This window comes from Dendropsophus ebraccatus, chromosome 2 (assembly GCF_027789765.1).
Source record: "Dendropsophus ebraccatus isolate aDenEbr1 chromosome 2, aDenEbr1.pat, whole genome shotgun sequence".
NCBI lineage: Eukaryota > Metazoa > Chordata > Amphibia > Anura > Hylidae > Dendropsophus > Dendropsophus ebraccatus.
This window is the reverse complement of record NC_091455.1, coordinates 4,993,172-5,065,260: the sequence shown is the minus strand read 5'-3', so window position 1 is coordinate 5,065,260 and position 72,089 is coordinate 4,993,172. Positions and strand designations below refer to the sequence as shown.

General features: G+C 47.0%; 1 long non-coding RNA gene across 2 annotated transcripts; it reads right to left on the bottom strand.

Moving 5' to 3' along the window:
• Nucleotides 1–17,808: 17,808 nt before the first annotated feature.
• LOC138784257 (uncharacterized) lies at nt 17,809–27,252 on the bottom strand. 2 transcript variants are annotated; one of them, XR_011361796.1, is made up of 4 exons: nt 27,223–27,252; nt 21,065–22,338; nt 18,901–19,036; nt 17,809–18,373 (listed from the first exon to the last, which is right to left on the bottom strand). It is a non-coding gene; the product is annotated as an uncharacterized lncRNA (long non-coding RNA). The 2 variants fall into 2 exon arrangements; XR_011361795.1 differs by lacking the exon at nt 27,223–27,252 and having other exon boundaries at nt 21,065–22,342.
• Between the last annotated feature and the right edge of the window lie 44,837 nt (nt 27,253–72,089).

The following is a 72,089-nucleotide window of genomic DNA, read 5'->3' as shown; positions in this document are numbered from 1 at the left end:
ATAATTCTCTACGCTGATGACATGCTTGTTATGGTGCAGAATCCAAATAGGGCAATACCTAGAGTAATGGATTGTCTTGAGCGATTTGGAGAAATCTCAGGGCTCCGGGTAAATTGGAGCAAGTCTGCGTGTCTCCCGATCGGTCAAGAAGAAACCCATCCAAACTTTGGTCTTATGAAGCTTAATAAGGATGATAGCATTAAATATTTGGGGATCAATATCTCATCCGATCCAAGAAGATATATTGAGCTAAATGTTAAGCCCCTAATTAAAAAACTAGAAAAGAAAATAGATATCTGGCTGAGATTACCCTTATCTCAAGTGGATCGTATAGCACTTATTAAGATGATAATACAACCTCAGATAGTATATATATTATGTTCTGCCCCTGTTTGGGTTCCTAATAAATGGTTCAGATATATAGAAACACAATTGAATCGCCTTATTTGGGGAAGAAAGCGAGTGCGGATCAAATATAAACATCTCACAGTAGGGGAAGAAGAGGGAGGGCTCTCACTGCCTGACTTTAAGTTATATTTTTTTGCATTGCATTTACAAAATATTCAGAGGAATAGGGACACACTCTTAGGGAAGTTCATTTTAGGATTAGATATAAGATATGGTAAGCACCTTCTCAATATATTAGAGGTCGGTGTTAATAGCAATAAAGATTTCACATATCTGCATTTATGGAGTAAAGTTTGGATTAGCACTAAGAAATGATGTCACATAGTGGGTAGTACGCAATTCACACCGCTATGGGGGAATCCAAAATTAGGTGAGCTAAGTAAAATAGAAACCAGTTTTTGGGTTCTTAGAGGAATCACGGTACTGGATCAAGTTTTTGAAGGGGGAAGTTACTGAGTTTTGATTCGCTAGCACAAAAATATCAGCTAGATCAGCGAGGTGTAATATATTATAGACAATTAGCACACGCAGTTAAATACACTCAAGATCAGGGAATATTTGAGATACACTCACATGAGATTTTTGCCCGTATTTTGACACTTAAAGGGAATATAAAAGGAGAGTTGGGAATACTGTATAATTTGATTATTAGAATTTGTACTGAGAATGCACATATGGTTTGTAAGCAAAAATGGGAGAGCGAGATAGGCGCTATCACGCAGGATGAATGGGATAATATTTTTAAAATGGTTAGCGCAATCACTCTTAATAAGAATCACAGACTTATTCAATGGAAAATATTTAAGAGACTGCATTACTCTCCACAGTTTCTTAAAAAAATTAATAAACGCACAGATGCAATATGTAGTAAATGTGGTTGGCATGATGCTTCGAATCTACACCTATTATGGGAGTGTAAGGTGATACAGGAATACTGGCAAAAAGTAGTGATCAAAATAGAAGAGCGAATAAAAGTAAAGATTCCATATAATCCCTTATGCATAACATTAGGCTGTACCGTGCAAATTTCAGAGCATCAAATATTGATAGCAAAATTACTACTTTTAGCTCGGGTGATCCTCATGAGACATTGGGTGGATACAGAAGAGCCCCCTATGTGCGAGTGGCTACATTTGGTAAATAAGATCAGGTGTTACGAAAAGATTTATTTTGCAAATAGTGACAAGGGAAAGAAACGATTTGGTAAAATATGGAGTATATGGTAAACTTGTTTTAAGTCATCACTGGTAAATATAATATAATTTTTTTTATTTATTTACTATTTATTTATTTATTTTTTTTTTCCCTCTCTCTCCTTTCTCTCCCCTCAGGGACCTCATATGGGTAGGGGTGGGAGGGGGTGGGGGGGGGGGGTGGGTAAGGTGGGGTAGGGATTGGTATATAGAATCATTTCCTATGGGATACATGTAAAATACGTGGAATGCATTGTGTATATATATATATATATATATATATATATATATATATATGGTGAGTCCAAGAAGTATTTGATCCCTTGCTGATTTTCTTTGTTTGCCCACTAATAAAGACATGATCATTCTATACTAAAAAAAAAAAAAAAGTCTGTTAAAATAACCATTGAAATGGAGCCATCTACTAGCAATCCTACTAAAAGGGATTCTCTTTTCTACTTCCCAAAGACCGAACACACTGTCTTACCTAATCACAAGAATCAAGCTCAGTTCATGCAAATAGACTGGGCCAAGCCTGAAAAGAAGCCAGATCTTAGTTCACGCTTTAGGGCGGTGTATAAATTGGACCCCAAAGCTTATGAGTTGTGGGAAAATCCTCCAAAGGTGGATCAAGCGGTTACTCGACTTTCAAAAAAAGCTATATACCCTGATGAAGAGTCAGTCCTGTTGAAGGATCCTGTAGATAGAAGGGTGGACTCATCCCTTAAGCGCCTATATACTACCGCTTCGCTTAATGCCAAAGCTGCTTCAGCTACAGTGCCAGTTGCTAAATGCCTCAGACTCTGGCTTAGTCAACTTACTAAAGATATTTCTGAAGGGATCAGCAGAGAAAGACTCCTTAAGGACATTCCAGACATCAAGAAGGCAGCAGATTTCCTGGCCGACTTCTCCTTGGATTCTTTACGTTTAAATTCTAAAATCCTGGCTATGTCTACCACAGCAAGACGGGCATTGTGGATCAAGGAATGGGCAGGGGATCAAAGCTCCAAGATACATTTCTGTTCTCTTCCCTTTCAGGCAGAGTCTCTATTCGGGCCGCAATTGGAGAACATTCTACAGTCACTAGGCAAGGATAAAGGGGTGGCTTTTCCTCTGGAGACAAAACCAAAGAAACCTTTTCAACCCTTTCGTAAGCCGGGGCGCAGATCCCCAGTGGTTAGGCGCCCCAGACATCAAAATACACAGAGAGAGTCTAAGCCCAGAAACCAGAACAGCTCCTCCTCCTACAAAAAGAAAGAGGATAAAGATCATAAAGCACTCTGGGTGTGGGAGCCAGATTGAAACATTTTGCTCCCGCTTGGATGGACACCTCTTCAGATGTTTGGGAGAGGTCCGTAATTTCAAACGGCTACATGTTGGAATTCGCAAGCCCTCCTCCAAATGTTTTTCTCAGGAACCAAGAAAAACCCCTCCTCTCAAAACTCCTGCAAGAGTTCTGTCAGGATCGGGCGATACAGACAGGACAAGACAGTGGGCCCTAGGTCTGAACCCACCCACTGTCACCTGCCTACTTGCCTCAATCGGCCCTAGGCGGCCGTGGACAACCACGAAGATGTTCCCTACACTGATAAAGTGCACACAGAACGAGACGGACGAACAAACATAAAAGAATGGTGAACAAGCCGGGTCAAATCCACACAGGCAGCGCAGTACAAAATCAGCAGGCAGAGGGATCGTCAAATAGTCAGGCAGAAGGTCAGATAACAAGTCGAGCAACACAGAGGCATTAGGAGAGGGGTTCGCAGGAATAGACAGGGGAGCTGGGACCAGGAGTTAACCTAATTAGCCAGCGCTGGGACTCAGTCTCTGCTTTGCTTTTATGCTGACCAAGAGCCCGGTCTGGATCCTCATTGGGCCGGCGCTCTGATCTTCCAGGTACAGACTGGCAGAGAAACCTGTCAATCACAGCAACAACACAGGTGTAAAATCAAGACCAGGAGCTTCTCAGCTTAACTCCTGCATAGCCAGAAGCTGAGAAGCAATCGGGTGTGGCACACAAAGGAAAACACCAGGTCCAGTTCACACAGGCTACTGCAGATTCCTGACAGTACCCCTCCTCTTTTGAGGGGCCTCAGGACCCTTATTGAACGGACCTGGCTTAGACTAATTACGTGCATGAAATTGTCGAACCAGACGTGGGGCATGCATGTCTTTCCCAGAAACCCACGTCCGTTCTTCTGGGCCAAAACCTTTCCAGTGGACCAAGTACTGCAAAGACCCTTGTACCCAGCGAGAATTTAGAATTTAGAATTTTTTCTACCTCATACTCCAACTCCCCCTGGATGACCAGGAGAGCAGGAGGAGAAGACGGCACAACCGGAGGAACATACTTTTTCAGAAGTGCTTTATGGAACACATTATGTATGCGAAATGATGCAGCCAGTTTTAATCTAAAGGTAACAGGGTTAATCACTTCCACAATAGTGTATGGTCCAACATATTTAGGTGCCAGTTTACTGGATTGTACCTTTAACCTCAGATTTCTCGTAGACAACCAGACCTTTTCCCCTACTATGTATTGATGGCCAGGTATGCGTCTTTTATTAGCATGTTTTTTGTATTGCTCTTGGGCTTTAACCAAGCTCTGATGAGCTTGGGCCCAAACTGTGCACAGTTTAGAGAATATGGCTTCAGCGGAAGGGTTAACTGATTCAGCGGCATGAGTAGAGGAATACCTAGGATTAAAACCAAAATTACAAAAGAATGGAGACATACCAAGTGAGCGCTGTTCATGATTATTTAAGGCAAATTCAGCTAGAGATGTAAAGTTTTTCCATTTGTCCTGGGCATCAGCCACAAAACACCTCAGAAATTGCTCTAGGGACTGGTTAATTCTCTCGGTCTGACCATTCGTCTGCGGATGGAAGGCAGACGAGAAAGATAACGAGATACCCAACTTTTCACAGAATTCTCTCAAACTTTGCCACAAACTGAACACCCCTATCGGAAACAACATTCTCAGGGATGCCATGCAAACGTAGAATATGATTAATAAATAGCGTAGCTAAAGTACGAGCATTTGGTAGCTTAGACAGAGGAATAAGATGGCACATCTTGGAAAATCTATCCACAACTACCCAAATGACAGTTTTTCCCCTGGACAGGGGCAGGTCAGTAATGAAATCCATCGATATATGTGTCCATGGTCTCGTAGGCACCGGTAGCGGATGTAATAATCCTTCAGGTGGCCTTCGAGGGATCTTGGACCTAGCACAAGTCTCACAAGCCTCAACAAAAGCTTTCACATCTCAGGGCCCAGGAATGCCACCAGTAGTGGCGCGAGAGCAAGAACCTGGTTCCTGCCACCCCTGGGTGTCCAGCCAACACAGAGCTATGAATCTCCTCCAAGACCCAGAGACGAAGATCCGGAGGTACAAACAAGCAGGAGTCCGGAGTATTTCGGGGTGCCAAGGACTGAGACTCAGCGATCTGGGTCACCAGGTCCTGTTGTAGGACAGACACCACCACACCAGGGTTTAAAATCGTATCGGGCTGGTTCCTGGGAGAATTTTCTATGTCAAAACTACGAGACAGGGCGTCAGCCTTGACATTTTTGGAATCAGGCCGGTACGTGATCTCAAAGTTAAACCTTGAGAAAAACAGGGCCCACCTGGCTTGACGTGGGGGGAGACGTTTAGCACTGTCTAAGTACACCAAGTTCTTATGGTCAGTAAGCACGACCACCTTATTTTTGGCACCCTCCAGGAAGTGTCTCCACTCATCAAACGCCAACTTGATAACGCCAATAATTCTCTATTGCCAATATCATAATTACATTCGGCCTGGGAGAACTTCCTGGAGAAGTAGGCAACAGGACGAAGGTTGGTAAAAGTGCTAGATCCCTGGGATAACACTGCTCCCACCCCCACCTCAGACGCATCCACCTCCACTATGAAGGGGCGCTCAAAATCAGGCTGAGCCAGCACTGGAGCTTCTGTAAAACCTCGCCGAAGTTTATCGAATGCCATGATCGCTTCTGGGGACCAGTTAACTAAGTCCGCTCCCTTCCTAGTCAAATCCGTAAGTGGTTTGGCTACCAGTGAGAAGTCTTTAATAAATTTTCGATAGTAATTTGCGAATCCCAAGAACCTTTGCAGGGCCTTCAGGTTATTGGGTCGCTCCCAGTTTTCAATGGCAGTAACTTTAAGGGGGTCCATACCAAACGAATTAGGGGTAATGTAGTAACCAAGAAACGAGACTTCCTGGATACCGAACTGGCACTTCGATAACTTGGCATACAGATTATTCTGCCTCAGAAGCTCCATTACTGTACGTACATGTAATATTTGAGAAGCCCAATCAGGTGAAAAAATCAGAATATCATCCAAATAGACAACAAGGAATCGACCCAAATGTTCACGAAATACATCGTTCACAAAGTGTTGGAAGACCGCCGGAGCATTACATAACCCAAAGGGCATAACAAGATACTCGAAATGGCCCTCTGGGGTATTAAAGGCGGTCTTCCACTCAACCCCCTCCCGGATCCTTATACGGTTATAAGCTTCACGTAGACCCACCTTAGAAAACCATTTGGCACGATGAAACAAATCCGGAATGAGGGGTAACGGGTGTTGATTTTTAACCGTAATTTTGTTCAACTCCCGGTAGTCAATGCAAGGCCAAAGCCCACCATCTTTTTTGCCCACAAAAAAGAACCCTGCCCCCAATGGAGAGGATGAGGGGCGAATATGTCCTTTACGCAGACTATCCTTAACATATTCTCTCATGGCCTCCCTTTCAGGACAGGACAAGTCAAATATTCGACCCCTGGGGAACTTAGCAGCAGGAGTTAACTCAATGGCACAGTCATATGGTCTGTGAGGCGGTAACCCGTCCACAGCTTTTTCGTCAAAGACATCAGAGTAATCAGATAAAAATTCTGGAATTTCCCCCTCCCCAGGAGAACATTTCGTGAGAGACACAGCAATACAGTGAGAGACACATTTAGGACCCCACTGCACCAGTTCCCGGCTGGACCAATTAAAAACAGGGTTATGAGCCTCCAGCCAAGGTAACCCCAGGATGACGTCTGACGACAAGTTATGCATCACAAGAAAATCCATCTTTTCAATATGGACGGACCCCACCTTAACTTCCAGGCAGGGAGTTATGTATCGTACGCCCCCTTGAGCAAAGGGGGAGGAGTCTGCTCCAGTGACATTGACTGGACACTTGAGCAGCAAGGGACAAACCTCTAAACCTGAAAAGAACATGGGGTTAGCAAAATTAGCTGAGGACCCAGAATCAATCTGGGCATACCCTGACATACTCTTCTCCCCCAACATAAGAGAAATTGTCAACAACAATTTATTTTTTTGGGTGAAGGTTACCTGTGCGCCTGAGTGACCCCCTCGATAGTCGCTCAGGCGCCTGGAGCTTTCTGGCAGTTGTTCTGGTCTGAAAGGACATCCTCTTACGCGGTGTCCAGCTTTGCCACAATACAGACAGAGGTTGTTATGCAGACAGTGTGTCCGCCTGGCCTTGGCGTCTGTGGCCTCCACTTGCATGGGTTCCGCCATAGGGGGTGAAACAGGAGGGGAAGGTTTAGGAAGTTGGAGACAATGAGGTTCTGCTATGGTCTGGGGTACCCCTCTCCCGTTGTCGGTCCCTCAATCGTCGATCCACCCAGATGGCCAAAGTCATACTTCCCTCGAGGGTGTCAGTACTCGGGTAAGCCACTAAAAGGTCTTTTAGCTGGTCACTCAGCCCGGCCCTGAATTGGAACCGGAGGGCGGAGTCGTTCCAAGTGGAAAGACTGCTTCACTGCTGGAACTCTGAGCAGTACTCCTCAACCAGACGTTTACCCTGCCGTAACTTGGTCAGTTGTCGCTCAGCATTGGCTGCAGTGTCCGGGTCATCATACAGCAGGCCCAATGCGGAGAAAAACCTGTCAACTGTCTGCAAGTTGGGAGAGTCAGGTGACAGGGAGAATGCCCATTCCTGAGCGGGCCCCTGGAGAAGGAACATAACTATGCCCACTCTCTGAGCCTCATCCCCAGAGGAGCAAGGACGCAGCCTGAAAAACAGATTACAACCCTCCCGGGAGGTGCAGAAACTTCTCCTGTCCCCCTTGAATTTCTCTGGGAGCTGAACTGGAGGCTCAGGAGGTACCGGGGAGGTCATAGTAAATTGTCGGGGGGCCGTCTCCTGCTTTTGGAACCTTTCAGCCAGCTCCTGCACCATGGTGTTGAGCTGCTGCATGTGGTCCACTATGGTGGTCATGGCGTCCATGGTGACTGTGAGGCAAAACCAGTTGGACTGGCTATTCTGTCAGGATCGGGCGATACAGACAGGACAAGACAGTGGGCCCTAGGTCTGAACCCACCCACTGTCACCTGCCTACTTGCCTCAATCGGCCCTAGGCGGCCGTGGACAACCACGAAGACGTTCCCTACACTGATAAAGTGCACACAGAACGAGACGGACGAACAAACATAAAAGAATGGTGAACAAGCCGGGTCAAATCCACACAGGCAGCGCAGTACAAAATCAGCAGGCAGAGGGATCGTCAAATAGTCAGGCAGAAGGTCAGATAACAAGTCGAGCAACACAGAGGGATTCGCAGGAATAGACAGGGGAGCTGGGACCAGGAGTTAAAGGACAACTCCCGTGGGACCCCCCCAAAAAAAAAAAACACAGACACCATACTCACCATCCCTCTGGTGACGATCGCCACTCCCTTCGTCCGCCTCACCGTCACCGCCGTCCGCCGTCCAGCGATGTCTCTGACTTCCGGGTCCTGGGGATGGAAAAGGCTGCCAGTGCGCTTGTGCATCGGCAGCCTTTTCATTGGCTGGAGCGCATCACATGGCTTCAAGCAACCTCAGCCAATCAGGGCTGAGCAAGCTGGAAGCCATGTGATGCGCTCCAGCCAATGAAAAGGCTGCTGGTGCGCATGTGCACCAGCAGCCTTTTCCGTCCCATTCACTCTCTATGAAGACGCCGAGGAGTAAGAAGACCCGGACCGCCCCCCGGCTCTGACGTCGTCGTCACCAGATGCCGCCCGGGAGAAGAGGACCGTGACGATCGTAATAGGTAATGTATATATTCTTTAAGTTCCGGGCGGGGGGGTCGGGGGTCCAAAAGTGGGGGAAGGGGGCCAGACCGGGTATTTAACCACATTACAAAGTTATATAACTTTGTAATGTGTGTTAAATAAGCAAAAAAAAATTTTCGTGGGAGTTGTCCTTTAACCTAATTAGCCAGCGCTGGGACTCAGTCTCTGCTTTGCTTTTATGCTGACCAAGAGCCCGGTCTGGATCCTCATTGGACCGGCGCTCTGATCTTCCAGGTACAGACAGGCAGAGAAACCTGTCAATCACAGCAACAACACAGGTGTAAAATCAAGACCAGGAGCTTCTCAGCTTAACTCCTGCATAGCCAGAAGCTGAGAAGCAATCGGGTGTGGCACACAAAGGCAAGACACCAGGTCCAGTTCACACAGGCTACTGCAGATTCCTGACAAGTTCGTTCAGAAGGGAGCCTTGGAAAAAGTCCCTCTTCATCAGCTAGGTATGGGTGTGTATTCCAGAATTTTTGCTGTTCCCAAAAAGAAAGGGGAATGGCGTCTTGTCGTTGACCTTTCTTTTTTTGAACAGGTACATTACTTGCAAGCATTTCAAAATGGAGACGATAAGATCTGTGGTCTCTATCCTCCAGAAAGACGACTTCGCTGCCACATTAGATTTGAAAGATGCATACCTTCAAATCCCTTTTGCTAGGTGTCACCGGAAATTCCTAAGAATCGATATTATTCAAGGGGAGAGTACGATTCATGTTCAATTTACTTGTCTCCCTTTTGGTCTCTCCACAGCTACAAGAGTGTTTACAAAGACCGTTGTTGTTCTGACAGCAGCTCTGAGGACACAAGGAGTGTTTGTCGTTCCCTACCTCGACGACTGGTACATCAAGGCGTCATCGAGGGAAGAGCTGCTCCTGCATCTGAGATTAACAGTAGACACGCTGAAAAAACATGGTTTCATCATCAATCACCAGAAATCCAACATGGTGCCGTCCAAGTCTTGCAAGTTTCTGAGATTCATGGTGGACTCAGCAGCCATGAGACTGTATCTGACGGAGGACAGAGTGGTCAAGCTGACTTCAGAGATTGAAGACCTCTTGTGCAGTGGCCAGGTGTCGGTGAGGAAAGCAATGCGGGTCTTGGGGCTGATGACCGCATCTCTGGAGGCTGTCCCTTGGGCTCGTGCACACCTTTGGCCGCTTCAGAGCAACATTCTTTTGCAGTGGAACCACCTCCACAAGAGCCTGGACGATCCGTTACATCTGCTGGGCTCCACAAGACGAAGTCTCACATGGTGGTTAGATCCGGACAAGGAACGGTGCGGGAGAGATCTATCCAGTGCTCCCCAGTTAATTCTAACCACCGATGCATCCAAGTCAAGCACATGTGGAGAACCAGTGGGTTTAGGGCAAATAGTTAGCTCAGGAGGAGGGTCAGAGTTCGTCGAATTTGCGGGAGATGAGAGCGGTTTGTCTGGCCCTAGGACACTTTGGTCACCTGGTTCGTCATCGCAAAGTACTCGTTCAGTCCGACAACCTGGCCACAGTTTACTACGTGAACAAGCAGGGAGGCACGAGGTCAGCTCATCTGATGAAGGAGTGCGAACTGCTTATGTCTTGGGCAGAAGCCTATCTCTTGGACCTGAAGGCGGTTCACATTCCGGGCAATCTGAATACCAAAGCAGACTGGCTGAGCAGACACCACCTTGCTCCACCAGAATGGAGCCTTCATCCAGAATCATTTGCCTGGATTATGAGCAAGTTCGGCCAGCCAGATATCGACATCATGGCAACCAGAGAGAACAAGAAGTTGCACAGATTTTGCTCCATATACAGATGGGACAATCCGGAGAAGATAGATGGCCTATCTCTCCCTTGGACGAAGTTTCTGCCATATATTTTTCCCCAATTGCCTCTGATTCCGCTAGTGCTCAAGAAGATCCAGGAAGAACAAGCCACAGCGATCGTAGTGATACCATTTTGGCCATGGAGGGCTTTGTTCCCTCTCGTATTAAAACTTTCGAGGGGATGTTACGAGACAGAAGGTCTTGTTCCATCCCTGCCCAGAGATTTTTCATCTTACAGCCTGGAGGCTAACAGGCAAGGGCTGAGAGAAGCAGGTCTTTCTGAAGAGGTGGTAGATATTCTAGAGGCTTCCCGTAGACCATCTACCACGAAAGTCTACAACAGAATAGCTCGTGTATTCAGCTCCAGTCACGACATCTTGTTACCATCACTCTCTAATGTTCTAAAGTTTTTAAAAGAAGGATTTACGAAAAGGCTTAAAACTCAATACACTCAAAGTGCATTTTTCAGCTATAAATTATGCTTTTGAGGGAAAATTTTCCAACCAACCTGTCAGGAACCGGTGACACCAGACACACAGAGACAGTGAGCCCTAAGCTCAGCCCCGCCCACTGACTCTACCTATTTGCCCCCCTAGGCTAAACCCTAGGGCAGCAACTGGGCGGCGGTCCCTGCACTGGCTTGGTGGGACAAAAAGACAAGACAGACAGACAAAACACAATAAAGAATGGTCGACAGTCCGGGTCACAACAATCTGGCAGCAAAAGTACAAAATCGGATCCAAAAGCGTAGTCAGAAAACAGGCAATGAGGTCAGGGGCAGGCGGCAAACAAGGGAGGTCAAAAATACTAAGCAGGAGTCAGGAGAAACCAGAAAACAGAACACACAAGCAGGCAGAGACAAGTCAATATCCGGCAAAGATATCCCAGACTGAGGTTAGTATATAGGAGGCCAGGGTTCTGATCCAGAACGTAATTGGACCATCCCCCTGAACTCCAAGCACAGACACCTGAGAACAAGACAGATCACTGGCAGGAAGACCTGTCAGTCACAGCAGAACCAAAACACAGATTAACCCAGACATGGCCAGACAGAACTCAGCAGGTAAAGTCGGGTGTGTCTCTCAAGGTGAGCAAATAACCAGTGTTCACACACTACAAAACAAAACATAGAAACAGAATGCAAGAAAATCAGCACCTTCTCGGCCGCACAGCATGAGCAGAGGGACGCATGACGCTCCGCAAAGATACCATCCTGACAGTACCCCCCCTTTTATGAGGGGCCTCAGGACCCTCACCAGACGAACCAGACCTGGGAGGAAACGGACCTCTTACAATACATGTCTCAACATCGCTAGAGATCTCATCGTCCGTCTCCCATTCATCAGAATCAGACTCCAAGTGATGGACAACTGGTCTCCTGACAGATCTCCCATAACCGCTCAAATCGGTACCAGACACAGAGCCAATTTCAGCATTACATGAAGACAGATATGGCACAATCACCAGGATATACAGAGCCAATTTCCACCTTACACAAATCAGCAGACTTGGTATCCTTGGCGGGACACACACTAACTACACCCACCTGGGCGCCCAGATGACCCTCCTGGTAGTCACCTGGACGCTGATGATCTGGCCTCGAGGGACGCTTGGCACAAAAGCTGATGTAGTGTCCACTTTTGCCACAATAAAAACAGAGTCCATTCCTTCTTCTGTGTTCTTTGCGGGCCAGGGATCTATTAATTTTGCCCAGTTCCGGAGGTTCCTCCAGGGTGACCAGAGGACAAGTTATAGAAGGCAAAGGTTTAGAGGGGACAGAGGAAGGAACATCAATGACACAGGGGTGGTCATGGCATGGTCTATTTTCATTATGATCCCTTAGCGTGCGATTGATAAAAATCGCCAGGGAAATGGCCTCTTCAAAGGAGCTAGGGGTGGGGTGACTAACCCAAGCTTCTTTAAATGTCACATATGTGTTCAGGTCCCCTGCACACTTGTCAGGCTCCTTGAGCGTGACCACTGGGGTGGCAGGAGTGGTAGCTGGTAGCTGCTGGGCTAATAACTGAACTTGCTTGGCCAGCTCAGAAACGAGGGCCGCAAGACCCTCAAAGTGGGCAGACAACTCCTGTGCTGAGTCTATACTAGCCTCAGGTAAGGAGTAAAAAATTTTTAGGCCGGTTATTATGTCAGGAACCGGTGACACCAGACACACAGAGACAGTGAGCCCTAAGCTCAGCCCCGCCCACTGACTCTACCTATTTGCCCCCCTAGGCTAAACCCTAGGGCAGCAACTGGGCGGCGGTCCCTGCACTGGCTAGGTGGGACAAAAAGACAAGACAGACAGACAAAACACAATAAAGAATGGTCGACAGTCCGGGTCACAACAATCTGGCAGCAAAAGTACAAAATCGGATCCAAAAGCGTAGTCAGAAAACAGGCAATGAGGTCAGGGGCAGGCGGCAAACAAGGGAGGTCAAAAATACTAAGCAGGAGTCAGGAGAAACCAGAAAACAGAACACACAAGCAGGCAGAGACAAGTCAATATCCGGCAAAGATATCCCAGACTGAGGTTAGTATATAGGAGGCCAGGGTTCTGATCCAGAACATAATTGGACCATCCCCCTGAACTCCAAGCACAGACACCTGAGAACAAGACAGATCACTGGCAGGAAGACCTGTCAGTCACAGCAGAACCAAAACACAGATTAACCCTGACATGGCCAGACAGAACTCAGCAGGTAAAGTCGGGTGTGTCTCTCAAGGTGAGCAAATAACCAGTGTTCACACACTACAAAACAAAACATAGAAACAGAATGCAAGAAAATCAGCACCTTCTCGGCCGCACAGCATGAGCAGAGGGACGCATGACGCTCCGCAAAGATACAGTCCTGACACAACCTCTGATTAAGAGATTTTTTAAAGCTGTTAAAAATCTGAGTCCTCTGGTGAAAACTCCAGTGGCCTCCTGGGACTTGCCTTTGGTGTTAGAGGCATTATCTTCCTCACCCTTCGAACCATTAGAAGAATCATCTATTCGGTTTAGATCCTGGAAGACGTTGTTCCTAGTGGCCATTGTATCGGCCAAGAGAGTGGGAGAGCTACAAGCTCGCTCTTGTAGGGAGCCCTATCTGTCTTACAATCAAGAGGGTCTTTTCTTGCAAATGAGACCAGGTTTTCTACCCAAGGTGGCTTCTTTAGATAACATCAAGAGATCATATTACCCACTCTCTGTGAGCACCCCCATAGGAGAGGAAGAAGAGAAGCTGCATTCTCTAGATGTAAAACGAGCAGTTCTGGCTTATATTAAACAGACTGAATCATTCGGATCCTCGGATTCACTGTTTGTCCAGTTTCAAGGTCCAAATCGGGGTAAGGCAGCCTCTAAAGCATCATTAGCAAGATGGATTAAAGACACTATCACAGAATGTTATATGTATAGGTATAGGTATAGGTATATAGCGTGCTATCTGTGTATATATATCCCTGATGTCACATGGCTGGTATATATCATGTTCCCCTGTATTTTCTTCTATTGTAAAGCACAGCTGGAGAGAACTGTATCGCCAGTGACTCCAAGGTGGTTAGCGCAGTGGTGGAGTATAATGTGGGTGGATCATGTGGCCTGCAGGGGCCCTAGGATTCTGGGGGGTCCACAACTGTCTAAACTGCCCACATCTCATATCACTACAGCTGCACATCACTTAGAGGCTCACCGGACTATTCTTTAGTGATGTGCAGCTGCAGAGCCGTCCCTTGTAATCGCACTAAAAACAAAACTCTCCTCCCACACGGTCCCCTGTTCTCTTGGTGCAGGCGGCATCTGTAACACATGCTGCCTCTGGCTGAAGAGAGAACAGGGGCGTGTGGGAGGGGAGTTTAGTTTTTTCTTATTTATCTATTGTAGGGCAGCTACACAGGGGACCACCTACAATAAGGGGACTACACAGGAGGCATCTACTATAGGAGACTACACAGGGGACATCTACTATAGGAGCCTAAACAGGGGGCATCTACTATAAGACACTACACAGGGGGCATCTACTATAGGAGACTACACAAGGGACATCTACTATAGGAGACTACACAGGAAGCATCTACTATAGGAGACTACACAGGGGACATCTACTATAGGAGACTACACAGGAGGCATCTACTATAGGAGACTACACAGGGGACATCTACTATAGGAGCCTAAACAGGGGGCATCTACTATAAGACACTACACAGGGGGCATCTACTATAGGAGACTACACAAGGGACATCTACTATAGGAGACTACACAGGAAGCATCTACTATAGGAGACTACACAGGGGACATCTACTATAGGAGACTACACAGGGACATCTACTATAGGAGACTACACAGGAGGCATCTACTATAGGAGACTACACAGGAGGCATCTACTATAGGAGACATCTACTATAGGAGACTACACAGCGGGCCTGTATTATAGGAGACTACACGGGGCATCTACTATAGGAGACTACACGAGGCATCTACTATAGGAGACTACACAGGGGACCACCTACAATAAGGGAACTACACAGGAGGCATCTATTATAGGAGACTACACAAGGGACATCTACTATAGGAGACTACACAGGAAGCATCTACTATAGGAGACTACACAGGGGACATCTACTATAGGAGACTACACAGGAGGCATCTACTATAGGAGACTACACAGGAAGCATCTACTATAGGAGACTACACAGGAGGCATCTACTATAGGAGACTACACAGGAAGCATCTACTATAGGAGACTACACAGGAGGCATCTACTATAGGAGACTACACAGGAGAAATCTACTATAGGAGACTACACAGGGGGCATCTACTATAGGAGACTACACAGGGACATCTACTATAGGAGACTACACAGGGGACCACCTAAAATAAGGGGACTACACAGGAGGCATCTATTATAGGAGACTACACAAGGGACATCTACTATAGGAGAGTACACAGGAGACATCTACTATAGGAGACTACACAAGGGATATCTACTATAGGAGACTACTCAGGAGGCATCTACTATAGGAGAGTACACAGGAGACATCTACTATAGGAGAGTACACAGGAGACATCTACTATAGGAGACTACACAGGAAGCATCTACTATAGGAGACTACACAGGGGACATCTACTATAGGAGACTACACAGGAGGCATCTACTATAGGAGACTACACAGGAAGCATCTACTATAGGAGACTACACAGGAGGCATCTACTATAGGAGACTACACAGGAAGCATCTACTATAGGAGACTACACAGGAGGCATCTACTATAGGAGACTACACAGGAGAAATCTACTATAGGAGACTACACAGGGGGCATCTACTATAGGAGACTACACAGGGACATCTACTATAGGAGACTACACAGGGGACCACCTAAAATAAGGGGACTACACAGGAGGCATCTACTATAGGAGACTACACAAGGGACATCTACTATAGGAGAGTACACAGGAGACATCTACTATAGGAGACTACACAAGGGATATCTACTATAGGAGACTACTCAGGAGGCATCTACTATAGGAGAGTACACAGGAGACATCTACTATAGGAGAGTACACAGGAGACATCTACTATAGGAGACTACACAGGAAGCATCTACTATAGGAGACTACACAGGGGACATCTACTATAGGAGACTACACAGGAGGCATCTACTATAGGAGACTACACAGGAAGCATCTACTATAGGAGACTACACAGGAGGCATCTACTATAGGAGACTACACAGGAAGCATCTACTATAGGAGACTACACAGGAGGCATCTACTATAGGAGACTACACAGGAGAAATCTACTATAGGAGACTACACAGGGGGCATCTACTATAGGAGACTACACAGGGACATCTACTATAGGAGACTACACAGGGGACCACCTAAAATAAGGGGACTACACAGGAGGCATCTATTATAGGAGACTACACAAGGGACATCTACTATAGGAGACTACTCAGGAGGCATCTACTATAGGAGAGTACACAGGAGACATCTACTATAGGAGACTACACAAGGGATATCTACTATAGGAGACTACTCAGGAGGCATCTACTATAGGAGAGTACACAGGAGACATCTACTATAGGAGACTACACAGGAAGCATCTACTATAGGAGACTGCACAGGGGACATCTACTATAGGAGACTACAAAGGAGGCATCTCCTATAGGAGACTACACAGGAGGCATCTCCTATAGGAGACTACACAGGAGACATCTACTATAGGAGACTACAAAGGGGTCTTTTGCTATAGGAGCCTAAGCAGTGGGCATCTACTATAGGGAGGCTACACAGGGGGCATCTACTATAGGAGACTACACAGGGGACATCTACTATAGGAGACTACACAGGGGGCATCTACTATAGGAGACTACACAGGGGGCATCTACTATAGGAGACTACACAGGGGGCATCTACTTTAGGAGACTACACAGGGGGCATCTACTATAGGAGACTACACAGGAGACATCTACTATAGGATACTACACAGGAGGCATCTACTATAGGAGACTACACAGGAGACATCTACTATAGGGAGGCTACACAGGGGGCATCTACTATAGGAGACTACACAGGGGACATCTACTATAGGAGACTACACAGGAGACATCTACTATAGGAGACTACACAGGGGGCATCTACTATAGAGAGACTACACAGGGGGCATCTACTATAGGAGACTACAAAGGGGACATCTACTATAGGAGACTACACAGGGGGCCAAAAGCAGATGTTATGCAGGATGCATTGAAGAAGTTAAGCCACGGGGCGATGAGCAGGAGCAAGAAAGCGCCAACCTGTCAGGACAAAGCTCACCTGCTCCTCATTCTCCCGAGGGAACATGCATGTACCACCGAAGCAAGCCGAAGTGGGAATGTATGCTCCGGCCGCTGGGGGGTTAATTTACATACACATAGCGGGATGTCAATCCCGCTGCGAGTATGTATTCTCATAGAAAAGAACTGTGAAATCCGCTGCGGATCTGGTGTGTGTGAAGGCACCCTTAGGGTAGTCCAACTAGTCTTCACATTAAGTAACTAACCAAGTCCCAAACTTACCAAACTACTACTCCTAAAGAGACTTTGTCTAAACCTTAAACTACTATTTAGCACCGTGTGTACAAGGACTCTGTATTTCATGCACTACAGCTTTAAGAGGACTAGTCTGTCTCTTTATATTTGCAGCATCAGTGTTTGGAGCCATGGGGATTATCTATCCTCTATTAATGGGACATGGAGGCATCAGGCCTCAGTAGTGCAGCCTCAGTAGTGCAGCCTCAGCTTGTGACATCATTAGATCAGATATGAGCACAGAAGGAAGACGCTACAATGTGTTGTTTTTATATGTTTATTGCTTATGGCGATTGGGATTATTTATGGATAAGAATTCAGATACAGCGGCTCCTGTCCATCATGTAAGGTGGAGGATTATAGAGGAGGCTCCTGGTATATATATAATCACCTCCTGTCCATCATGTAAGGTGGAGGATTATAGAGGAGGCTCCTGGTATATATATAATCACCTCCTGTCCATCATGTAAGGTGGAGGATTATAGAGGAGGCTCCTGGTATATATAATCACCTCCTGTCCATCATGTAAGGTGGAGGATTATAGAGGAGGCTCCTGGTATATATAATCCCCTCCTGTCCATCATGTAAGGTGGAGGATTATAGAGGAGGCTCCTGGTATATATAATCACCTCCTGTCCATCATGTAAGGTGGAGGATTATAGAGGAGGCTCCTGGTATATATAATCGCCTCCTGTCCATCATGTAAGGTGGAGGATTATAGAGGAGGCTCCTGGTAGTTATATTCGGCTCCGGTGACACTGGGGCTTTATAGTTGCAGTGCTCGTCCAGCAGATCGTCGTAGCCGGTGATGTTCCCCACAGGGTTTTCCTGAGGAAGAGAAAATTCTCATTACGGTGATGTTTTCTAGGGTCACGCTTAATACCAGGACACCACCTTCCCCCATTTGATAGCCCAGGCCATCTGTAATACTGTTATACATCACATTATTTATGAAAAATGAAAGGCCTACAGTCTTTACAACAAGATGTCTCACTTTTCCTCACACTGCCATCCACTGCCTGCTGCTAAGGGAATCCTGTCTCTAGAAGCAGAGAGATCAAGACAGAACACAGGAAGTGGGGGTGGAGCTGTAATAGTGCAGAGAGAGAACACAGGAAGTGATGTTGGAGGGGTCTCAGTTGTGGCACTATGGAGGAGAGGGGAGAACTTTTACCTCAGACCACCAGGACTATCATTATACTGTGACTAACCCTGAGTAGCCCCCATGTTATAGTGATATCATCTATGTAGGAGGTTGGCACAGGACACATGCTCGGGGGCATTGTGGTATCACTTTTCTATTGCCTGTACAGCAGAGACATCTCCCTGCATAGTGACCAGTAGGGGGCGCTCACCTCTGATCAGGGTCACCGCTCTGGGGAGAGGCTCACATTCTTCCATGGACGTCTTCTCCATCCTGAAGCTCCTCAGGGAGGTGATAGTGAAGCTGCGGAGCTGACGCCATCTCTCTCCACATCCATGCTGGGAAACCTGCGGAGAGGAGACAATGAATGGGATTGGAGCTTTGGGGGTAACATTAGGGGTTGGAGGATTACAGAGGGTCAGAAACCGGAAATCCCCCCAGACTCTTTTCCATGTTGTGACATCTTCAGGTCGCTGTATCAGAGTCACTCATCGCCGGCCATAGCTGGGATTAACTCTGTATCCGGCCGTATCCCACCTATCAGCTCCAGGTCAGTGACACCAACCTCACCATCTGAGAGTAACAACCATTTACCTCACTATACTTTATACCCTGGCGGAAAGTCACTGTCACTGCTGTCTATGAGAGTCCACGTCACTGCTGTCTATGAGACTACACGTCACTGCTGTCTATGAGAGTCCACGTCACTGCTGTCTATAAGGGTCCACGTCACTGCTGTCTGGACTGCCGATCATCAGAAGATCCTCCTCAACTCCAAGGTGGGTAAAACAGGTGCAGGTCCAAGAGGTAAAAGTGATATAAAATATCATAAAATTTATTTAAAGAATTATGCCAGCGACACAAAACGCGTTTCGAGACCGCTGCGGTCTCTTTATCTAGTGTCAAGTGTCTGTAGACACTTGATAAAGAGACCGGACCGGTCTCGAAACGCGTTTTGTGTCGCTGGCATAATTCTTTAAATAAATTTTATGATATTTTATGTCACTTTTACCTCTTGGACCTGCACCTGTTTTACCCGCCTTGGAGTGGAGGAGGATACTGACTGTCTTTAATACCTGTGGGGATTAGTCGGGAGTGGCTGCGGTTCATTCACATGCTATCAGTAAGAGTTGGGCCTTACACCAGCACAACCTGCTCAGGTGAGAGATCTATGTGATACTTTCACCACTTCAGCCCTGTCTGAGTCACGCTATGGAGCGCTGTCTTATATTTTGTTTTGATCATCAGAAGAAACATAAGAAGGATAACAGGCGACACATGTCCCAATCTCCTGCACACAGTCCCACCAGGGCTCAGAGAGGCAATTTCCCAGCCATACAGATGATATAAAGGGGCAGGGTATGTGGCTTACGTTATTACTGGGGTCACTATGTGGAGTATTATTGGTGCACCATATTCTATTACAGCTGGTGTCACCATCAAATCGTCAGTGCCGGCAAAAGGGAATAGTCACCAAACTGCAGGACGGAAGCGAAGCGGCAGAAGAGCTTTGGATTTCTTTTGTGACATGGTTGGAATTTGGTGACCTGGTGCGGATTAGATTCGGTTGTATTCCGGCCTTGTATCTTGGCAATGAATGTTCCTATTTATGGTTATTATTCGGGGACGGTGAGGGGTATTATGGGACTGTGTGGCGTCATTTCTCAGGCAGTGACTGGCAGGATTAGCACTGTATGGCGGATTATCTGATATTATTTGTACAGTTTATCCCTCACACCTCAGTCTGCAAAAACAGGGACACCTGCATTATAAGAGGGGTCCCTGCTCCAGGATGAATCTGATTCAGCTTAAAATAGAATTAGATGGAGGAACCGAGTGATTCCTTCTGTAATGAGTTTTGTAGGGTCCATTCCTCTTCCCTCCTGACAGATCCATCGTTATATATCCTGTTACTGAGGAGACACTGACAGAACCAGATGGGAAATATCAGATGGGAAATCTTAGAGGAAGTAAAGTAATCCAGAAGGCCCGGACAGTCACCCCGGCAGGTCACATTTACCATCAGGTCAGGGATTCTGTTATTAGGATCTTATATCCTCCTGTTCTCACCTGTGACTGATGTGACTGTCAGGCTCTTATTACCCCATCACCCCCATCATTATCTGCCCCCAGAGCTGCACTCCCCTGTGACTGATGTGACTGTCAGGCTCTTATTACCCCCATCACCACCATCACTATCTGCCCCCAGAGCTGCACTCACCTGTGACTGATGTGACTGTCAGGCTCTTATTACCCCCATCACCCCCCACCATTATCTGCCCCCAGAGATGCGCTCACCTGTGACTGATGTGACTGTCAGGCTCTTATTACCCCCATCAACCCCCATCATTATCTGCCCCCAGAGCTGCGCTCACCTGTCAGTCCCCGCGGTACAGATGACGTCTCGCTCTCCGCTCTTCTCTTTATACACAGATGTCACTTTACTGGATCCAGGTGAAAGTTTCTGCGCTCTTTGTTCTTTATTCCGGGGTCGGGAGAAGACAATGAACAAGCAGGGATAAGGCGGCTATGCTGGGGATAGGCTGCAGGTGGGGGTGGTGAGGCTATATTGGGAGATTAGGTATAGAGGCTGGGATGGTGCTGGCTGCAGGGTCTGTGGTGGAGAGGAGGGGGAGTAGTGCCCCCAAAAGAACTAAAAACCCCACTGTCTCTGTTCGGTGTATATTTCCCTAGTCTATAGGGAAATACAGAAACCATTACAGGATAAGCGTTTTTTTTTTTTCTGTCCAAAATGTTAAAAACAGTACAGAGTATGTCTGTATCGGGGCCTGTATATTGGGGAACCAGTGGGTGTAGTTATGGAGGTGGGGGTGTTTGGGTTGGGGAAAGAGATTTTTTCATTCAGGTCTCGGGGCGTCAGGTGATGACTCCCTGTAAGACTCTGTGCACACTGTGTTCAGTCATTCCCTTCCGGTATACGTCAGGAAGGCTTCCCGGCACATGCCGCCAACAGGAAGCCCCAGGTGTGATGGACAGTGTGGTGGCTTCTGCAAGGGGAATGGAGCCCTATGGATATGTTAGGTGCATGTGCCCAGAGCTTTATCCACTGTATACACACATGGGGGGCATTTAATAAGGCCAGCGTATGAGAACACCGGCTTTAATTAGGCCCCACCCCCTTTTCCCTGGCGGGGTTCATAATGAGGCGCATGCCTCTTAGTAGACCCGTCCGGCCCTGCGTCTAGTCCAGCAGGTGAAGATTTGCATCATTAGTCGAGCGGGGAGAAGGGGTGAATCTGCTTCTTCTTCCTTCATAAATGCCCCCCACAGGGTTTGAACACAGTGTATACAGGGTCAGCTATCAACAGCGGTCACCACGTCCGCCACTTCCATTTTCCCCTCCCCCTCCTCCTCCACAAATGTTTCAGTTTCTTTTTATGTTAACGCTTCCTCCTCCTCCTCCTATGCTAACGTTTCCTCCATCGACTTTGTCAACTGTTCCTGCTCCTCCTCCCCCACTAATATTTCCTGGTCCTCCTCCTCCTCCTCCGCTAACGCTTCCCCCTCCCTTGACATCACTAATGTTTCCTCTACCACTCATGTCTGTCTACTGTATGTAACGGTCTCTTGCTCTCTGCGGTCTCTGCAGTCTCACTGGTCCTGGCGTTGCTGGCACTGGGCAGGCGTCCTGGCAAGGAAACAAACAGGTGATCAATCCGATGAGGATGTTACATGACTGTGACCACATATTACAGAGTAACAAACTACCAATAAGGAGAGAGAGAGTCCTGGCCACAAGAGCTTACAATCTGTGAGGTAATAGCAATCGCAAAGTCTTGAATTTAAGACTAGGAGGTTCAGATAATAGATGGGTGGCAGATGCCATTGTAATGACTGGCACAGGGTAGAGCTGTCAGTGTCACTGGCACAGGGTGGAGATGTCGGAGTGACTGGCACAGGGTGGAGATGTCAGTGTGACTGGCACAGGGTGGAGATGTCAGTGTGACTGGCACAGGGTGGAGATGTTGGTGTGACTGGCACAAGGTGGAGATGTGGGTGTGACTGGCACAGGGTGGAGATGTGGGTGTGACTGGCACAGGGTGGAGATGTCAGTGTGACTGGCACAGGGTGGAGATGTCAGTGTGACTGGCACAGGGTGGAGATGTCGGTGTGACTGGCACAAGGTGGAGATGTCGGTGTGACTGGCACAGGGTGGAGATGTGGGTGTGACTGGCACAGGGTGGAGATGTGGGTGTAGAGGAGAGATGTGAATTGTAGCACCAGGAATCTATGTTCCAATACAGAAAAATAGAGACAATTATCCTGCAGAGAGGGGAGATATCAGAAGATTACAGTGATGAAGAAGGAGGAGGACGGAGTAATGTAGGAGGAGGAGGACGGAGTAATGTAGGAGGAGGAGGAGGAGGACAGAGTAATGTAAGAGGAGGACAGAGTAATGTAGGAGGAGGAGGAGGAGGACAGAGTAATGTAGGAGGAGGAGGAGGACAGAGTAATGTAGGAGGAGGAGGACGGAGTAATGTAGGAGGAGGAGGACGGAGTAATGTAGGAGGAGGAGGAGGACAGAGTAATGTAATGTAGAAGAAGGAGGAGGACAGAGTAATGTAGGAGGAGGAGGAGGACAGAGTAATGTAGGAGGAGGAGGAGGAGGAGGACAGAGTAATGTAGGAGGAGGAGGAGGAGGACAGAGTAATGTAGGAGGAGGAGGAGGAGGACAGAGTAATGTAAGAGGAGGAGAAGGAGGGCAGAGTAATGTAGGAGGAGGAGGACAGAGTAATGTAGGAGAAGGAGGACGGAGTAATGTAGGAGGAGGAAGAGGACAGAGTAATGTAGGAGAAGGAGGAGGAGGAGGACAGAGTAATGTAGGAGGAGGAGGAGGACAGAGTAATGTAGGAGGAGGAGGACAGAGTAATGTAGGAGGAGGAGGAGGACAGAGTAATGTAGGAGGAGGAGGAGGACAGAGTAATGTAGGAGGACAGAGTAATGTAGGAGGAGGAGGAGGACAGAGTAATGTAGGAGGAGGAGGAGGAGGAGGAGGACAGAGTAATGTAGGAGGAGGAGGAGGAGGACAGAGTAATGTAGGAGGAGGAGGAGGAGGAGGACAGAGTAATGTAGGAGGAGGAGGAGGAGGACAGAGTAATGTAGGAGGAGGAGGAGGAGGACAGAGTAATGTAGGAGGAGGAGGAGGACAGAGTAATGTAGGAGGAGGAGGACGGAGTAATGTAGGAGGAGGAGGACAGAGTAATGTAGGAGGAGGAGGAGGACAGAGTAATGTAGGAGGAGGAGGACAGAGTAATGTAGGAGGAGGAGGAGGACAGAGTAATGTAGGAGGAGGAGGAGGACAGAGTAATGTAGGAGGAGGAGGAGGAGGAGGAGGACAGAGTAATGTAGGAGGAGGAGGACAGAGTAATGTAGGAGGAGGAGGAGGAGGAGGACAGAGTAATGTAGGAGGAGGAGGAGGAGGACAGAGTAATGTAGGAGGAGGAGGAGGAGGACAGAGTAATGTAGGAGGAGGAGGACGGAGTAATGTAGGAGGAGGAGGACGGAGTAATGTAGGAGGAGGAGGAGTACAGAGTAATGTAATGTAGAAGAAGGAGGAGGACAGAGTAATGTAGGAGGAGGAGGAGGAGGAGGACAGAGTAATGTAGGAGGAGGAGGAGGAGGACAGAGTAATGTAGGAGGAGGAGGAGGAGGACAGAGTAATGTAGGAGGAGGAGGACAGAGTAATGTAGGAGAAGGAGGACAGAGTAATGTAGGAGGAGGAGGACAGAGTAATGTAGGAGGAGGAGGACAGAGTAATGTAGGAGGAGGAAGAGGACAGAGTAATGTAGGAGAAGGAGGAGGAGGAGGACAGAGTAATGTAGGAGAAGGAGGACAGAGTAATGTAGGAGGAGGAGGACAGAGTAATGTAGGAGGAGGAAGAGGACAGAGTAATGTAGGAGGAGGAGGAGTAGGACAGAGTAATGTAGGAGGAGGAGGAGGACAGAGTAATGTAGGAGGATGAGGAGGAGGAGGACAGAGTAATGTAGGAGGAGGAGGACAGAGTAATGTAGGAGGAGGAGGACAGAGTAATGTAGGAGGATGAGGAGGAGGAGGACAGAGTAATGTAGGAGGAGGAGGACAGAGTAATGTAGGAGGAGGAGGACAGAGTAATGTAGGAGGAGGAGGACAGAGTAATGTAGGAGGAGGAAGAGGACAGAGTAATGTAGGAGAAGGAGGAGGAGGAGGAGGACAGAGTAATGTAGGAGGAGGAGGAGGACAGAGTAATGTAGGAGGAGGAGGACAGAGTAATGTAGGAGGAGGAGGAGGACAGAGTAATGTAGGAGGAGGAGGAGGACAGAGTAATGTAGGAGGACAGAGTAATGTAGGAGGAGGAGGAGGACAGAGTAATGTAGGAGGAGGAGGAGGAGGACAGAGTAATGTAGGAGGAGGAGGAGGAGGACAGAGTAATGTAGGAGGAGGAGGAGGAGGACAGAGTAATGTAGGAGGAGGAGGAGGAGGACAGAGTAATGTAGGAGGAGGAGGAGGAGGAGGACAGAGTAATGTAGGAGGACAGAGTAATGTAGGAGGAGGAGGAGGAGGACAGAGTAATGTAGGAGGACAGAGTAATGTAGGAGGAGGAGGAGGAGGACAGAGTAATGTAGGAGGAGGAGGACAGAGTAATGTAGGAGGAGGAGGACAGAGTAATGTAGGAGGAGGAGGAGGACAGAGTAATGTAGGAGGAGGAGGAGGACAGAGTAATGTAGGAGGAGGAGGAGGAGGACAGAGTAATGTAGGAGGAGGAGGAGGACAGAGTAATGTAGGAAGAGGAGGAGGACAGAGTAATGTAGGAGGAGGAGGACAGAGTAATGTAGGATGAGGAGGACAGAGTAATGTAGGAGGAGGAGGAGGAGGACAGAGTAATGTAGGAGGAGGAGGAGGAGGAGGACAGAGTAATGTAGGAGGACAGAGTAATGTAGGAGGAGGAGGAGGAGGACAGAGTAATGTAGGAGGACAGAGTAATGTAGGAGGAGGAGGAGGAGGACAGAGTAATGTAGGAGGAGGAGGACAGAGTAATGTAGGAGGAGGAGGAGGACAGAGTAATGTAGGAGGAGGAGGACAGAGTAATGTAGGAGGAGGAGGAGGACAGAGTAATGTAGGAGGAGGAGGAGGACAGAGTAATGTAGGAGGAGGAGGAGGAGGACAGAGTAATGTAGGAGGAGGAGGAGGACAGAGTAATGTAGGAAGAGGAGGAGGACAGAGTAATGTAGGAGGAGGAGGAGGAGGACAGAGTAATGTAGGATGAGGAGGACAGAGTAATGTAGGAGGAGCTGGAGGACAGAGTAATGGAGGAGGAGGAGGAGGAGGAGGACAGAGTAATGTAGGAGGAGGAGGAGGACAGAGTAATGTAGGAGGAGGAGGAGGACAGAGTAATGTAGGAGGAGGAGGAGGACAGGTCTAGAAGTAGGAGGAGGAGGACAGAGTAATGTAGGAGGAAGAGACATCTCTAGCAGGTGGAGCACAGAGTAGCATAAAAGGAGGAGGACAGGTCTAGAAGAAAGTGGACAGAGTAATTTAGAGGGCAGGTCTAGAAGAAGTAGCATAAAGTAATGTAGAACGCTAGAGACAAATCTAGAAGGAGGATTATTACTTCATATAGAAGGAAAGGAGGAACAGAGAGTAACGTAGTAGGAGGACAGGTCTAGAATGAGAAGCACAGTGTAAGGCAGATGGAAGAAGATGGGTCTAGAAGGTGGAGGACAGAGTAATGTAGCTGTACAAAGAGGACAACATGAAGGACGGCTTTTTAGGGGTGATATAGAGAATAGTCTAAGAGGAATGTAGAAGTAGAAAGAAAGGTCTAGAATAAGAAGCCCTAAGTAATCTAGAAGACAGGACAAATCTAGATTTAGGCTCATAAAGCAATGTAGAAAAAAGAGGACAGGTCTAGGAGGAGGAGAACTGAGTACGGTTGAAGGGAAAGGACAGGTCTTGAAAGAGGTGGACAGAGAAATTTGGAAGACAAAAGGAAGGTCTGTGGTGAGGAAAACAGAGTAATGTAGCAAGAGGACGAGGACAGAGTAATGGAGAAAAACCATAGAGAATCCTTTCAGCAGCAAATAATCTAATAATAATATATATATATATATATATATATATATATATATATATATATATATATAATGTTACACCAGCCTGGGGTAAGTCAGAGCCATAACCTGAATGGGGCAGCAGGGCAGATGCATGACTCCCGCCCCATTCAGAGTTCCTGTGGTCGGGGGTCCCATCTTCTGACCATTGGGGGTCCCAGCAGTCAGTCCCCCATAGATCGGACAGTTATCATCTATCCAGTGGATCGGTGATAATTGCAGCAGGTTGGAGTTTCCCCTCTTACAGAGTAACCAGGACATCTGGTCCCCAGAGGCCGGCAGCCAGAGCTGGACACACGTCCCTGGAGATGGACGGCAGCTGATGTGCTTGTAGTATAATCCTCACCCTGCATACATGATGGAGCGCCCCCTATAGTCAGTGACTAGTCCCTGCAGAGAGTTCTCATATAGAGGAGTGGACTCACCTGAGAAGGGTCCTGCAGCCGCTGTGTCTGGCGCAGTCTCAGTGCTGAGTATTTATACCTTATTACGCCCCGGTGCCCCCTCCCGCCCTCACATTGTGGTTTTCCAGTGAATTCACAACCTGAGGTGAGATTTTCCTCAGAACAGATCAAAACCAACGTCGTCCATCTGGTGCGGAGATCGTCTTATTGGGACATCATTAACCCTTCATCATCCTTACACCGTTATGGGAAATCTTGGGCTTACGACATATCTGACATCTGTATCAGGTTATTCCAGGTCACAGGGGCAAATCCAGGACTGAGACCCGGAGGGGCAATAAGATGGAGGCGCACAATGCCGATTACTGAGGCCAAGTCCCCGACCCCTTCATAGATCTGTAACCAAACCATCAAGACAAGAAGCCAATAACAGCAGAACATGGAGACGCTGATCCCAGGGTCAGGACAGGCGGATGCTGTAACCCGGGGTTGCTGGGTGGTGTTAGCAGTGGGCTTGGTGTGATGGTATTAACTAGGCACTCGTCATGGTGGCCGGGAGGGGTGATGCCCAACCACGGGTATACAAGCACTGGACCTTGTAGAAGGTGCAACCAGGTGTGTAGGTGCAATGGGCAGTAATGAGTCCGGCACCTAAACAAGGATAACACTTTACTTGAATTCTCTTCAGTGCAATACAGTAGTACAAGGATAGATAGTGAAAAATACGGCAAAAATAACCACAACAAATAATGTCCTTTCTTCTGGTTGACAATACAGAACGTTTTGCATGGGTGCTTGTAGTGAAGATAGAAAGAAAAGAAGTGTAGGTGAGTTGAGTCGGTTCAGGGACTGTCTTGGGGGCCTTGGCTAGATAGTGCATTACTCTGCCGGGATGACTTGTAGCGACTTTGTGTAGAAGACAAAGACTCTTGTACTCACGGTTATGATAAGAAGAGAAGACTGCCTTATGCCAAACAGGTCCAGGTAGTGGTACGAGTCAGGTTTGGTAGTATGAGTCCCATGTTTGAACAACCCAAGTAGTTTGAGCAAGATCCAATAGAGTACTTCAGCTTATGCTGTTTACTCCACTGCAAACTAATCCTTTCTTTTGGGATAGTCCTGACTAGTCTCTGTTATCCCAGGTGTAGGCAAGGAGATCCCAGGTAACAGTTACCTCACCTCTGGGTTTAGCACTGCATTACTTGTAGAGGAAAGTCCCTCATAATAAAGGAAATCTGTAAGCTGTGGCTCCTGACAATGAAAATGGCCCTGGCCCTGGGCCAGGCTCTGTTATAGTCTGCAGCAGGAGCTCTGTCTCTGGATCTATCTCCACCAGTGAGTGAGTGTGCGATAGTATGTGAGGCACCCAAGCTAGTGATTGGAAAACAGATAACACAGTTGACATACAAGTTAACCCTTTATCCCTCAGTTGTGCATAGAAATAGGGAAGAGTGAGACACCAAGTGGTAATGGTGCAAAACGACACTCATCATCCCAGAGTATGAAACCTGACAGAGTTACCTTTTCTCATGTGGAAGACGGGACTTAGTTGCACACCTGTACAGGGACACTACATTTCCACTATACAAGCACCAGTTTACTAAGTAATACCACCATACTGTGACCATACTGCGATCCTATATCACTATGCAAGCACTGATATACTTAGTAATACCGCCGTACTGTGATCATACTGTCACCCTATGCCACTATATAGGTACCAAAGGCATGGCACTTTCTGTCCACATTTGGGGTATTTCTATACTTGGAGGAAATTGATCTACATGTTTTGTGTTGTTTTTTTATTTATTTCTTTTAACCTCTTGTGAAAATTACAAATTCAAAAAATTCATGTTCCCGGCACATTGTTCCACATTTGTATCTGTCACCAGTGGGGTCCGCATGCTCCTTCCATCCCTTATTCCATTCCCTGACGGGTGTAGTTTCCATAATGAAGTCATTTTGGGGCTGTTATTTATGTTTTGGCTCCCAAAGCCTCTGCCAACCTGAAGTGGTTGGGAATAATGGGCAAATATAATGGAGGCTTCACAATTCTTGTGGCTGGGTCACATATGGGTTACTTCTATAAGCTGCAGAATAAGGGCTCCCCACATTATTCAGCAATAAAATGACACATGTAATATTCATAGATTTCGGCTTGGTCCTTTAACCCCTTAAGGACAGAGCCTGAAATGGCCTTAATGACAGAGACAAATTTTATGAATATGACCAGTGTCACTTTAGTCATTAATACCTTCGGGATGCTTTTACCTATCCGGCTGATTCTGAGATTGTTTTCTCGTGACACATTGTACTTTACATTTCTGGTAAATTGGAGTCGATACTCATAACAAATCTTTATGAAAAAAACCCAAATAATGTGAAAAAATGTGAAAAAATGCATTTTTCCAACTTTGAAACTTTTTTGCGTATACAGAAAGTGGTTATACCACATAAATTATATATTAAATAGCATTAGCAACATGTCTACTTTATGTTGGCGGCATTTATTAAACTATCTTTCATTTTTTTTAGACGATAGGAAGCTTAAAACATTAGCAGCAAATTTCCAAATTTTCAGTAAAATTTCAAAATCAGATATTTTTAGGGACCTGTTCAGGTTTAAAGTGTATTTGAGGGGCCTGTATGTTAGAAAGCCCCACAAAGCACCCCATTTCAGAAACTGCACCCCCCAAACTCTGCAAAAGCACATCCAGAAAGTGTTTTAACCCTTTAGGGGAGTCACAGAAATAAAAGCGAAGTGTGTAAGGAATTTGAAAATTTTAATTTTCTGTGCAGAGATTTTATTGTAATCCAATATTTTTCATAATTATAAACCTATTACCAGAGAAATGCACCCCAATAATTATTGCCCCGTTTCTGCAGTTTATAGAAATACCCCATATGTGACCCTATTGCGCTATTTGACGCAACCACAAGCCTCAGATATAAGGGAGCGCCTAGTGAATTTCAATGCCTCCGTTATATTTGGTCATTTCTGACTGTACCACTTCAGGTTGGCAGAGGCTCTGGGGTGCCAAAACCTAAAAAACACCCCTAAAGGGACACCATTTAGAAAACTACACCCCTCAAGGAATGTAACAAGGGGTGCGGTGAGCATCTGGACCCCACAGGTGCTTCACAGATTTTCCGAACAATATGGCGTGAAAAAAGAAAAAATTATTTTTTACACTAAAACGTTGTTCTAGCCTTCAATTTTTCATTTTCTTAAAGGGATAAGAGGCAAAAAAAGACAAAAAATGTGTAGCGCAGTTTCTCCCGAGTACAGAAATACCCCACATGTGGCAATAAAGTGCCAAGGGGGCGCAGGACGAGCCTCCAAAGGGAAGGAGCGCCAATTGGCTTTTGGAAGCTGGATTTCACTGAAAAGGATTTCAAGGGCCATGTCGCATTTACAGAGCCCTCGTGCTGCCAAGACACTGGAAACCCCCCACAAGTGATTCCATTCTGGAAACTACACCCCTCAAGGAATCTAACAAGGGGTGCAGTAAGCATATGGACCCCACTGGTGACGGGCACAAATGTGGAACAATGTGACGTGAAAGGGAAAAATTTCATTTTTTCACTTTCATGGCACAAATGTGTCCGTCATCAAGGGGTCCATATCCTCACTGCACCCCTTGTTAGATTCCTTGAGGGGTGCAGTTTCCAGAATGGGGTCACTTGTGGGGGGTTTCCAGTGTTTTGGCAGCACGAGGGCTCTGTAAATGCGACATGGCGTTCATCATCCATTCTAGCCAAATCCAACCTCCAAAATCCAAATGGCGCTCCTTCCCTTCGGAGGCTTGCCCTGCACCCACATGGCGCTTTATGTCCACATGTGGGGTATTTACGGACTCGGGGGAAATTGCTCTACACATATTGTGTGTTTTTTTCTCTTTTAACCCCTTGTGAAAATGATAAATTCAAGGCTAAACCAACATTATAGTGTAAAAAATGTAATATTTCATTTTCACGCCACATTGTTCCACATTTGTGCCCGTCACCAGTGGGGTCCATATGCTCACTACACCCCTTGTTACATTCCTTGAGGGGTGCAGTTTCCATAATGGGGTCACTTGTGGGGGGTTTCAACTGTCTTGGCAACACAGGGGCCTTTTGAATGCAACATGGCCCCTCGAAATCCATTCCATCCAAATCCAGCCTTCAAAAACCAAATGGCGCTCCTTCCCTTCGGAGGCTTACCCTGCACCCGCATGGCGCTTTATGTCCACATGTGGGGTATTTACGGACTCGGGGGAAATTGCGCTACACATTTTGTTTTTTTTCTCCTCTTTTAACCCCTTGTGAAAATGATAAATTCAAGGCTAGACCAACATTATAGTGTAAAAAATGTAATATTTCATTTTCACGCCACATTGTTCCACATTTGTGTCCGTCACCAGTGGGGTCCATATGCTCACTACACCCCTTGTTACATTCCTTGAGGGGTGCAGTTTCCATAATGGGGTCACTTGTGGGGGGTTTCAACTGTCTTGGCAACACAGGGGCCTTTTGAATGCAACATGGCCCCTCGAAATCCATTCCATCCAAATCCAGCCTTCAAAAACCAAATGGCGCTCCGTCCCTTCGGAGGCTTACCCTGCACCCGCATGGCGCTTTATGTCCACATGTGGGGTATTTACGGACTCAGGGGAAATTGCTCTACACATTAAATGTTTTTTTTTATCTTTTAACCCCTTGTGAAAATGAAAAAACATGACAAGATTAATAATTTAGAGTAAAAATTTTACAAAAATTACACTAAATGTTGGTCTAGCCTTGATTTTTTTCCATTTCCACAAGGGGTTAAAAAAGAAAATGAACACAAAACGTGTAGGGTAGTGTCCCCTGAGTACGAAAATACCCCACATGTGGGCATAATGTGCCATATGGGCACAGGGCAAGTCACCAAAGGGACAGAGCGCCATTTAGAGGCTGGAATGGAGGATGGAGGCCATGTCGCAATTACAAAGCTCCTGTGCTGCCAGGTCAGTAGAAACCCCCGACAAGTGACCCCATTCTGGAAACTACACCCCATAAGGAATCTAACAAGGGGTGCAGTGAGCATATGGACCCCACTGGTGACTGGCACATAAGTGGAACATGTGCCGAGAAAATAAAAAATACAATTTTTTTCATTTTCACGTCCCAAATGTGGCCGTCACCAGGGGGCCATATCCCCGCTGACCCCCTTGTTAGATTCCATATGGGGTGTAGTTTCCAGAATGGGGTCACTTGTGGGGGGTTTCTACTGTCCTGGCTGCACAGAGGCTTTGTAATTGCATCATGGCATCCTCTAATGGGAATGGCGGCCATACCTATTTAGCTGGGGAAAAGGGACAATTATTAATTTATTTGGGGGTATTAGGCCAATTATTAGTTTATAAGGTTGGAAATGACAGGTGTCCATCAAATTCAACCTGTGTTGATCCAGAGGAAGGCAAAAAACCCTCGTAAGGCAAACGACAGTAGCCTCATCACAGGGGAAAAATTCCTTCCCGAATCCATAATGGCGATCAGAATAATCCCTGAATCAACGTGACCCCTGAAATAGGAATAAGGGACAGAATTTAGATAATGTAGAACCCCAGTGACGTGTGGTGCGCCTTGGAGCGATCCAGTATGCAGAGGTCTGGGCGATCAGGACAGGTGTCACACTGGAAAATGGTGTCCTTCCTGATCCCCCTGTTACCCCACACTCTGCACTTCTTCTGGGGTCTCCTGTTCTCCAGTGTGGGGGACGTCACCTGGAGAATGTTGTCCTGGTGCGATACGGGGTCCTTCATATCCAGAAGTGCTGGGTCCGCTCCATGGCTGCTAAATATTAGGGCGCTATTACTACTTCTGATATTTACGGATCGTGCCGCAAGCTACAGGGCAGCGAGGGACCGGAAGAGGGGGTGCTGGTATAAAAGTTATCCCTGTACAGGTGGTGACCTTTATCCAGCAGTGGGAAGATCAGTTCCCGGACGATCTCCCCATTAACTCCGAGGATGGGGGGGGGAGGGGGCATCTGGGGGCATCTGGGGGCTGGATTCGGGTGTCCCTTCCTTCATACACTCTAAGGGTACATGCACACTGCGGAATCGCGACAGATAACCCTTCGTGCATTTCACAGTTGGCACCCGCCGGCGGACTGATGCGGGCGCACGTCTCCACACGTGTCATAGACTCCATTCTATGCACGGGCGGATTCCGCTCTCCGTCCAACGTGTTCATTCTTTGGATGGACGACGGATTCCGCCCGTGCATAGAATGGAGTCTATGACACGGATAGAGACATGCGCCCGCATCAGTCCGCCGGCGGGTGCCAGCTGCGGAATGCACAAAGGGTTATCCTTCGCCATTCCGCAGTTTGCACGTACCCGAAATCTGTAAGTGTACCCTGAGGTACTCTCACAGAGTTTGTAGAATTTCACACCATACCGCCATCTCTTATTGGGACGGTACTGGCGGAAAAGACGTGTCTGGGGGGCAGCGTACGCTACGCTACCCCCCAGACACGTCACTGGATGATGAGGATGATGAGGATGAATGGAGGAAAGAAGGATCCCCCCCATTCATCCTCACTGGCTGTTTCGGTGTCGGAGGCAATAATAACGTATCCCTCTGACACCGAAAACACCCTGGGGGCCATCTTTATACGGGGATTGGTATATGGGGTATGTAGTGGTGTAGTGTCAAACTTTATTCAATGTAGTGTGGTGTAATGTAGTGTTTTTTACGTGTTTTTTTTACAGTAAGTATAAAAAAAAACTTACGCCAACAAAGGAGTTGCTGATAAATGCCGCTATTGTGTCCGGCACTTATAAGCAGACCGTGGCAGTAGAATATAGAAAAAAAACACCCTACGCCAAAAAGGAGGAGTTGCTGATTAGCAGCGCACTTTCGTGCGATGCTGATCAACACTCAGCGGCGATAGGGTGCGGAAAATAGAAAAAAAAAAATTTGGGAAAAAAAAATAATTTTTTTTTATATTCTGAATATCCCTGTAGCTGCTGATAAGTGTATTACACATATCAGCCGCTAGGGGGCAGCAGAGCGCAAAATCCGGAAAATGACGAGGCTGGAGCCGAAAATAGCCGAAAGAAGACGACGAGGACCGCCGGAAAGACCCGAAGACCGAACGGAATGACGGAGGACGCCGCGAACCCGGAAGACGCCGATCAGGAGCCCGGGACAGGTGAGTAATGTACAAATACCTGCTCTGGACCCCTCGGCTCTCTAGCTGAGGGGTCCAGGGCAGGTATTTACTATTTTGCTGGACTCTGATCGCCGTGCCACCGGCCCGATCGCCGTGAACGGCCGGCCGGCCGTTCACGGCGATCGGGCCGGTGGCACGGCGATCAACATTACTTTTTACAGTAATGGCGGTCGGTGCCGTCCTCGGACAGCACCGACCGCCATTTTTTTTCCGGGTCATCGGGTCACCGATGACCCGGAAAGGTTCCGATCGCCGCTATTGGCTGATCTGAATTGATCAGCCTATAGCGGCGATCGTAAGCACGGGGGGTGTTAACCACCCCCCGTGCCGTGAAGCTAAGATGGCCTGCTATACATTATAGCAGGCCATCTTCCCCGACCGCTGTGTGTGAACACGCAGCGATCGGGGAAACATCGGGCGTACCCATACGCCCGTTTGCGTTAAAGCCCAGGCAACGGGGGCGTATGGGTACGCCCGATGTCGTTAAGGGGTTAAAGAGGTCGTTTATAAAAATTATTTTTCTTTCAAATCAACTGGTGCCAAACCTGTCCTACCATCCCCCCAACCTTTCCAGTAATTGAAACAACATCGGTGTGTGTCAAGTGTCTGACCTCTTTATCCCTCTTAAACCCTTAACATCTCAAACTCCTTGGTAATGTCCCACTGGTTCTGCAGCTGGAACCCAAATGCTAAACCTGCCAACGCTTTATTCATTCTGGGAACTGACACCCCCGTGACTGACATGTTACCTAACCAACATAACAGCAGAACTACCCTACCCCCATCAGAGTATACCCCCCTATTTCCCACACCATTTAACCCACAGGCGTCATGGTGCCTCGTTAGCCAACCACGGACCTGTTGATAGGGAAACCCGGATTACTTGCCCCGCTGCTCCCAGTCCAGGTCCCACAGGTGCTGCAGGCAGGACAAACCCTGGATCTCCAATTCGGGTGCCAATTGCCGAAAATTATCAAACTGCAACCGAGAAGGAGAATCGGCAATTGGGTTATGGGCCCATGTGACATGGACTGCCACCACCCCCACATTTAGCCCACAAGGCATTCTAAGACTAAATAATGGAGAAGGTGAGATGCTGGAGGGGAGGAGGCTGACAGATCATTAATGGAATTGAACTTTCCTGTCCCTATTTTGTTCTCCCCATAAGGAGACTGCAACTACAATAGGGAACAATTCTAAGAAAGCCAGGTTCCGCAACAACCCCATTCCATTGGCCAACTACCTGTGCACCATTGCCCTGGGCAATAACCCTCGAATCCCACACTTCCCACTGTGTCGGTATATAAGTCACAATCAAAATTGTCCAGGATTTCTTCCATTGATAGTGAACTCCCATTGTAATGCTCCAGACACTGGTGCCACTTTACCAAATTGTCCCCGTGCTCTCTGGTTACTCAAACAAAGTGATGGGGAACTGAAGTAGCTCCAGCTAGTCTAAGCCAAAAAAACCCTTTCCATCAGAGTGATCAGGTAAGGAAAGTTTAATTAGCTACTTGGCCCCTGTCCCACGCTGTTAGTCCGGGTAAACTCCGCTCCGGAGCACTCTTAGCAGTACTACCGCATCATCTAACCCGTCCGTTCTAATGATAATCAATGGAGGGGGCGGGCCGGATGATGGGGCAGTGCTCCCAAAGGTGCTCCGGGACAAAGTTTACCTGGACTAACAGTGTGGGACCAGCAACGAGGCAGAAGGGAAGAAACAAACCTTCCTCCTCAGTATCCCCAGCGTTATAGGGGGCTATCATAGTTCCCTTATAGCTTCCTCAGCAGAATTTTCTTAAGCTGCCGTACCCTCCAGACCTCATGCCTCAACAATTCCAACTTTTATTCTGGCAGCCTAAATTCCATTTTCTCTGAATTTGTGGTTACTTTAAGAAAAAAATCAAAACTGTTGTGGGATCCTCCATATTATCGGGTGCTAATGGGACGCAAAAACCTGCACCACCCACTCCATAATATTAAGCAACGTCCAGCAAATAAGCGAGCCAGCGGGACCAAGTAGTGGATAAAGGAGGAAACATCAGAAATGTCCCGCGTTACACAGTTGATGAACAATGTGAATGCCTCGAAGGACATGGAACATCCCATGGGCAATCAATGGTTAACAAAATACGCACCATCCCAGTAGCAGCCTAAAAGATGGACACTGGGTGAACAGGAAGCAGACAGAAGGCCGCCACCACGTAAGTTTTGGCCATTTATGCCCCTTGCCATAAAACCCAACCCATTCTACAGCAGCCTAAAACGACACATACACCAAAGCTCCTGGTCTATTCCATCATTGACTTGGGAGGAGTTTCCCTCCTGGGAATTACCTGTGGCCCATATCAAACTGGTGTTATCACCCTAAGCCAAAGCCCAATATCTTTTTGATCCCATCTAATTTCTCTCCACTGACTAAATTGCTCTACATATTGGAGCCAAGCCTGGCCCCCATAAATGCCTCCCCAATGGCGTATATCAGAAAAGGCCTGAGCAATTCTCTGGAGCCCTTCCCCTATAATGTTCACTAAAATCGTGAATGCCTTAAGCCAGTTTGTAAACTTTTTCCTTATCCTCCTGTTTAATCTGGGCACCTAGGGGGTCCTCAAAACATACATAAAATTCTTCCTTCATTCTAGCACACAACCTGATCCTATACTCCGTGTCCTCTTCTTTGTCTGTTTGGACTGAAACTGTAACCGCTAGCTACATGGCCTGCTATGGGGGGGGGCTGTACATTATCCTTTCTCAGGAGCCCTGGAACCACCTGTTGTTGGACCCAAGTCGTAACTGGGGAGACCCCCCCTTCCCCCCAAGTAGGGACCCAGACGCTTAACGTGCAAGCAGTTTCCTCAAACTGCTTAGCAACTCACTAACGCTATCCCTGTACCAGCTTGCGTCTTCCCCTAAACCGCTATCTAAAGTACTCAGGGACCCTGGAGTGGGTCTAACCTCTGAACTATGAGACATAGGGATTAGGGAGAGAGGAAAAGACAAGGACAAACACTCACCAGGCTACGTAGGAGCCGTGCGCCCACCAGCAAAAAGATCCTGTGCTGCATATGGGGGGCCATGGGAACATCCATGTCTCCAGATCCTTGCAGTGGATCCTGACATCGCACACTCCACAGGCTGGCACACTGCCCTGAGATATAAGGGAGGACCCCGGGGTCATAGACTGGGGGGACACTGCCCTGAGATATAAGAGAGGACCCCGGGGACATAGACTGGGGGGACACTGCCCTGAGATATAAGAGAGGACCCCGGGGACATAGACTGGGGGGACACTGCCCTGAGATATAAGAGAGGACCCCGGGGACATAGACTGGGGGGACACTGCCCTGAGATATAAGAGAGGACCCCGGGGACATAGACTGGGGGGACACTGCCCTGAGATATAAGAGAGGACCCCGGGGACATAGACTGGGGGGACACTGCCCTGAGATATAAGAGAGGACCCCGGGGACATAGACTGGGACACTGCCCTGAGATATAAGAGAGGACCCCGGGGACATAGACTGGGGGGACACTGCCCTGAGATATAAGAGAGGACCCCGGGGACATAGACTGGGGGGACACTGCCCTGAGATATAAGAGAGGACCCCGGGGACATAGACTGGGGGGACACTGCCCTGAGATATAAGATAGGACCCCGGGGACATAGACTGGGGGGACACTACCCTGAGATATAAGAGAGGACCCCGGGGACATAGCCTGGGACACTGCCCTGAGATATAAGGGAGGACCCTGGGGACATAGACACTGCCCTGAGATATAAGAGAGGACCCCGGGGACATAGACACTGCCCTGAGATATAAGAGAGGACCCCGGGGACATAGACTGGGACACTGCCCTGAGATATAAGGGAGGACCCTGGGGACATAGACACTGCCCTGAGATATAAGAGAGGACCCCGGGGACATAGACTGGGGGGACACTGCCCTGAGAAATAAAAGTACACAGTCTTGTGAATGACACATCCCCTATGGGAATAAGTGTAGTAGAAATAGGAGAAAACCAATGTGGTAACTACAGCTGTTACAGATGCAATAAATGATTTGAAGAAAAAAAAGCATTCAAACTAAACAAGTAGGTTGAGAGGAATCATTGAACAATTATAGGCAGAGTAGACTGTGTAAAAAAAACAAATAAAAGAAGCAAAAATTGCCACAGAAAGTAAAAAGAATGCCAAAATCTTCTTCACCTATATAAATGATGAAATGGGGTTAGGTAAATCCTCCCATAAATCTAATAGAATCTCCTTTTTTACAGATGATACTAAACCGGGTAAAGTAATCACCACAGAGGAGGATAATATCATAGAACAGAGGGATTTGGAGAAGCTGGAGGCTTGGGCAGAGATATGACAGATGATGTATAATGTGGATAAATGTAAGGTTATGCATTTGGCCGTAGGGATAATACAGTAATACAATAATACAGTTATGTGCTAAATATTAAAACACTGGATAATACTGCTGCCGAAAAGGACCTGGGGGTATTGGTGGTCGGTAACCTCATCTATAGTGATCAGTGCCAGGCAGCAGCTGCCAAGGCTAATAAAATAATGGGATGCATCAAAAGAGGTATAGATGCTAAAGATGAGAACATAGTTTTGCCTCTTTATAAATCACTGGTCAGACCACACATGGTATATACTGTATACAGCACCAGGCATCGGTATATAAGAAGGACACAGCTGATGCGGAGAAGGCGTTCGATTGGGTCCATTGGGGGTATCTACAGGCCACATTGAAAACATAATGGCCCTATATGCAGTGCCTACTGCACAGATATACTCTGCTGGTACCTTATCTCGCACATTTAAAATATCAAATGGGACTAGACAGGGCTGCCCCCTGTCCCCTATAATTTTTACTATGGCAATTGAGCCATTAGCTCAGAAAATTAGAACGCATCAAGGTATCTCCGGTATAAATATAAAAGATGTAGAACATCGTATAGGCCTTTTCGCGGATGACATCATTTTGGCAATATCCGACCCTGAAACTTCTTTAGCTCACACGGTACAAGTTTTAACAGCATTCGGAGAAGTTATTTATTATAAAGTAAATTCTAACAAGTCTTTAATATTAGATATGGGCCTAATATGGGATTTATGTTCAAGTGGGAAAGGGATTTAGGACGTATATTCTCACAAGAAAAATGGTATACTGTCTTCGGACTAGCAACTAGAGTGTCTCATTGTATAGGTCATTTGGAATCCTCAAGAAAATGAATGTACAGGTGGTATATGACACGTACAGAATGGCTAAAATGTTTCCCGATGCTTCAACAGTGTGTTGGAGATGTGGTGCCTTGGTTGGGAATCTATTGCATATTTGGTGGCAATGCCCGCCATTAGTATCACTTTGGTCAGGTATCAGGGCATACTTGGAAGCACTGCTTGGATACCCATTATTATTTTGGGGCCCAAGCTTAGCGTTGTTGTCACATGATACTGATGGAATTCCAAAAGAGGATATTGCCGTAGTTTTGCATGTTCTTATGGCAACCAGGAATTGCATAGCTAATAAATGGAAATCCATAGAGGTTCCAACAGTAACGGAGGTCACCGCTGCAGTGCGATATAATTGCAATATGGAGTTCACGATTGCCATTAGAACTAGTAAGGTTTTACGATTTAATAAATGTTGGGATAAATGGAAAGATTTTTACAAATAGGGTTGCTCAGTATTTGTATCATGGCTAGATTAGGTGGTGTCCAAGAGATGAATCTTATAACTTTATTGGTTAGATAACTAGCTGTGTTACAGTATTAAAATGTTATGAGCCTACGTACCTTCACTGTGCCTTTATCATTTAGTTACCTAAGCATGGACTGTGTAAATGTAGTGTTTTGTTTTGTTGTGGAGCTGATTGTGTAATCAGCCAATGTTCGTTAGTATTGTAAAAAATGATAAACTTCTTTAATAAAAATTTAAATAAAAAAAAAAAAAAAGGACACAGCTAAACTGGAGCGGGTGCAGAGGGGACAACTAAGGTCATTAAGGGAATGGGGGGGTTACAGGACCAGGACAGGTTATCAAGCTTGGGGTTATTTACACTAGAAAAAAGGGGCGATCTGATCCCAATGTACAAATATATGAATGGACAGTACAGAGATCTTTGTAGTGGTCTCCTTACTCCTAGGTCTGTAACCATGACAAGGGGGCATCCTCAAGATTTCATCATTAGCATCAATGCGGGTTCTTTACTGTACGAGCGGTAAGACTGTGGAACTCTTTATATTCTTTACTGTAAGACGCCCCCTGAGGAAGCAAAAAGATCACTTTACAATAGTGAAACGTGCGTTGGGATTATGGGTAAGATGTAAAGATGTTACACGGGAATTGTGCAGTAACTTCAAGGCTGCTTACGTGTGACTACTGGGCGGGTGTTATGCACTAGAACGGCCCATAGTGAGGCTTGCTAAAGGGTATAGACGCCATTTTGGTGTGGGGTAGAGACTATTTCAGGACTGTTTCCCCCTATACAGAGCCTCTCATTTGCACTGTTACTTGCACTTTTATGCCATTATTGCACATAGTCCCATTGAATCTTTTTGTATCACACGGTCTGGAATATTTCATGTTTGGATTTGCCTCTTGTTTTTTTAAATGTATGTTTAATATTATTAATAAAGATATCTAATTTTTTTACGGGTGTTGATCCAATTTCTGTGGATATCTTTACTGTAAGAGCAGTGACACTATGGAGCTCTATATTCTTTACTGTAAGAGCAGTGACACTATGGATCTCTATATTCTTTACTGTAAGAGCAGTGACACTATGGATCTCTATATTCCTTACTGTAAGAGCAGTGACACTATGGAGCTCTATATTCTTTACTGTAAGAGCAGTGACACTATGGATCTCTATATTCCTTACTGTAAGAGCAGTGAGACTATGGAACTTTCTGCCACATGATGTTGTCATGGCCGATTCATTATATAAGTACAAGGGAGGCCTGGATGCTTTTCTGGAAAAATATAATATTACAAGTTATGGACATTAGATCTCCGGTGATCCAGGGATTATACTGATCACCATTGGAGTCGGGAAGGAACTTTCTCCCTGTGATGGGGCAGTTGTCATCGGCCTCATAGGGGGTTTTGCCTTCCCCTGGATTAACATAGTAGGTTTCCATAGGTTGAACCTGATGGACTCTGATTGTCTTCTTTCAACCTTATTCACTATGTTACTATGTGTTTACTCCATCTGCTATATAGTAAAACTGACGTGTTATTTATGTTCCTCGATTCAGTATGACAATAACTATAGGCAGCGATACTGGAGCCCAGTGTGATTGAGTGCCCAGCCAGGATCAGCGGCATTGTGGTGCTGCCTGCCCGCCCGGTCAGTAGCATGGATCGCATTGTGGCGGGGGCGATCCATCAACTAGACCACAATGTAGGGGAATTTATAGGCATTTTCATGCAGCTGTCAGTTTTATGATAGCTGCAATTAAGTGTCTGATTAACCGGACACAGCGACCGGCCTGCACTCGCTAATAGCAGCTGGGTGCGCAGCAGTTCAGAGCGGGGTCTTGGTTTGACCTCTCTCTGAACTCCCCTAAGGGTGCAATGGTGTACGGGTGCGTCATCGTTCCTTAACCCCCAGACGACCCTGGACGTAACCCTACGTCCTGGGTGTTTCTCCCGCTATGAAGCGTGCTCCGGAGCGGAGCGCGCTTCATAGGAGGTGGGGGCCGGCTGCAGTCAGCAGCCGGAACCTTACCGGTAATGACACGCTGCAGCGATCGCGCTGCCGCGTGTCATTAACCCCTTAAACGCCGCGACCGTGGCGTTTAAGTGCAAGTGACAGGGGGAGTCCCCTGTCACTTACCGATCGGGACCCCCGCAGTGTGACTGAGAGGGTCCCGATCGTTGAAACGGACCGCCGGAGGTCTCTCACCTGCCTCCGTGCGGTCCGATCGGCGATCTGCTACACTGAGCCTGCACAGGCAGGCTCAATGAGCAGAGCACCGATAACACTGATCAATGCTATGCCTATGGCATAGCAATGATCAGTGTAAAAATCTAACTAATGTATGTACAAGTCCCCCAAAGGGACCTCAAATGTGTAAAAAAAAAAAAGTTCAAAACACTATTACACTACCCCAAAACCCCTCCCCCAATAAAAGTCTAAATCACCCCCCTTTCCCATTATATAAATAAAACATATAAAAATAAATGAATAGATAAACATATAATATACCGTAGCGTGCGTAATTGTCCGATCTATTAAAATATAACAAGCGTCATTGCGAACGGCGAACGGCGTACACGAAAAGAGGGGGAAAAGTGCGCAGATTACCGATTTTATGTTACATTATATATTAAAAAAAATCTATAAAAAGTGATCAAAACGTCCGATCTTCACAAATATGGTATTAATAAAAACTAGAGATCATGGCGGAAAAAATGACACCCCATACTGCCCCATAGGTGAAAAAATAAAACCGTTATAAGCGTCACAATAGGCCCATTTTATTAATATTTAATTGCCAAAAAAAAGGATTTCATAAAAATACATATATAACATTAGAGAATCTGTGTAACCTGCATATGGTTGTGTTCGGACTGACCTATAGAATAATAGTATCATGTCGCTGTTACCATATAGTGCATTAGGTAGACACAGGAACCCCCCAAACGTTACCATATTGCATTCTTATTTACGATTTCACCTATTTATATCTTCATAAATAATATATTTGGGATTCCGTCATAGATGTTATGGTAAAATGAAAGACGCCATTACACAGTATAACTATTCCTGTAACAAATAAGCACTTACATGGCTTGTAGATAGAAAACTGAGAGTGCTGGAGCTCTTAGAAGGGGAGGAGGGAAAAACGGAAACACTAAGATCAAAATTTGCGCGGTCCACTGGGTCATTTTGGGCCTGGTCCTCAAAGGGTTAAGGGCTTAATGACATTGAACATTTAGTGATTATTGTGTCAGACCGGTGATGATCTGGTTCAACGCTTCCACAGACATCCTCCTGTCCCCTACAGGGCAGAGAGTCACCTCTTCCCGCTCTTCCCTCCTGCTATAGGTGTATGGTGAAGTATTACAGGTGTCAGGACGGAGATGATTGACAGCTCTCTGCTCCCCGCTCCTTCTCCTGATCGGTGGGGTCTCAGCAGTCTCTGTGACCTCAAAAGATTTGCCTAATAACAGGTGCGACCTTGCTGAGTGACATTGAGTAGCTCGCTCTTCTTCAGAATGACCATAAACCACAAGTGATCATCACCTTCCTGAGAAACCGCTGAGCGGAGAAAATAACGTAATAAATGAGAAATCACCAAACGTCTTCACAAAAATATCCGGAAAATCCTTTCATTGGTATTAACATCTAATAGACTGAGAACAAAACCGTTATACAGAAGAAGTTCTCCATCTCTGGCCTCTAAGTCCCTCTACTCCATCTGTATCTGCTCCATAGTATAGAGAAGCTGGAGGGTTGTCCACATCTCTGGCGTCTCTTACAGTCCAGACTCTTAGGGTTCTATTAGACAAAGCCATTTTTAACAACTAACGATAAACAATCGCAAATGCGATTGTTTATTGTTTACCTGAGATTGTTCACAATATTACACAGAACGATAGTTGTTAGTTACGATTGTCACTGTGATTGTTTACTCCATCTGATCCAGCAAAACAATGAACAACGTGCAATTACACTGAATGATTAGTGAACAATTGCGGAACCTTAGCGAACGAATGTGGAATTACAGCGAACGATTAACGATTATTTTAGGTTCAGATCTAAAACAACCAGCAACCACTACCACAGCAACAACAACCAGCAACCACCACCACCACAACAATAACCAGCAGCCACCACCACAACAATAACCAGCAGCCACCACCACAACCAGCAGCCACCACCACAACAACAACAACCAGCAGCCACCACCACAACAACAACCAGTAACCACCACCACAACAACAATAACCAGCAGCCACCACCACAACAACAACCAGCAGCCACCACCACAACCAGCAGCCACCACCACAACAACAACAACCAGCAGCCACCACCACAACAACAACCAGCAGCCACCACCACAACAACAACCAGCAGCCACCACCACCACAACAATAACCAGCAGCCACCACCACAACAACAACAATAACCAGCAGCCACCACCACAACCAGCAGCCACCACCACAACAACAATAACCAGCAGCCACCACCACAACAACAATAACCAGCAACCACCACCACAACAACAACAATAACCAGCAGCCACCACCACAACAGCAATAACCAGCAGCTACCACCACAACAACAATAACCAGCAGCCACCACCACAACAACAATAACCAGCAGCCACCACCACAACAACAATAACCAGCAGCCACCACCACAACAACAACAACCAGCAGCCACCACCACAACAACAATAACCAGCAGCCACCACCACAACAACAACAACCAGCAACCACCACCACAACAACAATAACCAGCAGCCACCACCACAACAACAACAACCAGCAACCACCACCACAACAACAATAACCAGCAGCCACCACCACAACAACAACAATAACCAGCAGCCACCACCACAACCAGCAGCCACCACCACAACAACAATAACCAGCAGCCACCACCACAACAACAATAACCAGCAGCCACCACCACAACAACAACAATAACCAGCAGCCACCACCACAACAACAATAACCAGCAGCCACCACAACAACAACCAGCACCCACCACAACAACCAGCAGCCCCCACCACAACAACTAGCACCCACCACCACAACAACCAGCAGCCACCACCACAACAACCAGCAGCCACCACCACAACAACCAGCAGCCACCACCACAACAACCAGCAGCTGCCACAAGAACAACCAGTAGCCACCATACGGCTAAGCTGAGGGAAATAAGAAAGGAACTAGAATAACAAAAAAGTGTGACTATTCAGTATTCTTCAATAAAGAGAATAAAATGTTATTTTTATTGTACGCTAGAAAGAAAGATGGTGGAATTGGAGATCCGCTCTTCATCACTATTCTCTGACTGCACATTACTTTATAATGAACCCTGTCCTCATACATATCTATAGTACAGTATATATAACAGCGTATCTCTGCATATTACAGTTCTGCACCTACTAACCTAATAACCTCTACACACTATGAGCACATATACTGTCTCTAACCAGTATCACCCCCATAGTAGTACACTGACTATATATATCAGTATATAGGGGGCTTCTATGTGAATTTTAATACTGTGACCAAGGAAAGAATAGTAATGTGAACACTGACCTGCAGTAGTGTACTCACTAGTAATCCATCACTAACCTGGAGTCCCCAGACCTCTCACTTATCATCTCAGTCCCCTGACCTTTCACTTATCATCTCAGTCCCCTGACCTCTCACTTATCATATCAGTTCCCGGACCTTTTACTTATCATATCAGTTCCCGGACCTCTCACTTATCATATCAGTCCCCAGACCTCTCACTTATCATCCTGCACTGTGCAGTAGGATACGTAGACCTTGCACGGTAGCTTTGTCCTACTGGGGTGAGTTCCTCTTGCTTCAGAATACTGCCCTGCAATTTTAGAGAGGTTCCTGACATGGGAAAGGGTTATTCCTAGGTGGCTTCTGTCCCCTAAGGTAATCTTAGCACTGCATAATTGCTTTAGTATCTAGTAGGGAAACTTTGTACGGAGGTAGTTTCTCATACATCCGTCCGCTTGGACTTCCAACGATTGGACTAACTCTCACCTTCCTCCCACCAGGAACTAACTCCTCCTACAGGGGCTGAAACTAAACCCTCCTGTGAGTGGTCGGGCTGTGTGTGTGTGTGTGTGTGTGTGTGTGTTTGAGAGAGAGAGAGAGAGAGAGAGCGAAAGAGAGAGAGAGAGGAGATAGGAGAGGAGAGGAGAGGAGAAAATAAGCACCTTTGATTGGTCAGCAAGACAACACATGACATAGAACAATTAAACCCTGGTGACTTCCACTGTGCAACAGGTGAGACCAAACAGTGGTGACACCTAGTGGGGAAAACACAGTACTACATCTCCCACTTGGGAACCTGAGAGAGTGACTTGCTCTCAGGTGCCCTAGACAGCACTAGTGGTGGGACCCCATAGATAACTACATGGGGAGGAGAGGAGCTTAGTAACAGGGGATTCCTTTTGGGTGTGTGGGGGATAAATGACCAGGGAAGATGCTCACATAGTGGGGAAGAGGGTCTAATGACTAGAGAGAGATGCCTAATATGGGGACACTATCTGCTGGGGCATAACTAACAGGGGGAATATATACAACGGAAATAGAACAGCACTTCCTAAGAGAGTGGATGCTAATGGATAATGCTTTGACCACGAGCCCGATATATTCCAATCAAACAAATACTCCTCGGCACTCCGACTTGTAGTCTAGTGCTAAAAGTTTTTTTTTTTCCAAAATAATAACTTGTGTACAGCACAGCAAATCACAGGTTACAATGGAACGCTTCTTCACCCATTTTCCAGCATAACCCAGAGTGGTATCAGCCTCGGTTTTATACAAGGGTTCTTATTAACATTAGTGCATAACTGGTTAAAGCAAGTGTCCATCAATCTCAAAGTGTGTGAGGTGTAGTCACGTGTCCACAACAAACCCCTCTCCCGAGTGTGTATAGAATGTGCAGGGTTCATTCCAGTGAATTAGGAACACACACGCCCTCCTCCGAGCATGTGTCAAAGGGTCCATCACACCTAAGAGTGTGCTTCCACAACATAGAAAACTGCTTTTATTCTATAGTAAGAAGAGTCAGAGAGGCGGTCCCAAGCTCCTCCCCCTCCCATACCTGACCCTGTATAGGACTCAGCTCCCAGGTGTCCATCAAGCAGGGAGGGGGAGGTGACAGATCAGGGATCAACTTACAGAAACAAATAAGGGTTTTGGGGGTGTAACTGTACAAGTGTCCTGTACCCCAAGTGTCCGTGTACAGCCATGGCCAAAAGTTTTGAGAATGACACAAATCTTCTATTTTCCCATGATCTGCTGCCCTCTGGTTTTTCTGTGTGTTTGTCAGATCTTTTTATCACATACAGAAATATAATTGCAATTATATTATGAGTAACAGAAGCTTCTACTGACAGTTAGACTGAGTTACTGCAGCAAGTCAGTATTTGCAGTGTTGCGGCTTCTTCTTCAGGACCTCTGCAATTCTCCCCGGCTGCTCTCATCAACTTCTGGACCAAATCCTGACTGATAGCCGTCCATTCTTGCACAATCAGTGCTTGCATTTTGTCAATTTGTCATTTGTTGGTTTTTGTTTGTCCACCCGTCTCTTGATTATTGACCACAAGTTCTCAATGGGATTAAGATTTGGGGAGTTTCCAGGCCATGGACCCAAAATCTCTATGTTTTGTTCCCTGAGCCATTTAGTTATCACCTTTGCTTTATGGCAAGGTGCTCCATCATGCTGGAAAAGGCATTGTTGATGGCCAAACTGCTCTTGGACGGTTGGGAGAAGTTGCTCTTGGAGAACATTCTGGTCCCATTCTTTATTCATGGCTGTGTTTTTAGGCTGTGAGACTGTGAGAGGGCCGATTCCCTTGGCTGAGAAGCAACCCCACACATGGTTATAGGATGCTTTACAGTTGGCATGAGACAAGACTGGTGGTAGCGCTCACCTCGTCTTCTCCCAATAAGCTGTTTTCCAGATGTCCCAAACAGTCGGAAAGGGGATTCATCAGAGACAATGACTTTCCCCCAGTCCTCAGCAGTCCACTCCCTGGACCTTTCCCCCAGTCCTCAGCAGTCCACTCCCTGGACCTTTCCCCCAGTCCTCAGCAGTCTACTCCCTGCACCTTTCCCCCAGCCCTCAGCAGTCCACTCCCTGCACCTTTCCCCCAGTCCTCAGCAGTCCACTCCCTGGACCTTTCCCCCAGTCCTCAGCAGTCCGCTCCCTGGACCTTTCCCCCAGTCCTCAGCAGTCCCCTCCCTGCACCTTTCCCCAAGTCCTCAGCAGTCCACTCCCTGGACCTTTCCCCCAGTCCTCAGCAGTCCACTCCCTGGACCTTTCCCCCAGTCCTCAGCAGTCCACTCCCTGGACCTTTCCCCCAGTCCTCAGCAGTCCACTCCATGGACCTTTCCCCCAGTCCTCAGCAGTCCGCTCCCTGCACCTTTCCCCCAGTTCTCAGCAGTCCACTCCCTGCACCTTTCCCCCAGTCCTCAGCAGGCCACTCCCTGGACCTTTTGCAGAATATCAGTCTGTCCCTGATGTTTTTTCTGGAGAGAAGCGGCTTCTTTGCTGCCCTCCTTGAGACCAGGCCTTGCTCCAAGAGTCTCCGCAGTCTCACAGTGCAGATGCCCTCACACCTGCCTGCTGCCATTCCTGAGCTAGCTCTGCACTGCTGGTAGCCTGATACCCAGTGGCATAGCTACAGCAGTTGCCACGGTCACCATGACGACTGGGCCCGCCATCTAAGGGGGCCCACACGGGCCCCCGCCACCTCTCTTTGTCCCATCCATGCAGCCATGGGTGAATGAATGAGAAGGGGAAGGGGGCCTGTTGGAGGCAGCCTGCTCTCCACCTGCCACCCCTCACAAAAAATAAAATCCCACGGCACCCAGCCGACCCCTAGGCCCGCACTGGCAGTCTGCAGCACCAGGACCGGAAGTTCGGGGAAACTCACTATGCTGCATGATGACGTTACCAGAAGCCCGGCCCGGCGGGAGGAAGAGGAGGAGGTGGAGCTTTGGCCTCCATTTATCTGCATTACATGATGAGAGCAGCCAGTGTGAAGAGCCTAGCAGGGGGTAAGTGGCCAGACAAAGAGAAGCCGTACAAGCCTAAGCAGCAGTGACAATGGCACAGAGTACTTACAGTGTCACTAGATCTGCTGAGCTGCTGCTGGGACTGACTGTGATTGTGTGGGGAAGAAGTTTTGGAGCCACTGAAGCTGTTGCCTCTGCCTGACTGTATAGTAACAGGCAGCAGCTTTAGTTAAGGAGAGAAAAAAATTATATATTTTTTTTATTATTATTAACTATTATTTATTTATTTATTTATTTATTTTATCATTAAGGTAAGGGAAGAAAAAATTATTTTATTAGTTAAAGATAAAATATATGTATTTTCTTCATTATTATTATAAATGATTATTTTTTTTATCATTTAGTTAAGGAGAGGGGAAAAAAATGTTATATATATAAAATATATATATATATATATATATTACATCTTATATGCAGCAAGTTATCCAGGAGACTCCTAGAAACCCTGCTGTATATAACATGTAACATACACTACTGCACCCAACATCTCCATTGTAACCTGCTGTATATACCATGTAACACTATATACTACTGAACCCAACATCTCCTGGATAACCTGCTGTATATAACATATAGTATACACTACTGCACCCAACATCTCCTGAATAACCTGCTGTATATAAGATGCAATATACACTACACATCAACTAAAAAAAAGTGTATAAAATATTGAAAACATTCTTTAAAATATTAATAAATCCCACCCATAGTAATAACTGAAATCACCCCCCGTTTTCACTATAAAAAAATGTGGTGAATTTGTGTACAGAATTGTCAATACAAAATTATCACATTCCTGCATGGGGGATAGGTTTGGTGCGATGTGGCATTGTGTGTGTGTGAGTGCTGGGGGTGGGGGGAGGGGGGGGTTGTTGTGCAAGTGCAGTGCAATGATAACTGCACGTTATTCTTTAGAAATAACTATGGCTAACAAAAGAGAAACAATGATGCCAAGCACCAGCCTCCTTTTAAAATGTCCAGTGGTGTCATTCTTACTTAATCATGACAGATTGATCTCCAGCCCAGTCCTCATCAACACCCACACCTGTGATAATGGAGTAATCACTGAAACAATGTTAGCTGGTCCTTGTAAGGCTGCAATGATGTTGAAATGTGTTTTGGGGGATAAAGTTCATTTTCTAGGCAGATATTGACTTTGCAAGTAATTGCTGTTAAGCTGATCCCTCTGTATAACATTCTGGAGTATATGCAAATTGCCATTTTAAAAACTGAAGCAGTAGACTTTGTAAAAATTAATATTTGTATCATTCTCAAAACTTTTGCCCAGGGCAGATGTGTTCGGATGGGAAGGGAGTAGGACGCACGAGACCTGAGCTCCTGCTCACAGCTGCAAAAAGACGGTACAAACAGCGATTTCGGATTGCCTATTTGACTCCATAACGGAGATGTTGACACCCGCTCCTTCGGACACCCCTATGCCGTACAAAAGGATTAAAAAGAAGAAGAATCAGCTGCAGCTGGACCTCTTCTATCCTGCGACCGCAGCTTCTCAGAATGGCGCTGACTCGCGGCACAGCGGAGATGGTGGCGCGCTAGAAAAGAGGCCTACACCCTGCTCCTCATCCGGTAGATTGTCCCCATTGGATTGGCGGTGCTTACTGAGGAGGTGAGTGGTGAGGAGTGCTTGAAAGAACCATTGCTTTTGCTCCCGCTGTCTGATCCGAGCAGCCCAGAGTCGGACAGGAGAGGGGAGTCTTACAAAATGGCGACCGCGGAGCAGCATACAATAGAGACGGATGGTCTCTCGGATGTGGAGGCCCCGTCCCTGCCACCTACCCCCCTGTCATGGAAAAGCTTGTATCCCTCCCAATCTGGGACAATAACACCCAATGCTAAAGCAGGGGATGCGAGCTCTATAAGTGACGATGCACCAATAACAGTAGCTTTCATGAGAGTGTTAATGGAGGACTTGAAGAGGTCCATACAGACAGATTTTCATAAAGTATGCTCTACTATGCAAAAAGAACTAACGGACATAGAGGACAGGACGTCCAACATTGAAAATAAGATGGCAGAGCTTACCACTGCCCATAATAATGTTGCAGATGTGGCTAATACATTAGAGGAAGACGTGGAGGCCCTGAAATTAAAAATGGCCAACATCAGCTGCATGATTTGGAGCTTAAGCATAAAGTTTCCCTGGACGAGGACACACTTAGGGCTCTTGTGAAGACGCGACAAGATATACGAACTTTGCTAGATCGCAAGCAGAATAGATTTGCTCTAGTATGTTCTACGAGTGGGGCAATAAGTCAGGATGGATGCTGGCCAGAGCTTTGCGTGACAAGAGGGCGGCTATGCATATTGCATCTGTGAAACGCTCTAATGGGGAGATAACGCACATAACGTCTGATATCCTGGCCGCATTTAGGGAATATTATATGGGTTTATATTCTCTCCCTAAGTCTCCTAACGCCACAGCAGACTCTGTTGCTACATTTCTTGGGCAGACTGCGCTCCCGCGACTGCCTTCTGAGGTCTTAGAGGACTTGGAACGCCCTTTCACATTGGAGGAGCTGAATGCTGCAATCAGTGGTCTTCCGACCGGGAAGAGTCCGGGCCCTGATGGGTATACGGCAAAATTTTATAAAACCCTTCAGACCGAATTATCCCCCAGACTTCTTGAGGTCTTTAATTTCTATTTCGGTAGATTCTCCCCTTCCTTCCACGTTCCAATTGGCATGTATCACTGTGATTCCCAAGGAAGGAAAGGATCCTAATCTGTGCCCTAGTTACCGTCCGATCTCTTTGCTCGACACGGATGCCAAGTTATTTGTGAAATTGATAGCGCTGAGGTTGGCGCCGCACCTGGGAGCCCTAGTCCATCTCGTTCAGGTTGGGTTTGTCCCCTCGCGGGAGGCCAAGGGTAATACCCTGAAGACATTCACGATTATACATCATGTTCAAACCCATAATATCCCGACTCTTTTGCTATCCTTAGATGCCGAAAAGGCTTTTGATCAAGTGGACTGGGGCTTCTTACGTGGGGTCCTGACCGGCGTTGGTCTTGGCCCTTCCATGCTCTCGCATATAATCGCCTTGTATGCTTGTCCTAGGGCACAGATTAGGATCAATGGCTCTCTCTCTGACCCTTTCCGTACTAATAATGGCACCCGACAGGGATGCCCTTTGACCCCAAAGGGGTTCGCATTGGCTCTCACCACCTTAAATGCTCGGCTTTTGCCGATGACTTGCTCCTGTATCTCACGGAACAGTCTTCCTCTATTCCCGCTCTGATGTCCACTTTGCAGCATTTCAGTGACCTCAGTAACTATAAGATCAATCTGACTAAAAGTGTTGCCCTCAATCTGAATATAAATAGACACGACCTAAATATTTTGCAGGCCTCCTTCCCCTTTTCTTGGAAGGATAAGGCATTTAAGTACCTGGGAGTACTCATACCTGCGGCTTTGTCTCAGACATTTTCGCTTAACTTTACACCCCTATTGGAGCGTTTCAAGGGCGACCTCTTAAAGTGGGACAGGAAAGAATTCTCATGGATAGGGCGGATAAATATACTTAAAATGAACTTGCTTCCCCGTTTGCTTTACTTGTTCACGACAATCCCTGCTCCTGTCCCTATAAGATTCTTTGCTGACATCACTAAGACCTTCTCTAGATTTGTCTGGAAATGCGCACGACCTCAGATTGCTAGATCCACCCTGACTAGGCCCACATCTGCAGGTGGGCTGGCTCTACCAGACCCTTTCTTATATTATCTGGCCACAGTGGCAACTAGAGCTTTGGATTGGTTTCATAATAGTTCTGCGAAGCTGTGGGTGGGCTTTCATCCATTCTGTGGATGTATCCTTCCAGATGGCCGCGCACACGGGTGGCTTCCTTGCCCTTTGTTTCCTCCACCATGATATCTGCCTTCCACACACAGTTTCGAAAGGCCCCATTATTTGCGTCCGGGGGTCCGTTAACCCCACTCACACATAACCCGGACTTCCTGCCTGGGGGGGCTTCCTCTACCTTTTTGGGTTCTAGCTCAGTGGGGCCTCTCCGCATTAGACACTTCCTGACGGCATCGTCTCTTAAAAGTTATGAGGATATAGTCTCTGAGGGTCATAGATCTAATGCGATGTTACTACAATATAATCAGCTGTCACATTATTATACCACTAATAAGACCCTTTTGAAGTTCCACAGGCCTCTGTCTCCTTTTGAGGATCTATGCAAAGCAGGTGCCTTCCCCGGACACGCAGTGTCGTTAGTTTATGCCATTTTACTCTTCTCTTCTAGTCCTTCGCCTCCGGCATTCCAGGGGGACTGGGAGCGGGAACTTGCTTGTGTGATTGGCCCATCTGACTGGGGGAAAGTCTACCACTTCTGCCACAAGTCATCGGTCTCCGTCAGATATCAGGAAACTAATTATAAAATATTGTCCAGGTGGTATAGAGTGCCAACGCTTTTGCACACGTTATACCCTACTGTTCCTGATGTATGCTGGAGATGTGAATCGGCGCAGGGGTCTATGCTTCATATCTGGTGGGCGTGTGCCCGCCTCCAACCATTCTGGTCACAGGTGATCGACTTGATAAAGGTGATCACCTCTACCCATTTGCCTTCTGATCCCTTGGTCTTACTTTTACTGAGGCTACCAGGGACCATAAAGGCTCAAAAGAAATCACTGGTTAGGTTTCTTTAGACAGCGGCCCACGCAGTCATCCCAAGGCACTGGAAGGACACTGCTGTACCCACGGTGCTGGAATGGTTAACTGAGGTGATGGTAATCCATCGGATGGAGGAACTGAGAGCAGAGTTACTCGCCAGTTCTCGGAATACCACGGTTCTGTGGATGCCGTGGTCTACCTTTGTAGAATCCCCTGATTACTGTAGATACGGTGGCTCATCTCGTCCTTGACTTGAGTTTCTTGGGAGCTTTGGGTTCTCTATGGGGCTTGGACGGACCACATTGGCAATCTCCCACTTTCTCTTTTCTGTTTCTTTCGTTTTCTTATCTTGCTGTACTTGAACTTCTACTTGGGTTCTTCTTGTTACTTAAGTTTGCACCGATGTGCTAATACACCACTTAGCAGGTCCAGAATGGCGGCTTTTGTTCGCACTGCCTTTTCTTGGACCTTATTGTTGGATTATTTTGTTTGAGTAATTTAGTCAATATGTTCGGATAACTGATAGCTGGCTCCGACTGATGTACATTAACGTTCAGGCCTCGGTTGCACTTACCTGCTTGTCATTGCATTATGTCTTATATATGGATTTCCACTTGTGTAAACTTTTTCTTTCTCAATAAAAACCGTTGAATATAAAAAAAAAATGGCCAACATCGAGGACAGGTCCCGCAGAAATCATGTGTGTCTGCGTGGTGTCCCGGAGTCGGTATCCACTGAAGAGCTTCATGAATTTGTGACTGACTTTTTCACTGCACTTCTCCCGTCAGCTACAAACGCAGACTTGCTTATTGACAGAGTGCACCGTCTCCCTAAACCCAGAAATCTCCCTGCCACTATACCAAGGGATGTGATCTTACGGATCCACTTCTTTCACATCAAAGAAGATAACATTTGATGGATAATGTGTTTTCCCTTAGTCCCATCAGTGGCAAAATTGGGGTATTCTTGCCCCTGTGAGCTTAGGCAGGACAAAGGAATCATTCCATACCTGAAAAAACTACTTGAATGAAATAATATGTCTATAGGCTCCTCCTGCCCCCCGTATAAGAGGAGGCAAGCCCTCAATGCAATGAGTTAATTATAAAGGAAATATTAAAGGGAGGGAAGTTGTGCCGCTGATGGGACTAAGGGAAAACACATTATCGATCAAATGTAATCTTCCCTTACGTCCCACAGCGGCACGATTGGGGATTTAGCAAGTACAGAAATCCTCAAGGGTGGGATCCTTGGTATGCCAAACTAACCACAGAGGTGGCAAAATCTGGGTTAGAAGATTCTGCACTTCTTATCCTATAATGTCTAAAGAAAGTCCTAGGAGTGGACCAGGAGGCCGACTGGCATATCTGTTCCAACGGAATAAGAGCTTTTTCAGCCCAGGAGGTGGCAATTGCTCTGGACGAATGGACCTTGGTAAACTATGGTGGTTCCCTGTCATTCAGCGTGTAAGCAAGGTTGATACTTTCGGAAATCCACCTGGATATTGATGGTTTAGAGGCTTTTATGCCTCTATTCTTCCTGGAAAAAGATATAAATAAATTTTCGGACTGTCTAAACTCCTTAGATCTGTCCAGGTAAGTCTTCAGACATCTTACCACATCCAAACTCGCCAGCTCTGGATCCTCTGATGTTAATTCTGTAGGGAGAACCAGAATAGAAATAATTTGATTAAGATTGGAAAATGATGCAAGAAGGTAGTGTAGGGTCCAGCTGACGATAGGGCTTGCAGTTCTCCAATATGATTTGCAGAAGCAGCAGAAACACAGTCTTCAAGGTCAGGAACTTAATGTTGATGTCCGCAAGAGGCTCGAATGGATCCTTGGCCAAAGCTGCTAATACAAGAGACAGATCCCAAGGATTTGTTGGCCTGCAGATTCTGGGACGGAGCCTGGACACTGCTTTTATAAATTCTTTTATTTCTTCGACCTGGAGTAGTCTCTTCGAAGATGTACTGACAATGTCGCCAGCTTGACCCTAAGTGTACTGGGAGCTAATCCCTTGTCGAATCCATCTTGCAGGAATTCTAATATATCCGGTATAGTAGGAGTACTGGGGTTTATCTGTCGAGGAGAACACCAAGACTAGAAAATTCTCTCGACTCTTGCATATGACCTCTTTGTAGCTTCGCTTCTGTAGTGGGATAGAGTGTCTAAAACCCTGGCTGAGAAGCCTTTGGCTCTCAATAGGGACTGGTCAACCTCCAGGCTGTCAGATGAAGTGACCCCAGGTTCTGGCAGATCTGTGTGCCCACACCAGGTTCTGCTGTAGTGGCAACCTCCAAGCTGGGCGAACCAAGACCTCTTCGGCCAGAATGGAATGATCGCAATGACTGAGGCATGATCCTGCTTGATCTTCAGCAGGACCCTCGGGATCATGGCTGTTGGAGGGACTATGTAAGCTAGACTGAAGTTCCAGTCTATCGTCATAGCATCCACCACCTCTGGGCGTTCCTCCTGGTAAAGTGGGCAGAATCTGGGAACCTTCGTGTTGGAGCGGGTTGCCATCAGATCTATTTCCGGAAGGCCCCAACGTGTGACTATCTGATCGAACATTACAGGGTTCAGAGACCATTCCCCTGGGATCGTCAGATTCCGACTGAGTCCGTCTGCTAGAATATTCAGTGTCCCCTTGATATGAATCGCTGCTAGTCTGGTGAGATTCAATTTTGCCCACCTTAAGATCTTTCCTACCTCGAACAGGAGGGTCCTGGATCTGGTTCGGCCTTGTTTGTTTAGGTATTATACGGATGCAATGTTGTCCGTTCTTACCTTTACCGCTTGACCCTGAAGTACTGGGGAAAAATGGATTAACGCATTGAATACTGCCCTTAATTCTTGTTTGTTTGAAGAGAGTGTTCTTTCTAATGATGACCATACTCCCTGGTGTCACGATAGGCAGGTGAGGACAAGACACGAGACAGTGGGCCCTATCTGCGCCCACCCACTGTCACCTGCCTACTTGCCTTGGTCGACCCTAAGCGGTCGCGGACAACCACGAAGACAATCCCTATACTGAATAGGTGCAAAAACATAAAACGCAGACAGACAGACAAACACTAAGCGGAGAGTCAACTAGCCGAGTCAGAACCGAACGAGCAACGCAGTACAAAATCAGGAAGAAGCGGGTAGTCAATGAACAGGCGAAAGGTCAGAATCCAGGCAAGGCGATATAGAAGGAACAGGGCAGAGTACAGGGAAGAACTGGGGAGCTGGGATCAGTACAACTAATAGCCAGCAAAGAGAGCTGACAGTGATTACACTTTATACTGGGTCAGGAGGCCGGACCAGCACATCATTGGTCCGACCTCCTGATCCCAGATATCTAGCAGCTGATCTGCTACATACCGAGTGGCGGAGCGATCCGCCCCTCAGCCTGAGCATGATGCTATTCAGCTGCACAGGCTGTACGGCTGCCACGAGTGACTCGGAGCCGCGGCGTCCCTGGTTACCAGGGACGCCGTCGGATCTCCGTGACGTCACCCGGCTCAGGCGGCCGCCTCGGCGCTGGGTCCCAGCGCCGACGGAAGAAGCCGGGACCGAGGAGGACGCCGCAGGAGCCCTGGCAGGTGAGTTTCTAACATTACCCCTCCCTCTATGAGGGGCCTCAGGACCCTTAATTAAAGGACCCGGCTTGAGAGGGTTACATGAGTGAAATTGTCGAACAAGACGCGGCGCATGCATGTCCCTACTTGCAACCCAAGTGCGTTCTTCAGGACCAAATCCCCTCCAATGAACCAGGTACTGCAAAGAACTCTGGACCCAACGAGAATCCAGAATTCTCTCCACTTCGTACTCCAGCTCTCCTTGAACGACCAAGGGAGCAGGGAGGACAGATGGCAACACCGGATCAACATATCTCTTAAGCAGAGCTTTATGGAAAACATCATGGATCTTCATACTCTTGGGTAGTTGCAACTTAAAAGAAACTGGATTAATAATCCTAAGAATTACATAGGGACCAATGAATTTAGGCGACAGTTTACCGGATGGGGTTCTCAATCTCAAATTTCTGGTCGAGAGCCATACCTTATCTCCCACCTTGTACTCTGGACCAGATATGCGTCTTTTATCAGATTGTTTTTTAGAACATTCTTGGGCTTTCACCAGGTTCTGCAGAGCCTGGGCCCAGACTGTGCACAGTCTTTTGTAGGTCTTTTCAGCGGATGGATTGATTGACTCGGCAGCATGAACGGAAGAGTACCTAGGGTTAAACCCGAAATTGCAAAAGAAAGGTGACATTTTTAGGGACTGATTTTCACGATTATTTAGTGCAAACTCAGCTAAAGGTAAATATTCCTTCCATTTGTCCTGAGACCCTGCAACAAAACATCTTAAAAACTGTTCTAATGACTGGTTTACTCTCTCAGTTTGCCCATTAGACTGAGGATGGAAAGCTGAGGAAAAAGACAAGGTTATACCCAGACGACCACAGAATTCTCTCCAGAATTTAGATACAAACTGTACCCCCCTATCAGACACAATATTTTCGGGCACCCCATGCAGGCGGAGAACATGATTAATAAATAGGGAAGCCAAACTACGTGCTGTAGGGAGTTTACTAAGAGGGATGAGATGACACATCTTAGAGAATCTATCAATGACCACCCAAATTACTGTTTTACCCTTGGATACTGGTAGATCAGTTATGAAATCCATAGAGATATGGGTCCAGGGTTTGGTAGGTACTGGCAAAGGTTGAAGAAGTCCCTCCGGCAATCTACGAGACACCTTAGACCTAGCACAGACCTCACAAGCATCCACAAACAATTTTGTATCTCTGGCCCAAGATGGCCACCAATAATGACGAGCCAAAAGATATCTAGTTCCAGCAATGCCTGGATGACCTGCTAGTACAGAGCAATGAGTCTCTTCAAGCACTCTAAGGCGGAGGTTCAGGGGAACGAAGAGTTTATTTTCTGGGGTGTTTTTAGGGGCCATGGCTTGCGAGTCTATCACCTGAGCAGCCAGATCGGGCTGCAACATGGCTACCACCACCCCAGGGGATAAAATAGTCTCAGGGTCCTCTGTGGAATTACTACTGCTATTGAAACTACGTGATAAAGCGTCTGCTCTTACATTCTTGGAGCCAGGTCTGAAGGTTACCTCAAAATCAAAGCGTGTGAAGAAGAGTGCCCATCTGGCCTGCCGAGGAGAAAGACGTTTAGCTTTATCTAGATACACAAGATTCTTATGATCAGTCAATACCTTAACCTTGTGTTTAGCCCCTTCTAAAAAATGCCTCCATTCGTCAAAGGCCCACTTTATAGCAAGAAGTTCTCTATTGCCTATGTCATAGTTACATTCCGCTCTAGAAAATTTTCTAGAAAAATAGGCTATGGGTTTGAGATTGGTGAGTGTATCTGAGCCTTGTGAGAGGACAGCTCCCACCCCCACCTCTGAGGCATCCACCTCAACAATGAAAGGTTGCTCAAAATCTGGCTGAATCAATACTGGAGCCACTGAAAAACATCCTTTAAGTTTGTCGAAGGCCAGAACAGCTTCAGGAGTCCAATTTACCAAATCCGCTCCCTTTCTGGTCATATCAGTGAGAGGTTTAGCAATTACGGAGAAACCCTGAATAAACTTCCTATAATAATTAGCGAATCCCAAAAATCTCTGTAAGGCCTTAAGACTGTTGGGACGCTCCCATTTCTCAATGGCCGCTATTTTAAGGGGATCCATTTCAAAAGAATTGGAGGTGATTTTGTATCCCAAAAATGAGATCTCCTGAACACCGAATTGGCACTTCGACAACTTAGCAAACAAATGGTTTAATCTCAGTAGTTCCATCACTTTACGAACATGATAGATGTGGGAAGACCAATCAGGAGAGTAAATCAATATGTCGTCCAAGTACACCACTAAGAACCAACCTAAGTACTCACGAAATACGTCATTCACAAAGTGTTGGAACACTGCAGGGGCATTACATAACCCAAAGGGCATTACACGGTATTCAAAGTGTCCCTCAGGGGTATTAAAGGCGGTCTTCCACTCATCCCCTTCCTTTATCCTAATCAGATTATAGGCTCCCCGAAGATCAATCTTGGAAAACCACTGAGCCCCTACAATCTGATTAAACAAATCCGGGATCAACGGAAGAGGATGTTGGTTCTTAATAGTGATCTTATTTAACTCCCGATAATCAATGCAGGGACGTAGACCACCATCTTTCTTACCAACAAAGAAAAACCCTGCCCCTAGTGGAGAGCAGGAAGGACGAATATGACCTTTGCGTAAACTATCCTTGATATATTCACGCATAGCCTCCCTTTCAGTCCTAGATAAATTAAACATCCGACCTTTGGGATATCTAGACTCAGGAATTAAATCAATGGCACAATCGTATGGGCGATGAGGAGGTAATTCGTCCACTGATCTTTCGTCAAACACATCAGCAAAATCAGATAGGAATTCGGGGATCTCCCCTTCCAACAAAGAACATTCAGTTAAATGCAAAGAAATACAATGGGAAGCACACCCCGGTCCCCATTGGATGAGTTCCCTGTTTGACCAATCAAACACCGGGTTATGTTGAGTCAACCAGGGCAACCCCAAAATAATGTCTGAGGACAAATTATCCATAACCAAAAAATCAAGAAACTCAGAATGAATAGAACCTACTTTTACTTCAAGACGGGGGGTGATATATCTCACCTTACCCTGCGCCAGTGGTGTAAAGTCCGCCCCAGTGATACTCAGCGGGCACTTAAGCTGAAGTGGACATACTCCCAGACTGGACCAGAAACCAGAATTAATAAAATTAGCAGATGCCCCAGAATCGATATGGGCCGATCCTGAAATACTTCTTTCCCCTAAAGAAAGAGTAATAGGCACCATCAATTTGTTTTTTCTATCGAGCGGTACCTGTGCGCCTGAATGACCCCCTCGATAGTCATTCAGGCGCTGGAGTTTTCCGGCGGTGATCCAGGCCTGGAGGTACACTCCCGAACACGGTGTCCAGCTTTGCCACAGTATAGACATAGATTGTGTTGTAATCGATAGGCTCGCCTTGCCCTCGCATCCGTGGCTCCAAGTTGCATGGGTTCTTCTTGCGGAAATGACAGAGAAGGAGCAGGTTTAGGAGGAGAAAAGACAGAGGATGAGGATTTACAAGGATCAGTGGTTAACTTCTCTCTACGTCTCTCCCGCATGCGCCTATCTACCCTTATAGCTAATGTCATGTTCTCTTCTAAGGACTCAGGAGGTGGGTATGCCACTAATAAGTCTTTTAACTGATCAGAGAGACCTACACGGAACTGGTACCGTAGTGCAGAGTCATTCCAACCAGATGGTATACACCACTGACGAAATTCTGCACAGTAGTCTTCCACTGGTCTTTTTCCCTGTTGTAGTGAGGTTAATTGGCGCTCAGCCACTGCAGTCCTGTCAGGGTCATCATATAGCAGGCCAAGAGCAGAAAAAAAATAATCAACAGAACTTAACTCAATGGCGTTGGGAGGTAGAGAAAATGCCCATTCCTGTGGTGGTCCTTGCAGAAGGGACATGATAATTCCCACCTTTTGGTTCTCGTCCCCAGAGGAACGTGGACGTAACCGAAAAAATAATTTACATCCCTCCCTGAAGGTCCGAAAATCCTTTCTATCCCCCTTAAACTTTTCAGGGAGTTGTACTGGTGGTTCGGGTGGAGAGGGGGTCGTCATAGTCACCTGGCGGGGAGCAGCCTCCTGTTCCTGGACACGTTCCGCAAGTCCTTGGACCAACGTGTTCAGGTTCTGCATCTGCTCTACCAAGGTCTTAATGGGATCCATGATACCCCTCGGGAGACGTATAAATAATATTGGGCTGGCTATTCTGTCACGATAGGCAGGTGAGGACAAGACACGAGACAGTGGGCCCTATCTGCGCCCACCCACTGTCACCTGCCTACTTGCCTCGGTCGACCCTAAGCGGTCGCGGACAACCACGAAGACAATCCCTATACTGAATAGGTGCAAAAACATAAAACGCAGACAGACAGACAAACACTAAGCGGAGAGTCAACTAGCCGAGTCAGAACCGAACGAGCAACGCAGTACAAAATCAGGAAGAAGCGGGTAGTCAATGAACAGGCGAAAGGTCAGAATCCAGGCAAGGCGATATAGAAGGAACAGGGCAGAGTACAGGGAAGAACTGGGGAGCTGGGATCAGTACAACTAATAGCCAGCAAAGAGAGCTGACAGTGATTACACTTTATACTGGGTCAGGAGGCCGGACCAGCACATCATTGGTCCGACCTCCTGATCCCAGATATCTAGCAGCTGATCTGCTACATACCGAGTGGCGGAGCGATCCGCCCCTCAGCCTGAGCATGATGCTATTCAGCTGCACAGGCTGTACGGCTGCCACGAGTGACTCGGAGCCGCGGCGTCCCTGGTTACCAGGGACGCCGTCGGATCTCCGTGACGTCACCCGGCTCAGGCGGCCGCCTCGGCGCTGGGTCCCAGCGCCGACGGAAGAAGCCGGGACCGAGGAGGACGCCGCAGGAGCCCTGGCAGGTGAGTTTCTAACACCTGGACTCTCTTCTCCGCTAGATGGGCTCCCCAACCTTAGCCTGAGGCATCCGTGGTGAGTATCAGCCATCAAGGTTCTTCTATCATGGCTCCATCTTCTATGTTTGACCACCAATCCAGAGAATTTCTTACTTTGGAAGAAAGCTTTATTTTTCTGTCTAGATCGGCTGGACTTCTGTTCCAATTGCGAAGTACCTCTGTCTGTAACGGTCTCATGTGCCAGAGGCCCCATGGCACCACCTCCTTTGCTGAGGTGAGAAGGCCCAAGTACCTCATTAGGGTTCTGAGAGATACCAAACGAGGAACTCTTTAAGAAAGCGGTATCCGTTCAAAATTCTTGCTTTTCTCTCTGGAGTGAGAAAGAGCTTCAGGTTCTATGATGAATCCCAAGAACGTCTTTCTGGTAGAGAGGGTTAAGTCTGACTTGTCCCAATTCACCACCCAGCCGAGATCGGAAAGGAGGTCTAGGGTAGAGGTGACATCCTGGTTGAGCCGGACTTGATTCCTGGCTATAAATAGCCAGTCGTCCAGGTATGGAATGATGTTTATGCCCTGAAGCCTCAGAACCGCTACCACTGAAGCCACTACTTTTGGGAAGATGAAGGGTGCTGAGGTGATTCCTAAAGGAAGAACTTTGAACTGTAAATGAAGGAGATCCGTCCCGATGTAAACGGCGATCCGAAGAAATTTCCTGTGTGCCTGAAAAATTGGTATGTGAAAATAAGCATCTTTGAGAACTAGAGAGGCTAGATAATCGCCCTTGGCTATAATTGTTTTCACCGACTTTATTGTTTCCATCCGAAACTTGTTTTTCCTGATGAAACGATTTAAGAAACGAAGGTCTATAATAATGAAATACACCTATAAATTCTAGAATCCCCAATGAGAAACAAAATCAAAGGGTTCCCGAATAGCCACCACTTGAAAATCGTACACCTATAAATGTATTCGGAAACAAAATTAGAACCAATCTCAGGAAATATCAAGTATAAATGTCCAAAAATCTTTATTTAGAATTATCACAAAAACAGAAATGCTAAAAATAAAGACCTGGGAGATGGGAGACCAAATAGGAGGACACAATATATGTTACCAAGTAAAGTGCAAGGTTAAGTAATTGTCCGGTACCTCATGTGCAGCATGGTTTCACAAAAAATAGAATAAAGTGCAAGTGCAAACATGATATTGAACCAATAAGCTATATATGATGAGTGCTAGACAAAGTGTATACAATTGCACATAGACAAAGTTACCAAGGGATCCAAGACCCCAAAGCCTCAGGCCTCCCACCTCACACTCCAACGCTGTTTCGCCACCCGCTTCCTCAGGGAGTAGTGAGGGGGAGGTCCGGAGGATATTATATACTGGGCCATTACTGCTGATTGAACGGCCACTGTTATTCTCACCTGTATCGTATATTACATGGCGGCCATCAGTGTGGACGTCGGCATCGGCATGGTGGGCGGAGGAGGAAGTGACGTCCGGCGCTTTGCGCCGGATACCAAGTCTCACTAGCCCACGTGATGTCCGGACGCCGATGGAGCATGCGCACTGGGTCGCACCCGATGCAGGCGCCATCTTAAACAAGGGCAGTAATATGGGCAAATACCATGATGATCCACTGCTGTATAGTCTCCCCAATGCACAAATAAAGTAATAAGAGTACACCAAAACAATGGTCACATGCCGGTGGTCTAGATAATGGTTCAAGTTATCTAATAATAGCTGCTAAGCAATCAATATATATCATTATAAAGTGAGTGGGTGCATAACATAACTATCAATCATACATAAAAGAAGACAAAACACTGACAAACAACAACTGTGAACAACCAAGTGAAAGTGCCGAGTGATAAGGTGCAAGTGCAAAATGCTGTGCATAGTGATACAATACAATACAACAATATGTAAAAATAAAAATGAATCATTGTAAAACAAGAGAAAATTATGAGAAAATATGTGTGTGTGGTGTATATACTGTATGTATAGGTGTGAGTGAAAGAAATAGAAGAGGAGTGAAAGAAGTGTGACAAGATTCTAAATAATTAATAAGAGTGAGAGTGTGTGGTGCATGTGATGCACATTACATAGTACAAATTTGTGCCCCAAACTATGATGGAGACAATCGAGTGCTGTGGTAAGTGAAATCTGCTGCATAGAATATGTCAGTGTTTTGTCTATAATACATAATAATCATAATACATAATAACTAGAGATAGGGGTGATTTCTTCATCCTCTGCCGGTTATTCTGTATGATCACGTGACCTATGATAGAGATAGGGGGCTGCTTGATGCCTACATAAAGCGGAGGGTCCCGCCCCCGTCAGTGTGGAGATGGGGCTAAGTCCCACAGCATCTGTGCATGCGTCAGACGTCACTCTTCCATACCATGTGACGCATATCATGGTTGTGCGCCGACAGCGGCCCTATCCACAGCTAGTAGGCTGAACCACATAACTGTCAGAGGGAGAAATCCAACCCCTCTCGAAGTGGAGGAAGCTCGGCTCCAGATCACTGTCCTTACGGACCACAGAAGCCTGTTGTATCTGGACAAGGCCAAAAGGCTAAACCCCCAACAAGCCCGCTGGTCTTTTTTTTTACCTGCTTCAATTTTGTGGTTACATATCGCCCGGGGAATAAAAATATCCGACGCCTTGTCCAGAAGTTTTGGTGATAGTAAAACTGAGGAGAAACCTGAAACCATTTTAACCCCTGGTACAGTTCTTGCTAGCATGACTGTGGATCTTTCCCATGCTATCCTGTACTCTCAGGGCAGTGCACCACCAGATGTCCCTCCCAGTAAATTGTTTGTACCTCTAAATTTAAGATTGGAGGTTCTGAGAGATTGCCGGTACGGGATACCTACTGTCCCGTTCCTGCTGGTGGCCCACGTGGCAAAAAGATGTGTCTGAGTATGTTAAGGCTTGTGAAATATGTGCTCGGGCTAAAACCCCCAGATCACTACCAGAGGGACTGTTGCAACCCATGCCCTTGCCTTCTCATCCATGGTCTCATCTGTCTATGGATTTTGTTACTGATCTCCCCGGTCACAAGGGAAAACTGTACTGGGGGTGGTTTCAGTAAAATGTGTCACTTAGTAGCTCTGAAGAAACTACCTAATGCCAAAACCTTGGTTAGATTGTACGTCATATCCTCCGCTTGCATGGGGTTCCTACTAATATAGTCTCTGATCGCGGGGTACAGTTTGCTTCTAGGTTTTGGAAGGCATTTTGTGAGCTTCTGGGGACTTCGTTGTCATATTTGTCGGCATTTCATCCTGAGACTAATGGTCAGACAGAGCACACTAACCAGTCAGTCATCTGGTATTTAAGATGTTATGTGTCTGACAATCAGATTTAATGGTCTGAATACCTACCGATGGCAAAGTTTGCTCTAAATAATCACGTAAATGCTTCTACCCAACAGACGCCGTTCTTTTGGTATCATGCGTTTCATCCCAAATAATCTGCGTTACCCAACTCCGAAACCCAATTTATGTCCATCAAACAATTGACCAAGAAACTGTGCACAGTGTGGGCAGAGAGTCTGGCGACTCTAACTGTTTTACAAGAACAATATATTAAATTCGCCAATCGTAAACGTCGTCCTGGACCAGATTATGCTGTAGGAGATAAAGTATGGTTGTCTACTAAACATCTACATCTCCGCGTACCTTCTGCCAAACTGGCTCCCAGGTTCATTGGTCCTTTCTCCATAGTTGAAATCCATATTCCTGTCTCCTACAAATTACAGTTACCTCGGTCACTTAGAGCACAAAAGCCTGCTGAAAAAATACATTCCTCCTGTGAGTACTCATTCTCCTCCCTCTCCAGTGTTGGTCCAAGGGGAGATTGAGTTTGAGATTGAATGCGTCTTAGACTCTAGAAAGATGCGTAACTCAGTCCAGTATTTGGTCCACTGGAAGGATTACGGTCCAGAGGAGACCTCCATGCCCCTGATTTGCTTAGTAAATTTCATTTAACGTTTTCTACCAAACCTGGAGGTCCTCATGAGGGTCCGGAAGTCACCTCCTCAGAGGGGGGTTCTGTCAGGAGCTGAGCCGCACCCTCGGTCCCTGCTTCTGCCGAGGCGTGCGGCTCGGCTGTGAAGGATGTGCCTTGACCTAGCATTCTCCTGACTGATTATTGTTGTTGTTCTGACCTTTTGGATTTCGTACCCTGACCTTGCCTTCTGGATTCTGATTTTGTACTTTTGATGCCCGGCTGTTGCTGACTTAGTTTCCTTACCACGCCATATTGTGTTTGTTTGTCTTTGTCTGGTTTTGTGTTGCACTTAACTCAGTGAAAGGTTTGTCGACCAGTTGTCCACACTAATTCTTAGTACTGTTGTGGCAAGTAGGTAGGGACAGCTGGGGCGCGTGCCAGTCTAGGGCTGCACTTGTCTCTGTGTCTTTCCCATAACCTACCTGACAAGTATTCTACTTCTCAAGTTGCGACAGAGCACAGTACTACTTTGGGTTGGGACTCTCTCTACTTCTCTGAATCTCTTTTTACCTCTCAGCACGCAACTCAGCTAGCACGGCTGTCCTACTTTTCAAGCTCTCAGCACAGATTCTGGCTCCAAAGTCTAAAGTATATTATCAAGCCAAAAGTCTATTGTGTATCACTGTATCAAGTATTCCTGCAGTAAAGAAGAAGTTATTTATTGTAACGGGACTCTGTGATTCTTGTCCAAGCACCTACAAAGCCGTTGCATCTTCCTTGGGTATCCTTTTGGAATGTACATTTGCTTCCCGCCTGTTGTGACCTCGGCCTGTCTGACCTTCCCTTCTTTGTTTGTCTGTCTGTCTGTGTTCTGTGTGCCACCATACTTAGGCTAGGGACTGACGCCTAGTTGCTCACTGCCGCCTAGGGCAGATCGAGGCCAGTGGGCAGACACAGTGGGCAGACATCAGGGTTCACTGTCTAGGGTCTGGGGAAACTTCTTCCGTCTCTTACACTGTCCCCACCAATAGGAGGTTAGACCCTGTCACCCCTAAAAAAGGTCAGTTAGTTCTTAGTGGGAGGATCTTTTTGTCTAGTGTATGGTGGAGAAAGCAAGTAACACAGAGACTTCCTGCTGCAGTGTATACCCAGGCCTGGCACAGGGCCAGAGTCCTTGCAGGGGAATATAGCAACAGGTTTTTTTTTTTTTTTTTTTTTTTTTAAGAGAGACTTTGAGCACAAGATGCACTGCTAAACCCAAAGGTGGGGTAACTTTCACTGTAACTGTCAAGGGAGGGATCCTCAGTAGGGCGAAGAGCATAAGATGAAGTATCCTACTGATATCTGCGCAACCTTCTCGTAATCTTGAGGAGTTAGCTTTGCCCAGTTATTCAAGCCTGGCACTAAACCTGGCAGTCACTCAGCTGGTAAAAGGTGGTCTTCTCTCTGCTTTCTTTTCTAAACGTGAATATGAGGATTCTCTATACTACACTCAGTCATGCTCTACACTATGCCAGCAGAGTACACTTCTACTTAGGCAAGGTCCCCAAGACAGCCCCTATACCTCTCCAGAGTCAGGCTACACTTCTTCTTCTTCTATTATCTCCTATGTAAAGTCACTACCTCAAGCACCACTGTTACCTGTACCTGCACCTAGTGAGCGGTTTACTACTGTACCCTGTATTGCACTGAAGTCACCTTCTGGTTAAATGCTGGACTCTTTCAGGTGCCAGTGCCCGTGTGTCCGGGGGTGAGTAGTGCCACTCCTGGCCACTATGACCAGTGCCCCAGAGAAAAACACCAGAGCCCGCCTGCTGTAGACCACCTAAGCACCACGGGCCACAGTAATAACACCCGGCCCTCTGCATCAGCATGTCACTGTCCTGTACCCCGAGTGACACTGTCCTGTACCCCGAGTGTCACTGTCCTGTACCCCGAGTGTCAGCGTGTCACTATCCTGTACCCCAAGTGTCACTATCCTGTACCCCAAGTATCACTATCCTGTACCCCAAGTGTCACTATCCTGTACCCCGAGTGTCACTGTCCTGTACCCCGGGTGCCAGCGTGTCACTATCCTGTACCCCAAGTATCACTATCCTGTACCCCAAGTGTCACTATCATGTACCCCAAGTATCACTATCCTGTACCCCAAGTGTCACTATCCTGTACCCCAAGTGTCACCATCCTCTACCCCAGATGTCACTATCCTATACCCCAAGTGTAACTATCCTGTACCCCAAGTGTCACTATCCTGTACCCCAAGTGTCACCATCCTGTACCCCAAATGTCACTATCCTGTACCCCAAGTGTCACCATCCTGTACCCCAAGTGTCACCATCCTGTACCCCGAGTGTCACTATCCTGTACCCCGAGTGTCACTATCCTGTACCCCGAGTGTCACTATCCTGTACCCCGAGTGTCACTATCCTATACCCCAAGTGTCACTATCCTGTACCTGAGCACAGAAGAAAGACATTACAAAGTTTTTTATATTTTTTATTCTATTTTCTGCTGGGAAGTTTTTATAGATCAGGGATAAGAATGAAGATACAGCGTCTCCTGTCCATCATGTAAGGTGGAGGATTATAGAGGAGGCTCCTGGGAGTTATTATCGGCTCCGGTGACACTGGGGCTTTATAGTTGCAGTGCTCGTCCAGCAGATCGTAGCCGGTGATGTTCCCCGCTTGGTTTTCCTGAGGAAGAGAAAATTCTCATTACTGTGATGTTTTCTAGGGTCACGATCGATACCAGGACACCACCTTCCCTCCATGTCATCGCCCAGGCCATCTGTAATACTTTTCTACATCACTCTATTCAGCAAAAAGAAATTTTCTATTCACAACAAGATGTCTCACTTTCCTTTACACTGCCATCCACTGCCTGCTGCTAAGGGAATCCTGTCTCTAGAAGCAGAGAGCTCAAGACAGAACACAGGAAGTGGGGGTGGAGCTGTGACAAAGGGCGGAGTGAAGGAGCACAGTTGTCAGCTGCCGCACTCTGAAGCAGAGGAGAAGGGAGAACTTTTACCTCAGAGCACCAGGACTATCATTATACTGTGACTAACCCTGAGTAGCCCCCATATTATAGTGATATCATCTATGTAGAACAGCCCTTTGTGACATCCCTCCCATCCTATGTAAGGGACACAACAGACCTCCTGCAAAAACTCGAGGGAATCACGTTGGAACAAGACTCCCTCTTGGCCGTTTGCAGGGCCGTTTCTAGGTAATTTGGACTACAGGGCGAATCTTGCTAAAAGCGCCCCCCCCCCCCCCCCCAAAAAAAAAAAAAAAAAGTAATTCTGTGACTTACAGGTGACGTCTTCTTGGATCTGAGGCGTCACTTCTCTTTTCCTCTTCACCTGGCCCAGTCCTCCATGATGATTTCTTCCAGCTACAATTCGTCTCTTCTGAACCTGCCAGACAAACATCTTAGGCTCCAAACTTTAACAACAACTTCCACTTTTTTGTGTCATGTGCAGTGAAGTCAGTAGGTATGTGGGTTGCCCCCTGTATGTAGGATCCCCTGCTGTGCCCCCATATAGTAATAATCCCCCTGTGCTTCCCCCCATAGTAATAATCCCTCCCTGTACTCTGCCCCATAGTAATAATCCCCCTGTGCTCCCCCCATAGTAATAATCCCCCCCTGTGCTTCCCCCTATAGTTATAATCCCCTCTTTGCCCCCCATAGTAATAATCCCCCCTGTGCTCCCCCTTATAGTAATAATCCCCCTGTGCAGTACAGATAGTAATAGCCCCATACAGGATAGCCTTCCCTCCGTGTAGCCCCTCATAGTAATGCCCTCCCCTCGGGTAGACCCCCAAAGTATAGCCTAGCCCCCTAAAGTATATCCCTCCCCCCAAGTAGCCCCCATAGTATAGCCCTCCCCCTGAGTAGCCCCCATAGTATAGCTCTCCCCCCGAGTAGCCCCCCCATCCAAATAGCCCCCCGTAGTATAGCCCTCCCCCCATGTAGCCTCCCCCCCCCCGTGTAGCCTTCCATACTATTGGCCCCATTGTAGCCCCCACATTCTAGCAGTTATGAGAAGAAAAAAAAATACACTCACCTCTCCTGGATCCTGCGGCAGCGTCTCCCTCTGTCGGGCAGCTGATCTTGTAAGTACAGTGAGCTTCCGGCACAGGCAGCCTGCCACACACCTGCCCGGAAGCTCACTGCTGTAGCCCCGCAGCGCCCGGACTTCTCTCCTCAGCGGCGGTCATGTGATCACGTCACATGTCCACTGCCAAAGAGAAAAGAGAAGTCCGGGCGCTGCGGGGCTACAGCAGTGAGCTTCCGGGCAGGTGTGTGGCAGGCTGCCTGTGCCGGAAGCTCACTGTACTAGATCCGGCTGCCTGGAGGGACCGGCCCGGGGGGCGCACGCAGGGCGGGGTGGCGGCGATCTGGGCAGCTGATGGGGCTGGCGGCCGGGCGGCCAGCGCCCCCTAGCTGTCGGCGCCCTGTGTGCCCGCCACTAGAAACGGCCCTGCTTAATTAATGTAGAGGCGTTATACATATCAATTGACCATAGTTTGGGCATCTCAGGAGTTGAGTACTTCTTGAGGAGTAGGGGACGCCAATTTGATGCTCATAATAAATTTATTACAGACCTGTTGAGATTTACCCTAACATCTTTTTGTTTGACCGCCATCTCTTCCACCAGCTCAGAGGAGTGGCCATGGAGAGCCCTTGTGCCCCCATGGTGGCAAATCTCTTTCTGGGCTGTAGAGAGGAAAAGATGTTTTTTATGAGGACAATGCCCACTTCACGGACCGCATCGGCCTCTGGTCCCGTTTCATAGATAATGTATTCATCATTTGGAACGGGACGGAGGCAACGTTTGTGGAATTCATTGAGACTCTCAATCACAATGATGTGGGCCTCACCTTCACTTATGATATCCAGAGAGAGAAGTTGGCATTCCTGGATGTCTTGATTCCACGTGACAGTGTGGGGAATATTGATACATCAGTTTATCGTAAACCTACATCCACAAACTCCCTTTTACTCTGGCAGAGCAGAAACCCGAGACCGCTAATGGCTGGAATTCCGAAGGGGCAATTTTTGCCTATGTGACGCAACTGCTCAAGTGATAGGGAATTCCAGAAATAAGCTGATGATCATAGATGTAGATTCTTGGCTTGGGGCTACCCTGACAAAATCTTGAGGGATGCCTATAAAATAGCCAAAAATAAGGATAGATCAGAACTCCTGCACCCCCGCCAGAGGAAAACTGAGGATAACATAACCCGTATCATAGGTACATTTGATGCGGGTGCCCAAGAAGTGAGGAAGATCCTTCACAGACATTGGGGGGTATTGAGATTGAACCCAGACCTCAGGGACAAGGTGGGAACAACCCCCCAAATCACCTATAGAAAAGGTAGAAGTCTGAGGGATCGGCTGGTGAAAAGGCATTTTATCTCACCTGATACGGGGGGCACATGGTTAGATCGACAAAGACCAGGGTGTTATCGCTCCAGTGGCTGGGTGGCATGCAAACACATTGAGCGCACAGTATCACCGCCGCTTAACAGCAATGAAACAGGACATAGTTACAAGGTAAGGGACTTTATTAATTGTCGGTCACGTGGAGTTATATACAAAGCAACAGGTGAGTGTGGCATTGAGTACATTGGAAAGACCATTCGGGAATTCCGCAGACGTGTAGGTGAACATCTGAGAGATGTAGTGAATCGAGCGGACAAACCCATAGCACGCCACATAAATGCTACACATGGAGGTAAAACAACTGGTTTGAGCTT